Raw genomic sequence first — 72,089 nt, forward strand, 5'->3', positions numbered from 1 at the left:
GAGGCATGCCCGGTGAAGTCAGTGTGACTTAGGCAAGCTGCTTGCCTGTGTCTAACCTGGGAAAAAGATAATTGGCTGGGTGGGGGTGAGGGGCGCCACTGCAAGCCCACAAAATCCTGAGGGTTAATTGGTTAATGCCCCAGTTATAATCCCCAGATAAAGAATGCTCTCGCTCTCGTTCTCTTACTTCGCTCCTGCTCCCTTGAACTTTCTTGCTCTGTGACCCGCACTCGCCCTGCACTTGCCTGACATGTGGCCTGAAGCAGCCACATGGCCCATGGCCAGGCAGGCCTTACATGCATCGGGCTGCAGCTGGGAACACAAGCTAAGCCAGCCAGGTGCGGGACTGGACTGTGCTTTGATATGGAGCGAAAACTCTAGGCGGTGGCCTTAATTCTTGCTCTGCTGAAGACAAGATTGGACTTTTTCCATGGTGGGATGGAGGGAAATGGGACCTTGGAAACCCAGGGGTTTAATTCCACAGAAATAAATACCACTCATCCTCCCGTGCAGGTCTCAGGGAATTCCTTTTCTTTCCTTGCGATATCGCAAGAATTCCACTTCCACCAGCAACAGGTGGGGACACAGAAGGTACCTCACCAATAACAGTTTACTTAGAAATGTCTGCAATTCTAAGAATAATATAACTCTAACTCTCTGGTACATTTTATTGTCATGTAATCTTTGTGTGTGTGTGTGTGTGTGTGTGTGTGTGTGTATGTGTGTGTGTGTGTGATGAGTTGATCCGAAATGATAACCTTTTTTGTTAACTGATTGCAGATGGAAACCAGTGACTAGTCAGTCACTGCACTAATTGGTGCAGGCACACCTCCTTACTGGGTGGGGTGCTGGTTTAAGGCAATGGGCCATGCAGGCTTACCTCGGGACAAGTGAATCTACATGGGATGGCAGGTGGGAGAAAGGCCTGGGCACCTGAACTATTTATTTATTTACTATTTAAACATTTTTATTCAATTTATTTAAACTAAAAAAACCACAAAGTTTTATCTATTAAGCCCACCTCCTACCCCTAACTCCGGTAACCACAAATCTGTTCTCTAGAACTATTAATTTGGGGGGAGGTGTTGTTTGTTTGTTTTTCATATTCCACATATAAGTGAGATCATATTTGTCTTTCTCTGATTTATTTCACTTAATATAAAGCCTTGAGGTCCATCATGTCATAAATGGCATGTTTTCATTCTTTTTTTTTTTTATTACACACACACACACACACACACACACACACATTTATCCACCAATGGACACTTAGGTTGTTTCCAAATCTTGGCTTTTGTAAATAATGCTGCAGTGAGCTTGGAGGTGCATATATCCTTTCAAATCAATGCTTTGGATTTCTTCAGATAAATACGCAGCAGTGGGATTGCCGGGTCATATGGGAGTTCTGGTTTTTATTTTCTGAGGAACCTTCATTCTGATTTCAACAGCGGCTGCTCCAGTGTGCATTCCCGCCAACAGTGCATGAAGGTTCCCTTTTCTCCACACCCCTGTCAACACTTGTCATTTCTTACTTTTTGGTGATAGCTATTCTGACAGGTGTGAGGTGATATCTCACTGTGGTTTTCACTTACATTTCCCTGATTAATAATGTTGAGCATCTTTTCATATAGCTGGTGGCCATCTTTATGTCTTCTTTGGAAACATGTCTATTCAGATCTTCTGCCCATTTTTTAATCATATTGTTTGTAGGGTTTTGGGGGGGAGATTGTTTGTATTTTTTGCTCTTCAGCTGTATGAGTTTCTTTATATATAGTGAATATTAGCATCTTATCAGATACATGACTTCCAATTATTTTCTCTCAGCTCCTTGTCCGTTCACTTTGTTGGTAGCTTCCTTTACTATGCAGGTCATATATATATGTATATGTATATTCCTGCTTGCTTATTTCTGCTTTTGCTGTTTTTGCTTTTGGTGTCAGATCCACAAAAGTCTTCACCAAGACCTATGTGCAGTAGCTGACTGCCTGTGTTTCCTTCTAGGAGTTTTATGCTTTCAGGTACTACGTTCAAGTCTTTAATCCATTTTTACTTAATTTTTGGCATGACATAAGATAGTGGTCTACTTTTATTCTTTTGCATGTGACTATCTAGTTTTCCTAACACCATTTATTGAAGAGACTATTGAAGAGGCCTGGCTTCTGTACTTGAAAAAAAAAAAAAAAGATTTTATAAAGAGAGGAAGATTGAGGAGAGGAGAGAGAGAGAGAGACATCAATGTGAGAGAGAAACATGGATCAGTTGCCTCCTGCATGTGCCCGGACCAGGGATCAAATCCACAACCTGAGTATGTGCCCTGACCGGGAATCAAACCAGCGACCTTTTGGTGTAAGGGACAATGCTCCAACCAACTGAGCCACACCAGCCAGGGCGCATCTGTACTTTTTAAATGTTCTCCTGGTGATTTTGATATTTATCACATAATTAGACCTTAAATTTTTCAAGTTAAAAATCTTCAAATGGTACTGCAAAAATAAATAATTTTACTTAAAAGAATGCTGTTTAAAGATTCTTAAGGTTTGAGGGTGTCCTTTCCTTCCAGCTCTTAGACATATGTATCCAAGTGTGATAGGTTGATGAGTTGACATTAAAATAGAACAAACTTCACCCTAGCTGGTTAGGCTCAGCGGTTAGAGTGTCCACCCATGGACTGAAGGGTTTGATTCTGACCAAGAGCATGTACCTTGGTTGCAGGCTCGGTCCCCAGCCCTGGTCAGGGTGCATGCAGGAGGCAACCAATCAATGTGTCCCTCTCCCATCAGTGTTTCTCTCTCTCTCCCACTCACTCTGAAAAGCAAAGGAAAAAAATATCCTTGGGTGAGGAATGGATGGATAAATAAAAAAATAAATAAATAAATAATAAAATAGAACAAACTTCAGTTTTAGATTCCCAGAAATAATAAGACCCTATTGGCAGAAATGATTTTAATCTTATAAGAGCTGATATCTAAGAGAATGATGCCTGTTTCCCGCATCCTGATGTGTGTATGTCTCTTCAGCACAGCTGGATTACCTTATAGGCAGGCTAAGCATGTGTTCAGGTCAGGCACCAAAATATTTGTTTGGAGAAAATTTTATGCTTGATATTTCAAAAGTAGTATTGAAGGAGTCATTGTGGCAAACAATAAAAACAAAAATGAGAATTGTATTGCGGCCCTTACATGTGTCCTGTCTATGGGAGGTGCAGAAGTGCTCCCAGACTGGTTGGGTGTAACCACTGCTTCCTCCCCTCCTTCCTCCCACCCCTGTCCCCAGCCTGGTGTCAACACCAGTCAATTAGAAAGTCAAAGTACCCCAGGAGGGAGCTTGTGCCTGGCTTAGAGGGTTCAACACTGTGAACTAGATTGAGAACAATGTGCTAATTGTTCTTTGTTTGCTGAGCAGGGTCCAGCGCCCACACGGAGCTGGCTCTGAGAATCCTCCAGAGCCTGGGAGCAGGTCTTGGGATCCAGCACTGGCTGCCCGGCTGCCTGCCAGGGAGGTGGCGGTGGTGGGCACACAGCAGGCGCGTAACGGATGGATTAGAAACTTTGCTGAATTTACAGGTTCAGAGTTTCTCTAATTAGAGCAAGGGAAAGAAAATGGAGCAAGAGTCAGGCCAGTGACAATCAAATCAAAACACTAAAGTCCAGGAAGGTGACAGAGTTCATCCCACTGAATTCTAAATATGCAGACATTCCCCAGAGAAGGAGAAGGGGTCCTGCCCGAATGTCAGAACTTTTCTGGACCTGTGGGATGTTTGACGTGCTCCTAGGGTGGGGAGGGGGACAGGAAAATGAAGAAAGGGAGTATGCTTTCTACTGCAGGGCAGCCCTCAGGCTGTGACTGAGAGAGCCCAGGGAAGCCGCCTCCCTCCACAGCAGGGCTTTCTGTTAGGAGAGCACAGGGGTTTTCTCTCTATCACTATACATTGAAAGGCTGGAAACTAGAGAGCTATGATTTCACTACTGGTCTTTCTGATGCATCAATACAGGAAAAACTGAAATATAGGCAAAAGAAAACATACATCTCAAAAATACACACAACACACAATTGCCATGAGCAGTTACTTCTGGGCGGTAAGATCTTTACTCTCTTTCCCACACTTCCAGACTGCTTTACTTATTTTAGTATGTACACGTGTGTGTATTTATATGTATGTCTAAAGCTCAGGAACACTGTGAAGCTAGTTCCACAGTAAGATTAGAAACTGCAGGTGTGTGCCGTTGTGCACGTGTTGAGTTATGGACAGATGTGTGGCTACATGGGCCTCTGCGCTGGTGTTCTCTGTGCCCTGTCGCCAGGGAGGGAAGGGAACTTTTTTTCAATGCACATTTTTCTCATTAACATGACTGAAAGAATAGCGATCATTTGGATGGTATTTTGTCCATGGAGCCTTCTAAAAGGATAGGGGGAGAGACCGGCACCTCAAGGAAAGTCTCCAGTGCTTTCCTTTGGTTCGTAAAAATTCATAAGGCCACCAAAAGCAGGGCTGAGACCTCTCTTCCGCCACTCTGACCAGCTGCCGCTAGTTCTCTTTTCTTGGAAACGGTAATATTTAGGTCCTGTTTTTGGCTCTCCGGAGATACCGGGTGGAAGGAGGTCATCATAACTGTATCAGTTCGTGAACTCGTTCCAATGTGGCTCCGGTCACTTTGTCTGCCTTTGACCCTTCACCTTGTTTCCATCTCCAGTCACTAGGTTACAGCTACAATGGGTGGAAATATCAAGTAGCCAGGGAAAAGCAAAACCAAAGGAAACTAAACCAAAACAGAACCTCAACCCTGTGAGCTGGCTGGGACTGATATTATTGCACCTACTCTCATGTGAAAGAGGAGAAAACTGAGATGTAGGAAGGTTGTGGGATTTGCCCTGAGTTAGCTCCTAACTTGGCTCTAGTGCCACCTGCACTGGCACAGGTGGCAGGAGCTGCTCTGCCCAGCGACAGACTCACAGCCACCCTCCCCTCAGCCCCGCTCCCCCTCCGTCTTCTAGCTCCGCACCACTAAGAACACAGCGGGGGTGATGTATGGGAGCCCAAGCTGACTCAACTCCATTTTATTCTAATTTTGGAAAATCATTGTATATACTTTTTATTTTAAATTATATAAGAGATACATGGAGGCAGATGCAATATAAGAAATTTAAACTATATAAAAATATAAAATAAAAGTGAAAATTCTTCTTAACCACCTCCCGGAGCTCATCTACCTCCTGCCTCAAGACATACGCTTCCCTATCCTGAGATAAACCTTACCACCAAGATCATTGGTACATATTATCTGCCAAACAATTGAAATGGTTGCTATAGGCCTGTGATTGCTATATGTCTCCTGTTCTAGCTATTTTCAGTTTAATGTTCTATAAATATAAGGGCCTAGGCTAGGAAAGCTCATAAGGGTGACAATTCAAGGCAGGGGATAGCAACGTGGGTTTGACCAAGAGCTAAGGCCATGGAAATAGCCCTGAGGGCACAGGAATGAATAGACCTTACTCAAGCACAGAATGCCTATGACCACATCGTGGCCTGCCTGGTCTTCCGCTGCTCATCCCTCCTTTCACCGTAGATGGGCCCTTGAGCACATCCCTTGTCATTCGCTAGAACCAAAGCTGGACTTAAGAAGGGGGCACTTAATAAGCTCTTTCCCAGCACCCTAGGACTCAGCGTCAAGCCCGCCTTGTTTCTGGTCTTGGTCTGACCTTGTTGCCGGTTTTTACAGTATGTCTCCAATCCTGACTTTATACCCTAGATCTGATCAGCAGGTTCATCATAGGTCACTTTCTTGGGAACGTCCCACAACATCAGATCCTCTTAATTTGGTGGGCTGACCCTCTGCCCTTTAATCTCAGCCCAAGAGCAAAGCCTCATAGTCTATGGTGGATCTCCCCAATACAGGGCTCTATGTGCCAGAACGAACTTCCTCCTGGCATCCACACCTCGGTTCATCTCTTTAGCAACGCCCTCCCCATTGTGAGTGGGTCCAATTAACTAGTTATGCCCTGAGATATAGCAGGTCACACAAGCAGGAGAGAAATAGAAGGCAAAGAAATAAGCTGTCAGGTTGCTGGGCCACACTGATTGGCATCAGGGGCAGGAGTGCAGGGAAGCATGGTTCAGAGCACCTGAGAGCTGGGGGAGGAGCTTGGGTCACTGGTAACCTCTCTATCTCTGTGCACATGCTCTACAGCCCTGGGGCACCAGCCACAGAAGTGGTGCCAGCTGGCCAGCAATGTTGCTGGTGGTGTTTTTCTTCTCCATCCACCTGGGTCCCGCGGTCCACTGCAGGACAGTGGCCATGCTATGCTGGGACCACTGTGAGGTATCAGCTGGGGAGCCGCTTCAGAGTGTGTCCATCCTGAACTTTGCCTTAAGATGAAGAATACATCCTGATAGTGAAGGAAACAAGGAAACCTGCCTTTCACTCTCCTGGGTGCCTGAACATTGCTGAGAATTCTCCAAATGTCTGCTCTCTGGGCCATTCGATTTAATTGTCTCAGAGCACTGAGCTATTGCTTAAAGACAAAAGTAGTTATGAGGACGTGAAGAGAGGAGGAAAGAGCTCAGGACTTGCAATGGTGGAGGTTCCAGGTCTGACGGTAAGGAGCTGTAACCTTGAGCTTGGCCGTCTCCAGGCTTCAGCCCCCTTACCTGGCCAGCAAATGGGCTCACATACCTTCCAAGGTACTTTCCAGCTTTCACATTTGATGAGTCTATGTTTTCCTCCCTTGCTGAAACAAGAGAAACACTAAGTTTCATTCTTACCCAAGCCAGTCCAGGATGTTATTAAGGCTAGGCAGTGGCTGATTTATAAATTTAATCAAGATGATGCGTCTGACCACCACCCCCAGGCATTTGCTTGGATAGTCTACTTGTTGGGTTGACAGATAACTAGATTGCAAGGTCTTTGCAGAAGCAAACTCTTGACTATGCTTCTTCCCTGGGTTAGCACAGAGTCGGACACACAGTAAACCCTGCTAATGTATCTAATGAAAAGATTTTGACTGAGACATCCTACCTTTCCCGCCTAATCCACCAAAGGAAGCTTTGGGGGTGTGAAATGCATCTTGTAGAAGAGAAAGTCTCTGTGCTCACTGATTGTCCCAGGGTCGGCATGCACCAGTGCCAACCTGCAAAGTGACTAGCTCCACAAAATCTGCTCAGGTGGAAGGAACTTGAGTTACAAGATTGCTCCTCTGCTTAGACAGTTTCTAAATTACCCAAGAAGCTTATACAAGCTCGCCTCAGAAAGCCAGACAAAGGAGGGCACTATAATCTGACGGCTTTAGAATGTCCTCAGGAAAGGAGTGCTGTTTCAAGTTTGCTATTTAGAATTAAGTAGGCAATTAAAGCCTTCTCCATGTAAAAGGCAGGGTTGAGTTCAATTAAAGAGGATCTTTTTGCCTCTTACTTTCTTTAGTCATTCATAAAGTTAAATAGCCTTAGAAATAACCATTTCATACATTATATACCATTTTTAGGGAAGAAATATTTTTAGGTTCCTTCCAGGCGCATTCTAGATATATTGAGAAATCAAAAAAACAAGTGTGTTGGGGGGAGAGGGTTGACAGGTGAGTTAATAGAAGGAAAAACTCACATCCTAGGTTATTTTAATGTTTTCTGCTTCCTTATTTGCAAAATGACTTCAGCCATTTTCAAATTATGGGTTGAAAAGAAAGGTCTAATAAAATACACATCACAGAGCTCAAAGTGTAGTTGAAGTTTTTTTAATTTCTTTTTTTAATTGACTATAGAGAGAGAGAAACATCGATTTGTGGTTCCATTTATTTTTATATTCATTGGTTGATTCTTTGCCCCGACTGGGGATGGAACCCACAAACTTGGCATATCAGGATGACGCTCTAACCAACTGAGCTACTCAGCCAGGGCTTGAATTTTTAAATTAATTTTTAAGGCATGATTCAAATGTACAAAGGGTAAGTGCTGGTTTTAAAAAATCTTTTCTTTCTTTTAAAATTTTTATTTATTGATTTTTGAGGGGGGGGGGGGACAAGAGACATGGATTTGCTATTCTACTTATTTATACATTGGTTGATTCTTGTAAATGCCCTGACCTGCAACCTTGGTGTATCAGGATGATGCCTTACCCAAATAAACTACCTGGCCACCGCTCAAGGGCTGTTTGAAAATGTATTTATATGTAACTTCACCTTATTCCAGAAGCAACAGGAGAGCCTAGGCTGGGCTGCTTTGGTTCTTTAAAAATGCTATAGAAAGAAATGAGCCAAGGTGGGGCTGCTTTAGCTCATTGGGAAGTCAGAAAAAAGGGGGCCTTAGAGACAGTTTCAGGGGGTTAGACTAGGACGAGTTGCTGCTGCCCATTGCTCCCTTGGTTGCAAATCTCTTGGGGACCCTTAGAGTTTAGGAGATGCATGCCTGTTGGGGATGCAGAGGGGAAAGGGCAAGGTGTGGGTGTGCTCCCAGGAGGAAGCCAGTGAGCTGGGTCCTTTGTCTTGAGGGTTTCATCTCTCTCTTGCAGATGGGACTATTAGGGGAGGTTTCAGGGAAGGATGTCAGCAAAACACTCATTAGTTTTCCAGGTCTGCCCTTGCAGGGTCGTGGTCTTCACTGATTGCCCAGTGCCAGGGTCATTAGTCCTTGCAGCTGGTCTTGGTGTCGCCCACCTGGCTTTGTTCCTTTTTTGGGTCTGGAGCTGAAATACTACTGAGGCCTAGATGTTCTCCATGGGGAGGTAACCTTCTGCATCTGGCTCTAAATTGCACGACCAGTTTGTTTAGCTATCTGTCTTAGTTTCTTCATTCTATTTGCCAAGGAATTTTCATAGCTTCTTACTATCCTGCCTCATCAGCACTAACAGTGTCCCAGGAAACATCTCAGTTTAGGGCAAACCAGGATAGGTGGTCACCTAGGCATCGGTGCTGGAGCCGAGGGGAGTTGTGGCCGGCCCCGTATGACTCCCATGACCAAGAGAGAAATGGAATATTTTCCTAAGGGACCATCAGAAGACCAGCAAGTGAATTCTGGGCAGGCACAAGCCTCTCCGTTTGGCTGTCTAGATTAGAGGCACCTGGAGGGCAGGACTGAATCTTATTTATTTTTGTACCTTTTGATAAATTGAGCACATTGCCTTCCAGACAGGAAAGCCTCAAAAGAATTTATACTGTTTCTTGCACAACTTTATTAAATACTTGAAAAAATTTCTTAAGAGTGCAGAATGGATGTTATACAATCACTTTTAATAGGAGCCTTTAAAAATAGCTTACAGTCGGACTCTGTTATTTAAATGTAATCTTGCTGAAAATGTAGTGGGTGAAGAGTTTTAGTTAAATAAACTTTCAAAATCTCTGATATGATTCCTGAGATCCTCTCCCACTTATATTTAAGATAAAACCTGTATTATGTTTTTTACATTAACATCTAATACATATTAAAAGTGAAACTTAAAATATATATTGAAAGTTAAAATTGATTTGACTTTTAATTTACCAGTTTCGGTTTTGTTGTTTAATGAGAGCCGAGCAGTGGACAGGAATTGTTTTCCTGAGAGGTGGACAGGAATCAGGCAGGGCGTGGCTCTTGCTCTGAAACTTTGCCCTGTAAATTCTAACTTCTGACCCACTCCTGTCAGTATAATTGGGAGTTTAAAAGAGAAAGAATTTCATAAAGAGCTGTCTTTGATTTTGAAAACAGGATACAAAATTTTAAAAGAGTTTATGCTAATAACGAAATGCTAAATCTTGAGTCTAGGAGTGGGGGAGTAGAGGGGTGGGGCGAGGGTGGCCCTGCCTCTAAGTGCTGCTTCCAAACCTGACATTGGCCGTGGAGGCAAAGGCTCTAGTTGTACTTTGTTTTTGTAAATTTAACCAAGTCAGTTAGCTCTGGGAAATAACATTCATTCATAAATCATGGGTTTAGGCTTTTGCTCCCAGTTCATTTCAATCTCTAACACAAAGGAACCAGAAGCCAACTCTGTTAACAGCTGAGTGGAGGGTTAGAACCCAGTACTTGGTGGTGCCATTGTTGAGTTGCTAATCTAAGGAGTTCTGAAGCCTGCCCTACCTCTGTACATCTTGTTTAACAAGATTCTAAATCTCCTTATTGTTCAAGCCCATCTGAAACAGGTTTCGTTCGTGGCTGAAATAGTAACTATTTGGAGGATAACAGAAGCTCAGAGCCTAGAGAGCCTTAGGAATCATTGTGCCCCTCTGTCCCCAGCCACAGTATCTGTAAGAAGGAGACCAGGCTGCAGAGGACTCCCTGACCTAACCCAGTCACTTGGGCAGTGGCTAAAGGGAGCCTTGTTCTCCTGAAGCGCGTCCAGCTGCTATCTCCGCTACGCACCTGATCTACATGGCAGTCAATTTTGTCTTCTGAAACCATCACGCACCTAGTGAAAGAGAATATGCACAATCACATGCCCCAAATGCCCGATTTTTTTTTTCTTTCACTAAACTGGACATTATAGAAATTCCCCAGAACTCAGCCTGTTACATGGACAAGGTTCCTGTGCAGGCCTAGCTCAAGAAGATAAGAAAACTAATTTCAAATACATCTTATTATGAGAGCTCAAAATTCAGTCTTATATATCAAGAGAAGGAAGGATGGGTGAGGTGAAGAGGTGGGTGGGGACTGTAAACAGTCACCAAAAAGGGGTCAAAGCGCAAAATTTCTAAAACCCTTTGCTCCTGGTTCCCACTCCCCCTGACTTGAGTCTCATTCTGGAGTTATTACTTTGTGCGTATCAATCCCCCCTCCTTCCTTTGCTGACAAAGGGGCTGCTCAAGCCTCAAGCAGAATTCCTCTAGTTAACTGGCATATCTATCGCAGGAGCTATTATCCTGAAGGCCATCAGAGAGAGGAAGCATCTCATTGTTCAGGTTGGGGGACATTTCATAGTGATAATCACTAATACTTACCATGGCAGACACTGTAATGAGTACTTGCTTCATCACTTACTGTACTTGACAATAACCCTAAGAGGTCAGTATTGTAAGAGGGTCCATTTCTCAAATGAGAAATGGAGACTCAAGTAGGTTAAGACACTGACCCAAGATTGCTCAGCTACTGAGTGGCTGAGTGAGTATTCAGACTCAGGTCTGGAAGGGGCTAGGGACTGAACCACGTGGCCTCTGCCAGGCTTTCCAGCTCTGACAGCCTGGGAATCCAAGGTGCCCCAAATCAGGAATGCACAGGCCAGCCTTGTAGTTTGACACTGGGGTTAACTCGCAAAGGTACAAACTTATAATCAGTAGAATATATCTAGCCACAAATCATCTCTGCAGCTGCCTCTGGACTCCAGGGTCTTGGTGATGGCATTACTCTAAAGACCCATTGGGCCAACCTCAGAACCTGAAGGATCTTCTGGTTGGTCTAATAATCAAATATCATGAAATAAATTAGCAAGAGAAAATAACCAAAAAATGTAATATATACTTATGTATGGGAACTCCGCATACATCATTGGTTCAGAGACCCCCACATGCACTAGAGGTTCAGAGACAGAAAGGGGGAACTGAGGTATATAACATATTCTGAACTAGGGATGTCATGAATCTTGGGGGTTCCAAAGGGTCACTGTAGGATGATAAGAAGAGCAGATTTTTAATAAATCAAAGTTTGCCCTGCTATAAAGGTGGGTCAAAAGGTTATTGCTGATAATCTCTTATGGGCAAGGTCTCTAATTCAGTCTTTAGGCAGTTAAGGGGGATGGGGCAGAAGTATCTCCTGAGTTGGTGGCTAAAGTTGCCTTCAGCTAAAAACAATCTGAATACCACAGAGGCACACTAGGGGTGACTTTTCTGGACCTCCACAATTTCTAAGGTCCACTATTGCAGGTTAATAATCCAGGTGCGGCAGACAATTAGACAGACATAAGCAGAGCAAGGATAATGGGCCAGGTACAGAAGGTCACCAGGGCAGAAAGTCTTGGAAAACGTGGGAAAACAAGGATCTTGCCCCCAGGGGACCTTTCTTCCTCCAGCATATCATATCAATGGTCATACGGTTTGGGCCCCTGGACCTTTCCTCCCTAAAGATAACATCTAGGACTCAGTTGTATTTCAGCTCAGGCACAGAAAAGCAGCAAAACCAGACAAGTGATGCCATAGCTATTTCAGGATAAGCTGCATTGACTAGTGACCTCCTGGCCTGTACTGACCAATCAGTGGAGACCAGGACCCTGAAAGAGCACACCTGAAAAAGTGATGAATATTCTGCTGAAACCCTCCCCAGAGACCTCCCCTAAGATTCCTGCCCTTAAGAGAGATGAAAAACTCTCAAAGCAAAGGACCCAGCGCAAGCTTTCCCTCTGGGGAGCAAGCCCTTGCCTTCCCCTTTTCCTCTTCCCCCCCATGCATCTCCTCAGCTCTAAGGGACCCCAGGAGACTTGCAACCAGGGGAGCAATGGGCAGCAGCAGCCCACCCCAGGGTAACTCCCTGAACCTGTCTCCAAAGTCTCCTTTTCTCTGACTTCCCAGTGAGCTAAAGCCGCCCAGCCTAGGCTTTCCCACTGCTGCTTCTTTGCTAAGCCCTTCCTTATTTCACTGTCACCGGCTTTAATAAACCTGCCCTCATAGTCACCTGGACTCGTGTTGTGAAGTATGCTCTTCCCGAAGCCAAGAACCCACACACTGCCAGCTGGCCCTAGGCAGACCCCCTCAGGGCCAGGGCTCCTGTCAGGGAACAGAATCACACAGGATAAACTATTTTCAATACTAGAATACTGAGCACCTTAAACGGTACCATGAAATTCAATAGTTATTTAGTAAGTAGTTTTCCACACCAGGTTCTGTGTCTGGCAACGCAGCTACAAAGAGAAAAAAGATTCTACCTGCTCTTTGCCAAGTGTACCTGGGTAATCCAAGTGTTAACAAATAAATCTACTTCGGGTTGGTAATTTCTGTTTCTACTAGGAAGCTTAACGTTACATTGACTAAGCCTCCAGTGAAAGGGATGAGCACAACCCCCCAGGAGTCTGTTAAAAGAAGTGCCCATTTCTTTGCTGGTGCCCATTACTAATTCCCTCCTGCAAGGACTATGTTTCCGTGCTTCTTGTAACTTGGCTTGTGAGCTGCCTACTCCTCAGCTTCACGCGCGAAGTGCTCAGTGAGGCTGCGGCAGAGCTACATCGTATTTCCCCAGCTCGCTGGGACGAGGCTGCAGCTGCTCAAGACTTGTCCTAGGCCCTGGGGCAGCCAAAGTCGTTTTTGCTGGGGACACCTAAGCCGCAGGGTGTACATTAACTAGGAGCAAAGTGGCAGCGGCAATAGGCGTGGACTTGGCACTAGCCTGGGCCTTTCCCGGACTCACTCGGGCTCAGGTCCCCTGAAGGACACTCGGCCCTAGGGCCACATAAGGGGGGCACGTGGGGCGAGAGGAAGGAACCTCTCCTCCAAGGCCGGGTCCACTCCACCGAAGCCCCGCCGCCAGGCTGTTCCCGAGCCTAACCAATGGGAAAGGGAGTTACATTTACGGCGGCCCCGGCATCCAATCAGAGGACAGGTCTCAGGTTCCGCCGCCCGGCGCGCCGCAGGCGGGCGGCCGGTTCCGCAGCCGCGCGCCCGAGCGGCCGGCGCCGCAGCGCCCCCAGCAGCGCGCGGTCGGGGAGAGCGGAGCCGCTCCCCGCGGAGGGGCGCCCGCTACTGCGCAGGCGCCTCGGGCCCGCTGAGCCGCGCCCCTGTCCCGCCAGGTCTCCCACGGCCCCGGGACCCACGAGCGCCGGTGCCGCGCGCTGGGGAGAAGCGGCGGCGGCGGCGGGTGAGTGCGAGGCTCGCGCGCACGGTTCCGGAGGGCGATGCCGCCCCTGTCCGGCCTCGGGGGGCTTTGACGGCAGAGGCGTGGGAAACACCCCCTTCTCCTCGGTCCCCCGGTTCCCAGCACTTCTCGGGACTCCGGCGGGGACGCGGCGGGGGGCGGGGTGGGAGGCGGAAGGACGGTTTAGCAGGTGGGGTTGGGGTTGGGGTTGAGGTGGGGAGGATGGGGGGTGAGGGGTGAAGAGAGGGGCGTTGGCCCAAGGCCGGCGGAGGGGCGAAGGTGAAAGCGCGGGGCGGGGCGGGCTTTCGCTTGTAAAGAAACGCCGCCGTCGGAACGTTAGGTTCGAGTTCATACTAATTATATAATCCCATTTAGCAACGAATTTCCCACAAAACCAGACGATTTAGATAAACGACTGAGTGCTTTTTGTAGCCGGGCCACTGCCCCCGGGCACACGGGCCCCCGGACGGCGGCGGGGCTTCCCGGGGGGCGGCGCCGAGCGCCCCGCGTCCGACGGCGGTGACCCGCGCGGACTCCGGGAGGGTTTTGCTGAACCGCCGGGCGCACCGGAGCCTGCAGACTTGCCAGGTGCTATAGGAAGTCACCTGCTCTTTTTCATGTTATGATTTTCTTCCTCTTCCCAGACGTTGTCCCAGGCAATGTAAGGAAATTTAATATAAATAAACCGTCTCCTCCTTTTAAATTAGCCGCAAAATATTTGGGAGAAATTTTGATCAAAACACGAGGAGCACCTGGAGGGTGTGTTTTATTCTGTAGAAAGTAACGTAACTGTAGCTGCTTCGAAGAAACTCGCTGGACAGTTTCGTGTGCTCTGGACGACTGGAGAGGGATTTAGAATCCTAAAAAAGACTGAGTCTTTTAGAGAGTCGTTATGTTTTTTCCTTAGAGTCGTAAGATAATAACCAATAATCATCTAAAGGAAACCACCTAAGATTTCTGTGTGCATAGACAATACTGTTTTAAAGCTGTGTAAGAGTTTCATTGCAAGTAATATTTGGGAAGTGCTTAGAATAAAGCAGATGGCATGCTAATGGTGACAAGTATCTTTCACCACATGCTGTAACTGTTGTAGTCTCCCAACTTCATACGGGCTAAGAATGCCAGTGAGGATTGCCTGACCTATCTCCCATCCAGGTAAGAAAGTTATCCTTGGTGAGGGGGAGCATTTTGTCCCCTCAATTGAAGAAGACTACCTACTACTTCTGGTTGCTGTTGGGGATATTTGGAAGTAGTCTAGATGAGTCTGCTTTCTTTTCCCTTCATTATTATTATTATTATTTTGCTTTGAAAAATTACAGAATGTCTCCCAATGTTTTCTAATATAACAATTAGTGATTTTCATCCATTGAAAACTACTTGAGAACTCACTGGTGTTTTAGTTATATTTTAGGTTAGTATATTTTAACACTCCCCGTTAGAAAGGCGTAGATACAGGCACTGCTAATGAAAGATGTTCTGGCACGAAACGTTCTGTTAATAGTTTGAAGATTATTACTAGACTTGTTAACTTGCTGTTACTAGACTCATAAACCTGTTGAGGACATGAAATTTATAATAGCATAGTAAAGCTACTAATTGCTTTCTGAGCCTGGGCAACCACTGACATTCAGCTTCATCATATTTCAAAAGAAGGGATTAGACTAAGTTATTTCTAGTTATTTTATAGTTTCACAATAATACCATCTGCTGTCCTAGTACAGACTTTTTTGTAATATAACAGCTTTGTAACTAGAATGGATAAAAGGAAACTAAATTTGAGGGTCTGTTCTGTAACACTTCATGCATCCCCATTTTCCACACAAGGAAACTGAAGCCAGAAGTTAGATCTGCCTAAGAGTGCCCATCTGCTAAGCATGAGCTCAGTTGGGATCCTCGTGGTTTCCACATTGTCTGTGCTTCTAATCCTGGAGACAAGGACTGGGGCACTTGGATCCCAGCAGTGTATTAAGGGCTTACTGACCTCAGGATAGATAGCCCATGCATCTTGAGCATCCCTTTCACTCAATATTTGGGGAAGAAAGATTTTGATTCATATGTGTTTTGTGTGAGAGAGGGGTGGACACTTGTTTTTGGTTGGTTGGTTGGTGAGGTTTTTTTGCATATGGGAAGCAGTATAAAATATTTTCACATTAAAACACTCAAGTCTGTATTATGACATATAAATTTCACATAATTTTTGAGGTAAAATGAGACTTCAGAAATGTTTCCTGTTTTGAGGCAGGGCATTTTCAGTTGCTTTTAAGATTATAATTTTATTTTCCTCTACTCTTTTTATATATATATATATATATATATATATATATATATATATATATATATATAATTGTTTTATTGAGATACAATTCACATACTATCCAGTTCACTCATTTAAAGTGTAAAATATTACAGAGTTGTGTGATATCACCACAATCAAATTGAGAACATTTTTATCACCCCCCAAAGAAACCTTATACCCATTGGCATTTATTCCTCATTTCTCCCAACCCTTTGCTCAAGGCAACTACTAATGTACTTTCCATTTATATAATTTTGCCTGGCCTAGGCATGTTATCTAAATGGAATTATATAATAAGTGATCTTTTGTGACTGCTTCTTTCACTTAGCATAATGTTTCAAGGTTTATCCAAGTTGTAGCATATATTAGTACTTCATTCTTTTCTATTGCCAAGTAATATTCCATTGTGTGATGTACCACATTTTATTTATCCATTTATCACTTGATGGTCATTTGAATTGTTTCTACCTCTTGGCTCTTAGTAATAATGCTGCAGTGAGTATTTGTGTACAAGTTTTACTCACAGTAATATTTTCATTTCTCTTGGCCATATGCCTAGTAGTAGAATTACTGGATCATGTGGTAATTTTATTTTGAAGAACTGCCAAAATGTAAAATGTTTCCTAAGTGGTGGTAGTACCATTTTACATTCTTACTAGCAGTGTATAAAAGTTCCAGTTTCTCTGTATTCTTGCCAACACTTGTTATTATCTATCTTTTTTATTGCTGTAGTCATCATAGTGGGTGTGAAGTGGTATCTCATTGTGGTGGGGTTTCTTTGTTTTTGTTTTTGAATCCTTTCCTGAAGATATTTTTCCCATTACTTTTCAGAGAGAGTAGAAGAGAGAGAGAGGGAGAGAAACATCAGTGTGAGAGAGACACACCAAATGGTTGCCTCCCACACGCTCCCCAACCAGGGTGGGGGATTGAGCCTACAACCAAGGTACGTGTCCTTGACTGGAATTAAACATGGGACCCTCCAGTCCGCAGGCTGCCACTCTAACCACTGAGCCAAACTGGCTAGGGCAATGTTGAACATCTTTTCATGTGCTTGTTTGCCATCTGTGTATCTTCGGAGAGTGTTTTTTAGTATTCTTTCCTCATTTTTAATTAGATTATTTGACTTTTTATTACTGAGTTGTTATAGTTTTTTAGCATATCCTGGATACAAATTCTTTATCAGATATATGATTTGAAAATATTTTCTCCCATTCTGTGGATTGTCTTTTTACTTCATGGTATCCTCTGAAACGCAGAAGTATCTAATTTCAACGAAGTCAAATTTATTCTGTTTTTGTAACTCGTGCTTTTGGTGCTATATCTAAGAAGACTTTGCCTAACCCAAGGTCATAAATATTTACTCCTGTGTTTTCTTCTAAGAGGTTTTTTAAAATATCCATATATAGTTTTAGCTCTTAATTTTGGTTGTTGCCTAAGCATACATGAGTTAGGAGGCTTTGGCTAGAAAAAAATGATTAAGATTTATTCATAGTATTATACAACTAGATAAATACCCAGAGTGTTCTGAAAAAAGGAAGAGAAGCTGAGTGTTTGTATAGTAAAAAGTACCTTCTTGAGAAGAATCAGCCCTGCATTCTGAATCTCTGGGCAAGGGATTGAGCCTGCAACTGAGGTATGTGCCCTTGGCTGGAATCGAACCCAGGACCCTTCAGTCTGTGGGCTGACAGTCTAACCATGGAGCCAGACCAGCTAGGGCTGAACATTTTTTTAAAATTAGGCAATCATCGTGAACAGGGCTCTGCCCAGAAAAAAATAAGTTGGGAGCAGGTGTTAGGTAAGAAAGGGGAGGGTGATTGATGTAAGAAGGTCAGTTAAAAGATAGAGTGTTCTGGTCCAGAAATATTGAGGACTTTAAGAAGTAGGGCAGCAGTGGAGATGGAAAAGAATGGATAGCTGTTAATAATGCAGGTTCCTGACCTCTATTCTAGACCGACTGAATTAGAATTTCCTAGGTGTGGAGACAGGACAGCTGAACTTTTTTTTTTTAAATCCTCACCCAAGGATATGTTTTTATTGATTTTAGAGAGAGAGGAAGGGAGAGAGAGAGAGAGAGAGAGAGAGACATTGATGTGGTGGCCTCCCCTGTGTGTCCCAACCAGGAATTAAACCCACAACCCGGGCATGTGCCCTGACCTGGGAATGCAACCCGCAACCCTTCAGTGCACGGGACGACACTCCAACCAACTGAGCCACACAGACCAGGGCTGGACAGCTGAACTTTTAGCAAGGTCCACTCAGTGGTTCATATGTCTACTATACTGTAGTATAGCGATTTTCAACCCTGTGCCACAAGAATTTTTAAAACATGCAATGCCCGACTATTTAGTCAGGGGCACTGACGTCTTTTCCCTTAGACTGTCAAACTAAAAAACGACAACAGCCAACACAATGATAGCTGTCTGGTGTGAATGAATCAAAATTATATCTATTTTTTGTCAGATTGGCCAAAAATATATTTTTTGATGTGCCACAGAATTTTAGTAATTAGTTTAAGTGTGCCATGAGATGGAAAAGGTTGAAAATTGCTGCTGTAATAGATGATATGAACATAGAGTTGACTAGTCTGGCAACTGATGGTGTGCTCAGGAGCATCTCTGTGACTGAGGGAATGGTGTTAGGGAACGTAGGAAAGTGAGAAGGTTTGTTGGTGCAGAGAATGTATTCAGTTTTACATACTGTATCAGATCTGACTTGACAGCAGAATAGTTTGTGCAGTGGGATTGATTGGGAAATGAGAATAGTTACTCAGGGCAAGAGCCAGACTAGTAAATAAAGAACTTTCAAAAAAATAGATTTATGAGTATCTCTAAGATACTGTGCCACTTATTTGCTGTTTTAGTCTACTGTTAATAGAAACAGATATGTTAGTATGGGGAAGTAGCTATATTCAGAGAGAAACGAGGGAATCTGCTTTCTCCAAGCTTTCATGGAGTCCCGTGTGCCCTCCACACAAGTTCCCCGATCACTGGGACTTAGGGCAGGAGCATGATATTGCTGTCTGAACCCAGTTGTGACTCTGAGGGAAGAGATGAGTTGTGCATAAACACTAGGCCGGGGGGCACCAAATACTGAATAAAAAGAGAAGTACTGCTATCTAGATTCTTTTTTTAAAAATTTATCTTTATTGAAAGTATTACAGATTCTTGACAGCTGAAACTGCTGCGGTGTGACTAGAGCTCTGTCTGTGCAATGTCCCTTGTACTTAGAATTGTCACTTGTTTCTTTGGAGAGGTGGTTTTTGTTATTGTTTACTGGTTTTGGTTTCCTGGATGGGCCAGCAGCAGAGGGTCCATGCAGCACACTCAGGAGGCAGCTCATCTCAGGTTAAAATGCTGGAGATTTTCCAGACCCAGAGATCCTCACAAACAAGATTCTGTGCCTTTGATCTTCAAACTTTTAAGTCCCTGTTTGTTTTTGAGTGACTACATACACAGATCATCTAGGTAGTATGTTTGAAAGAAAAAAAGTCTCTGCCTTCAAGTAATTGCAGTCTAGTTGGGAGAAAGAACAACACATAATAAATGACTTGTGAAATTAATCATCATGTTAGTTAACTTGCTCCTGTTTTTGCCTGGAACCTCTAGATGCATATCCCCATGGCCATATTTCCAGTCTTCTTACTCTGACAGGATGAATTCATTCACCTCACTCTAACCACAATCCCACATCCTTCAATTCTCACCAAAAGTTACTTTCAAAACACCAGTTCTTTGACTTCATCTGAACCTCTAGTCTAAAAGCCCCTCTGCTTGCATCTATGTTAGTTTCAGTTTAAATTCTGCAGCTCAAATGTCAGCCATTCTTTAGAATTAGATAATATCAACTTCAGCTTCCTTCATCAGACTTCAGTTTCAAGCCCAGGTACGTTCAGCTGCCTGTTTTGTTCATTCTTGAGCCAGGGAATTGCTAGAGAAAATCGATCAACAGAGTCACTAAAAATTCATGGCACCTGCTGTCGACATTGACCACAAAGCCTACTGTTTCCTTGTACTCTCTCCCATTCTCCACACTGGCCATTTCTCTGTGTTCCTCAAACCTCCGACCCTTTACCACCCTTCTCCTTTTCAATATATGACCCTACCTCTTGTAACTTGGAGAATGCAGCTCCGTTTACCTCCAGCCCTCCAGCCTGCCAGCTCATTCCTGTGCTGCACTCTCGTGAGGATGGAGGGGTATCCTGCTGGTCTTGCTGTGAAGCACTCTACCTAAGTCACATATCCTTTTCTTCTAGGGCCCAAAGAAGAGAGAGTCTGAAGGCAGGGAGATTGATTAGGAGAAAGCTCTTTTTGTAATTCGTGGATTATTAAAAAAAGAATGAAAAATCCGGGAGAGCGCTGAGCCTGCTGTATTAGGTAGAATACTTATGTCTTTGACAGCGAGAGGGAAGTCTGAGGGATGTGGTGATGAAATTTATTTCAACAGCTGTTGAATTTCTTCAGAAGTTACTGTGGCCTCCCAAGTCCCTGTAGGCATTGCCTGACTGTCAGCCTCATGTCCCTTTGGATAGGTACAGATGGAGGTGGGTCCGTTCTCTCAAATCATATTTATTTCTTATTCTTCTATTGTATGCCAGTATTTTTCAACAAGAACTGGTGGTGAGCCAATACAGTAGAATTTCTACCACCTATGTCTGAGGTACTAGCCATTAAATGAGAAAAATAATCTTCCTCTCTGGAGCCTCTGAAAGCTCGGCATTATTTCTATTTTGTGAAAAAGGATAATTTATGTTTCTTCATCTGTTCTTATTACACTTTTAGAATAACTTCTAAATTTCTAATTGCAGACAAGCAAGTTGGCAAACACAAGTATTATATGGAGTATAAGAATGGCCCACTTCCCCTTCAGGGATAGGACATATATAAGTAGGAAACTGGACAAGTAACAGCAGTTTTTAGTTTTTCCAATTTTAGCTTTATTCAGTTACCATTCAGTAAATGACATTATTTAATTTTTAAGTTGATAGAGGTCAAGCTGGTATATAAAAAGTTTATAAATGTTGGTTCTCTTCTAATGGTTAAACTTTTGAAACCTAATTCAAATCAAGTAGCATTACTGCTTATGCATTGTGTTTTTGTATTTTAGGAACCCTGATTGCTCTCCTTCAACACATTCACTATGAAGTTACTAACAATACTTTTATTTTCTGGACTTATAACGGCTTGTAGAGGTAATTCTTCCTATAGTTTGCCGCCGAAGTTACTGCTGGTGTCCTTTGATGGCTTCAGAGCTGACTATCTCCAGAACTATGAATTTCCTCATCTCCAGAATTTTATCAAAGAAGGCGTTTTAGTAGACCATGTTAAAAATGTTTTCATCACAAAAACATTTCCAAACCACTACAGTATTGTGACAGGCTTGTATGAAGAAAGCCATGGCATTGTTGCTAATTCCATGTATGATGTAATCACCAAGAAACATTTTTCTGACTTTAATGACAGGGATCCTTTCTGGTGGAATGAGGCAGTACCTATTTGGGTGACCAACGAGCTTCAGGAAAACAGATCAAGTGCTGCTGCTATGTGGCCCGGTACCGATGTACCCATTCACAATACCACACCTTCCTATTTTATGAATTATAGCTCCACAGTGTCTTTTGAGGAGAGACTAAATAATATTACCACGTGGCTGAGCAGTTCGAACCCACCGGTTACTTTTGCAGCACTCTATTGGGAAGAACCAGATGCAAGTGGACATAAATATGGACCCGAAGATAAAGAAGACATGCGCAGAGTGTTGAAAGAAATAGATGACCTTATTGGTGACTTAGTCCACAAACTCAAGATGTTAGGATTGTGGGAAAATCTTAATGTGATCATTACAAGTGATCACGGGATGGCCCAGTGTTCTAAGGACAGACTGATAAACTTGGATCTCTGCCTCGATCATTCAGACTACACTCTCATAGATCTGACCCCAGTTGCTGCGATACTTCCCAAAATAAGTAAGTGAACTTTGGCCAAGGGGTGTTTGAATGGGGCCATGGATTCAGGAAGGCCGGCTTTGTGAAAGAATGAGGCTCTGGCTTTTACAGGTCAGGGTCATATGTTCTTACACTTACTCAGAGTGGGATTATGTGTTTTCCTCCTACTTTACAAGTTTTAAAACAATTACCTTAAGATTTAGGTTCATAATGATTATTTCTTTGTTTTTTGGATATATTTCGTAATTATCCACACAAATGGAAAAAGGTAATTTTTACCCTTAAAAACATCTTGAATTTTTGTGTGATATACCTTACCTTTTGCTTACTGATCTTAGAATTAGTGTTGTAATATGTAACTAGTTAATTACACAGATGTGAAAATTGTCCCCTTTGTATAAAAAGTCTACCAGGAATAATAACAACAAAATGAAAAAAGAGCCCTGTGAATGCTTTGAAAAAGTGTGCGCGCGCGCGCATGTGCGTGCTCTACACTGTCACATGATTATTCTCTTTTGAGAATTAAAGGTGATTCAATAGATGGTATTGTTCAGGATTTTTTTTCCAGTTATTTAGTTAGAGGTATGTTTTCCTTATCAATCAACAATTACTTTTTTCCTTTACTGTTTCCTTTTTCTTCAGATACAACAGAGGTTTATAACAAACTAAAAAACTGTAGCTCTCACATGAATGTTTATCTCAAAGAAGACATACCTGCCAGGTTTCATTACCAACATAATGATCGAATTCAGCCTGTTATTTTGGTTGCTGATGAAGGCTGGACAATTGTGCTAAGTAATTCATCACTAAAATGTAAGTATTAACTTAGGGTATTTCTCTTGTGTCCTAGGGATAAATCATATATTGACATTGTCCTGTTAACAGGGTACTTTTATTTAGAGATGTTGACACAGTACAGTTAGTTCAGTTTTCAACTATATAATTGTGAGGTCTTCATTCAATTCTCAGGTTTTTATTTGATAGCAATTCACAGTAACCACAATTTCACCCTTACGTTACAAGGTTGGGTCACCTTAAGGGTGAAGGTGTAGTTTTACTTTCTTACCAAAATTGCAGTTAATCTCAGTAACTTTGAAGATGGGTTCTCATTTGTAGAAAATGAAAGAGAAGGAAACAAAGAAATAAAAGTAAAGAAACAAAGTAAATGGGAAGAGATTAGCTAGTTCAAATTTCTTTTTATTTTCATGTTTAAAAAAATTTGTCCAGGTAACCCTAAGTCTTTCCCCAATGATGAAATAATTTACCTGAATGCTACAGCTGTTTAGAACATTGGGCAAGAACCAGAAAGTAAACAAACAAAAATGTACTGAGTAAACAAAATAGATTTATCAAAATCCCTCCTAAAACTGAGATACTATATAGGGGAGAATTACAGGTCTTCCCTGAAACAAGGTCATTTATCCATATGTTACATTTAATTTGAATACTTTTAAAAAAAATCTGATTTTGTAATTGATAGCAGGGGTCAGAAAACTTTCTGTAAATGGCCAGATAGTAAATACACATTTTAGGTTTTGTGGGCCAGCTGGTCTCCCTTTGAATGTATAGATAAACTGACATGGGGTATTGCACTGAAATTTTGCTTACAAAAGCAAGTGGAGGGCTGAATTTGGTGGTGGGGGGCTATTGTCTGCAGATCTTTGATCTATAGCTACTCAGAAGCATCAGGCAAAAATAAAACCAGGGTTAATGGAATTACATATTATTTATATTTATGTCATATACCCATTGTTGAAAACTTAGAAAATACAGAAAAGTTTAGAAAAGAGAACAAAGAGGTACAGACAAATGTTAATTGTGGGAGTTTTTTACCCTTCTAATCTTGTTTTCTATTACTTGCATATTTGTACACTATTGAAATCATAATATCTATATTTGTATAGTGTTATATTCTGCTTTTTATTATATTGGTCATATGTGTTTTTATTTTGAAATATTTTAAACATACAGAGAATAATAAACCAGACACTGGTATAGTCATCACTCAATCCTGCACTTCATATGAAAGTGGGAACTTATTGAATGCAAGTGGTGTACATTAGGTGGCCGTATTTGTTAAAATAAAGCTAAACTTCAGCATCTGGTATTGGAGTCTGTTAGGGACCATTGCACCTTTCCTTGAGTTAGACTTTTACTGCCATTACAAGTTGGAGTCATCTGGGTAGACTTCACGTTCAGTACAAGAATCCTGCTGTCCATTTGCAATTACCTGGCCCTCAGGTTGAGGTGTTCATCGCATAACTGTCAGTGAACCAGAAGTATAGTATATAACCCCGTTTCGTATCACATGAGCAGTTGACATAGATTAAGTCTGCAGGTTCACCTCCTCCCATTCACTGGTTTTAACTCGCTCTCGCTCTCCCCAGTTATTCAGGACTTTCAGCCCAACCACTCTATCACTGGTGCAGTTTGCTGTGGGCTTTTGCAAACAGTGCTGGAGAGTAACAGGTGAAATAGGTGGGGCTGGGACTGAAAGATAAGTACAGAAGACTGAGAAATAGTTTTCAAGCCTGATTCCATGACCAGTTGGAAGCAGGGTGTGTGTATGAAAAAGGGAACATGGCTGAGTTGAAGAAAATAGAAAATTTTACTTCTGGCCCGCCTGGTCCAACTGACCAGAATTCTAACGGATAGGAATCACACTGGCAAGAAAGACTCCAGTGTCTTTACACATAAAGCAAGTTATTTTGTAATAGAAAGATGGGACTTATTTACTAACATCATTTTGTTCTTTCTCAGTAGGTGACCATGGCTATGATAATTCTTTGCCTAGTATGCATCCATTTCTGGCTGCCCACGGTCCTGCATTTCACAGAGGCTACAAATACAGCACAATTGACAGTGTGGATATTTATCCAATGATGTGCCACATCCTGGGATTGCAACCACATCCCAATAATGGAAGCTTCGGCCACATTCAGTGTTTGTTAGTTGACCAGTGGTGTGTGAAACTCCCTGAAGCCATTGGGATTGTTATTGGTGCACTCTTGGCCTTAACCACCCTAACGTTCCTCTTCATTGTCATGCAGAATAGACTGTCCGGCCGGCGGCAGCCGTTTTCCCGACTTCAGCTACAAGATGATGACGACCCTTTAATTGAGTAACATGCGCTGGGGTTTATTCGAGGTGTTTTTGCTTAGTCACAAAATCAAGGATACACCCAAGGTGTTATAACTTTGGAAAAGTATATTCTGAAAGACAAAGCATTTACACCAAGCACGCTAAAATTATTTTGTTTTTCTTTGTGTTTTCTTTTGGTTCATAGCTATACAAAAACAAACAAAAAATCCTGACCATAGTAAAAATCGCTAGTAAATCATTAGTTAACACTATTTATCTAACTAGAAACATTTTTTAAAAAACATACTGCCTCTGCCTTTTTCTTTTTGCAATGAAAATTTGATACATCTTTAGATGAAAATAGAACAAAATTAAGTAGGTATGCTTTTCTAATAAATTTTTATATTTGTAAATTAAACAATGGAATCTTTATGTAATTAGTAGAATTTGTGTATCAGGGAGGAAAAGTTTCCTATATTTTTATATTTACCTTTAGTTGAGTTTGTATCCCAAGTAAACCCTTGGGTTAGGAAATTCTCTCTGATGGTTAATAAAAACAGTTAACCAGGCAGAAAAGATCAAGCACATGAAGATATTATTTTACGAAAAGTTATTATTAAAAACTATCAGTGTACTACAAAGCCTGTCTTCACCATTGTGTCTTTGTTAAGACCCTTAAGTTGTTGAACTGTTTTCTTTTGAAGATTATTGCTAATAAGAAATTTAATAGGGAAAAGTGCATTTCTGTTTGTGCTTAATGCCTTTGTGTAAGCTATTTGTGTGCGTGCACAAGTGTGTTAGCATGTATGGGCGTGCACTTCATGTGACTTATGGAAGATCAAAGATAGACTTGACCAGAGGTAGGCTTCCACATTCCCCTAGAACACAGCCCTACGGAAGGGTTATATTTCCAGTTCATACTTGTTTACCTTCTAACTCAAAAGTTAAACTAGTAATTTTAAAAGTTCATTAATTTTTGTTACCATTTTTAACTTGCTCATATTATTATAATTAGAAGTATCCAAGAGCTACAGAAAAATTTATGACCTGATTACAAATCTGGTTTTGATGGGTCAGAATGAGAAAAACGATTTTTATGTTAACCTTTGGGACTTTTATGCCTTATTCTTTAGACAATATAGTAGTTATATTTAAAATGGAATTTAGTCTCTTTTGCTTCTTTACATTAGTCTTATGTTAAGTAGCAGAATAAACTTTCAGCATCGCCTAACATTTCCTAGCTTGAGTGCTAGGTGATACCTTCTAATAATCAAAATTAATATGAAGAAACTGAATTGTGGCAGATGAGATTATATCTATTAGAGAACTTGGATTCAAGAACCATTCATTGGGACTTGAGGCAAGCAATTGATATTAATGGTGTGATCTCCAAAGTTTTGACAGTATAAACTAGGCAACCGGTTTGCAGATACAAAAATAACCTTCAGTAAATATGCAGCCCTGATAAATGTTGATTATCTGTGATGGTTAAGAACAACGGTGCTAATCAGCAAGTATATAATTCACCTTGTTTGGCCACTGCTGGTTTCATGTCCCTGGTATTTTGTGCCTATCATATCTGGGCTTCTGGAGAAGCATTTCCACATCCTGCATAAATAGTTCATGCTGTTATTGGTCCAAAGTTGACTAAGAACAGCATAATAAATAAATGAAGTAGAGCAAATAGGAATAATTTTTTTTTTGGACATATTAAGTTTTTCCTCATAAAAGTTTTCCTACAGGTTAATAGTTGATTTGAATGAAATAGAAAATTTTCTTTTCTACTTCATTTGCCATTAAATAACAATGAAGACTAGGACAGTCACATTTAAAGCCGTGGGTATTTTACAATAGTAGCAGGATATTTTATACTATTTGAGTAGAGTTTGGTCCTTGGAATGGTGTGAGTTTTAGTGACCACAGTAGCCTGATTGGTGGATACGAGTTTCAGCAAACTATACGTGGCATCCAGCCGGCGAGTAGATTTTATATAGGATGGAATAGAAAGGGATGCCCTGTGTCTTAACTGTTGAACAAAAGACAATTTACCTATTTGTCTTGTCTTTCATTCTCAAAATATTAATTTTAATTAAAATCGTAAATTTATATATCTATGTTCATGGGATAAGAACATAATTTAATCAAAGAGATGTTTATATATTATGTTGAAATTTGTGTTAATCCATTTGTATCTATAAAACGTTATCACTGTTAAAGCCAATGATCCTCTAATACAGAGAAAATCTTTTAGGAAAGCTAGCCTTTTACATTAAAGTTTTGGTATGTTTTGCTAAATAATTCACAAATATGCTGCTATGTTTTTTGGGTGGTAGAAAGAATTTGGCCGTTTATGACAACAATACTCAAAGGTAATAGGAAAACTTTTTATTAAGCATTTTTTATTAACTCAGTGAATTCAGAGTAAGTATATTTACTTATAACAGGGACAGCTCTGCTGCTGTCATTAGTGTGCAGGTTCTCTGGCCAATGCTCTGTACTATAGGCTTCCTGTTACTGTTCCTTGGAGCTTGGTCTAAGACGTTAAAGATACATTTTTGGAACACAAGGATTAAAAATGCCTTTGCATTGTTCTTGGGTTTCTCTCTCGTAGCTCATATATGGTGAATTTTAAGGGTGAATGCATCTTTTATTTTATTAATGTCTTTTGGAGGGTTTTACTTCACTGTGAATACATAAAGCTACAAATGAAGGACGAAGATGAGAGAAAAGTGTCTATTATCAATTCTTAAAATAGTGTGTAAATAAAATGACATGAGTCTGCTTTAAAAAATTTGTATGTAGTGCCTTAAGTTAAAGTAAAATATTTTGATTATAGTTTGAATTCATAATTACTTTATGATTTAAAATTTTATTTGAATAAAATCTACCAAAACATTTTTACTGTATTACTAAATATAGAGTCAACATCATAATTTTTTAAATTTGTCATTATGCACAATATACACACTGTGACAGATTTTGACTTAGCAATGCTGAAAAAATCCACAGAAGCATTCCTTTACAGATTTTTAAAAACCAGAATTAAGTGTACAAAAGTTAAAACAATGTATAAGTATACAATCCAGCATAAGGACATTATTGGAAAGAAAGCCAATATAAATTTCACAGAGCTTTCGGACTATAATTCATTGGATTACAGTAGAAAGAAGTTTGAAAAAGCTGATTAGAAAACACTAGGGATAAGGGAGGATTATAGTATTTAAACTTTGTTTTGCACATAGCCATAAATATTTAATGTCTAAGTAAGTGTAGATTCAACAAAGTTTCCTCCAGTAGAATAGCGATTAATTCATTTCCTACTTGTACATTCTGTAAACACTGCCAGGAACTGTGGGAAAGAGAATAAAAGGCACTTCCTTTACTCTGGAAGAGTTCAGTAGCATTTCAAAAGTGGAACAGCTAACAAATCACTTGGGTCTACTCATGGTTTCACTCTTGCTGCAGAGTCCTTGGATCCAGAACCATTTTCTAGGCCCTGTACTTCCTGAAGTTTGGATGCCAGATTCACTTCTTTGCCCCATCCCCAGCCTTCCTGGTGCCTGTCCATAGGTATCATCATAGTCCTACACACACAAACTGCTTCAGAGACTATGTGAGAATCCAGGTGAGCCTGTTGGGTCCTGGAGTCCTGTCACACACACAAACACACTGATCATAACGTGTGTGTGTAAGTAGTGGTTAGTGTTGAAATTGCTATGTCCTGAGACTCATGTCTGTCTCATGGCCAAAACTACCCAGTCTTTGGGCACAGTCTTGCCCAAAGAAGAAACCTCCTAACTTTTCACATACCTTATACCTCCTTCACCTCTGAAATCTGATTTCAACCATCAATAAGCTGAATCTAGTGGTTCATCCACTGACAGATCTATAATGATGGTTTATAGCTATATGTCTGTAGTTCAGACCTCCCTCCTGTGTTAAAGATCTGAACTGCCATTGACCCAATCAGCATTCTTTTCATATCTACCATGCTAACTTCACCTTTATAGACAGAGGTGGTGGAAAGGATCAATAGAAATTAACGCAAAAATAATTCTAGACAACTCCACGACACAAATACACATTTTTATAAAAGGGTTCCTATAGGTCAGACCCAGACCCAGTAGTATTGATTTATACATACTTGAATTTTCTAATGAGGAGCATGAAATTTTTTTACACAAAATTTCAGTGAAGGTTTTTATTTAAAAAAAAAAACGCAGTTCTGTTTCCAGTAAAATGGTCAAATATGTAATTCAAACTTACCTTCTTGCAGAGGACTAGAAATCTGGGCAAAATATAAAAGGTCTGTGCTATGGCAGTGAGGAATTACCAAGAAAGTGAGAGTCAAAAGGCCAAGATTTAGAAGAAGGAAGAAATCTGTGAAAGTGAGCTCCTAATGGAATCAGTTCTGGAAGAGGCAGCTGAGGGGCTGAAAAGCTAGTCAAAAAGGGGGTTTGTAGGGAGTAGGAAAGAAAACAATTTTTTAAAAAACCAAACAAAACACAAATTATAAGAGCCTACTATATACGATTTGGCACAAATAACTTGAAAATGCAGATGAAATGGATAATTTTCTAGGAAAAATATTTAACAAAACTGATTCCAGTAGAGAAAGAAAACTAAAACCAATTTCTGTTTTAAACATTGAGGAAATTATAAACTATTGTACAAAAAAGTATCAGGCCTAAAAGATAATAATCATCTTTTTAGTGCCTCTTTAGCAGATATGCTTGTTATATAGTTGCCTAATAAAACTGTTCTTTTAGAAAAAGAAATATGTAAGTTTTTGAGTTGAATATAACATTGATATCAAACCTGGTAAAAATAGCACCAAAGAAAGAAAACAGACCAATCTCAAATGAGGGGTAAAAAGCAAATTGGAAAATCAAATCCAACTACATCAATAGCTAAATGTAAATAGACTGAGCATTCCAAGTAAATGGCAGAGACTTTGATGGGATAAAAAAGTAAGATCCAGTTATATGCAGTCTACAACAGATACACGTTAAGTACAAAACTGCAAATTGAAAGCAAAAGGATAGTTATATACCATGCAAAGTGTCAGAAAGCTGGAATACCTATATTAATATCAGATAAAGTACTCTTCAAGACCGGAATTTCCAGAGATAGGGACACTTCACAATGATGAAAGGACTAATATATTAGGAAGACACCAATTATAAATGTTCACACTTAAAAGAACTTACAAATTCATGAATCAAAAAGTGATGGAACTAAAGAAAGACAATCCATAAACATGACTGAAGAATTTAGCACTTCTCTCACAACTGATATAACAACCAGACCAAGAAAAAACAAATGAGCAACGATATAGAAGACCTGAGTGATCGTATCAACCACATTGACTTAAATGACATTTAGAGAAGACTACAGCCACAAAGTACAGACAACCTATTCAAATGCACATGGAATTATCACCAAGATAGATTATATGCAAGACCATAACGCAAGTTTCAGTAAGTAATCTCAAAAACTTGCAATCTTACAAAGTATGTTTTCAGACCACAATGGAATTAAATTAGATTCTATAAGATTAAGGAAATCCTTAAATATTTGAAAGTTAAGCAATACATTTCTAAATAGAAATCATAGTACAAATGAGAGAATATATTCAACTGAATGAAAATGATTTATAGCATACCAAATTCTGTAGTGTGCAGCTAAAGCAGTATTTAGAGGGAAATGTATAACCTCGTATGCCTGTTTTTGAGAGGAAGAAAGGTTCAAAATCAATGACTTAAGCTTCTTTAGGAAGCTAGTAGAACGATGGAGAAAATCCAAAATGAGTGAAAGAAAAAAATGATAAAATTAGAATCAATGAAATAGGAAAGCGTAATAAAGAAAATGTAGCCAAAATTTGTTTTTTAAAATATAAGGTGTGTCAAAAATGTATACACACATTTCGAATAATTACAAAGGCAGTGTTTATTAAAATACATTTCATTTTCAAACTTGAACTACCAACTGTTAAATTGTGTATATATTTTTGGGGGGACACCCTGTATTAATAAAATTGATAAGCCCCTAACAAAACTAAGAAAAAAAAGGAGCTAGCACATATTAGCAACATTATGCCAATAAATTTGACAATTTGGATAAAACGGCAAATTCCTTGAAAAATACAACTTACCAAAATTGATACAAAACCAAATGGATAATTTTAGTAGTCATACTTATCACAAAAATTAATCTGTTATCATAAACATCCCCACGAAGGAAACTCCAAGTCCAGATGGTTTTACTGATTAATTCTATCACGCATTTAAGGAAGAAATGATTTTCACAAACTTTTACAGGAAATAGAGGGAAAAGAAACACATCCTAATTGGTTTTTTGAGGCCAGTATAACACTGCTACCAGAATCTGATGAAGATATTAAAAGAAAATCATAGGCCAACCCCTATGAACAAAAATTCCTTAACAAAATATTATCTAATTGAATTCAGCAGTATTTCAAAAGGATAATACTCATGAACAAATAGAATTTATCCCTGGAGTGCAACATTAGTTTGATATTTGAAAGTCACTCAATGTTATCCATATTAATAGGGAAAAGAAAAACATGGTTATGTTAATAAATGTGGGAAAACAATTTGGCAAATTTACCACCTGTGTATTATTTGAAACTAGACAACTCACCAAATTTGGAATAGAAGGGAACTTAAAGCTGACAATGAACATACATATACACATAAAATACGTATCTTTTGCCACAAATCTACAGCAGTATCATACTGAATTATAATATTTAAATATTATAAACCTATCTTTAGCTAATGGACTGAATGGTGAAATACTAAATGTTTTTTCTCCTAAAATCAGGAACAAATCAAGGATGTCCCCACTCCAATCACTTCTATTTAACATTGCATTGGAGGTCCTAGCAAGTGCAATAAGGCAAGAAAAATAATATAAGAAATGAAAAATAAAACTTGTCGTATCTACAGATCACATGATTGCATTTATAGGAAGTCTGAAGCAATCAGATAAACTAGAAGTGAGTTTAGCAAAATTGCTGGAAATAAGGTCAAGTAATGTGTAAAAATCAAGTGTATTTCTATATATCAGCAGAAAACAGAAAATGAAAATTTAAAACTGGCATGATTTACATTGGTATCAACAAGCATGAAATCTCTAGGAAGAAGTCTAACAAAACACATGCAGAATTTTTGCACAGAAAATTAAGACAATGAGAAGAATTGAGAAAGACCAAAATAAGAGAAAGCTATACCATGTTTTTAGGTTGGAAGATTCAATCTTGTAAAGATGGCAATTCTCAGATTTATCATTGCATCTAAGCAATTCCAGCAGGGTTTCTTTATGGAATTGCATAAGCTGACTCAAAATTTTATAGGAACATAAAGGGTCAAGTCAATCTTGAGTAAAAGTAAAATGATAGGACTTACTCTATCCAATGTCAAGAATTATCATAAACTTATAGTAATTAAAACAGTATGGTGTTGACACAAGAATAGAAAAATAGATGAACAGAACTAATGACCTTTGTTAAAATGAAGAATCCATACATACGTGGGTGTATTAGACATCTCTTGTACACCACCCCAAATCCACTCAACCCACCCTTTACTCCAGTTTCATCCTGGCTTAGACCAGCTTCCCACAGACACAACCTAACAATGCTTAGTATTTCTTCCTAGCCCAGACACTATGGCACTGGGTGCCTATGAGATCACATTTGGCACTTGTGTGTGAACTACCCAGAAGTACTTGTAGTTAATACCCATGTGCCACTCAACCAGTGGGGTTGGAGGCTGATGGGTAAATGCTTTGCTTTCCTCTCCAACTCCTCAGGCACGCAGTTCCGAGATACATTTGATAAGGTTCATCTGAAGGTCCTGAGGGATTGGGCACTCAGAACAGTGGTCAATTCTCTAACTTACGCTTGTAGAGGCTCTCTCTACATCTCTCCTTCACTCCCTGTCCCTCACTCTTGTTTCTTGGGAACACTTCACAAATAAATTGCCTGCATAACAAGCCTTTGTCTCAGACTCTGCTTTTGGAAAAGAACAGGTTAAATTGTGGATTCATATAATACATCCAACAAAATATGTATACATAGATTCACCAAAAAACACATTAAAAATGCTCATAGCAGCATTACTCATAGTGACATCAAACCGGAAATGATCCAAATATCCAAAAACAATACATAAATTGTGGTACATTCATGTAATTTCATGAAACAATGAAAATAAACCACTAATACACACAGAACATGGATCTTACCCTAATCTTGAGTGAAAAAAGCCAAACATTAATGAATATATTGTATGATTCCATTTAGATAAAGTTTAAAATAGAGGAAAGTATTTTGTTCCTAGTCAGGATAGAGATTGTGTCTTAAGGGGGGTCTTTCTGGAGTGCTGATAATTTTACATCTTTTATTCCTTTTCTAAAGCGAAGTTAAATGAATTTGTTCATTTATTGGTAATTGACAACATGTAGTATTTATATACTTTTTGAGTATGTTTTACTTCAATAAAAGATGTTAAATAGCAATATGTATGTCAAAGAAACAGAACAAGAACTTTAGACAAATAAGAACTTGCAATGTGTAAAAAAATAAAAGGACTAAGGCTTGGAAGACGAACTCTCTCAAATGGTGTAACAGAAAGTAAAAAGAAGAGCTGGAAGATAAGAGATAATCAACCAGTTCAGAAGTTCCAACATCCAACTAATATGAGTGCCAAAAAGGGTAAAAGGAAAATGAATTAAAGGAAAGTATAAACTAACATAAACAATGAGAATTTGCTAGAATAACAAAGAACTATAAACCTTTAAAAATGAAAGTGACCCGAGTGGCAAGTGGAGTGTCCTTAGGTAATAAGTGTAAAATTTCAGGGAACCGAAGATTTAAAAACAAATGTTATGAAAGGGAGGAGGGAGGAGGGAGAGGGAGGGGGAGGGGGAGGGGGAGGGGGGAGAGAGGGGAGAGGGGAGAGAGGAAGAGAGGGGAGAGGGGAGAGGGGAGAGAGGAAGAGAGAGGGAAAGAGAAACAAATTGGCATAAGATTTCTCAATAGCAACCCTGACCACCTTTGTAGAAGACAAAGAATTATCAAGTTAGAGGTATCAATACATTTTCTTGAACAGCTTCTCATTTTTCCAAGAGCTTTTATTGTTTTTGTTTTACATTTCTTGCCTCTTATGGACTGAACTGTGCCCCATCGAAGTTCATTGTGTTGAGGTCCTAAACCCCAAACTGGATCAGGATACCTGGGTCCTGCTTTCAAGTTGTACTAATATGTCACACAAGCCACTTCATAGCTTTGGTTAAATCAGGGGGTCAAATGGTCCCTTAGGTCCCTCCTGATGCTACTATGCTTCTTGAGTATGTCACCCTTAATGAAGAGCTGAAAATATGAGAACTAGGAGAGCTGGGATCTTCATCAGATTTTCTAGAAACGATAAAGATTTTATAAGAAACTGAAGCTGATAATAAAGATCCTAGTTTTACCTTAAGAGGTCAGAAAGCACTTTGAAAAGCAATTTTACATTTAAAGACATTTTAAATTAAAATGACAAGTGGCAAAGGGATTGAAATAGCAAAGCATATACTGAGTAAGAAAAATCTTATCAAATGAGTAATTGTACAAAATAGCTGATGGAGGATGTTGAACAAAAATGGTGGGGTGGGGGAACTTCATTCCTCTGACCTTCTAAAAAGTCTGATTTATAATTAGATTAGCTTGTCTAAATTTCATTTCTAGGTGCTAATTTTTGTTAACTGCATACAAAGAATGGCCATGAAGACGTGGGTAAAACTGAAACAAAAGAAGCTATCAAAGAATGATGAGTGACTAGATTTTTCACAGCAACCTAAACTTTTATTTTCCTTCAGGTAAACTCTCCTGCTGATATCTTACAGGAAAATAAGTATCTGTAAATAAAAGGAACATGTCAATAATCAAGTCTTCATATCAGAATTTAAATGATTTCATCAGTTACAGAATTTACCTTCTCCTTACTACTAAGGTAATAGCACCTTCTAAAATGAATTTAATGAAACAGATTCAATGTACAGATAGCACTTGAGTAGTACATATGTTTTAAACAGACCAGTTTCCTTTCAGTCCTTATACTGGCATCTCAATAATGCAGGTTAAGTTGATGGCTACAAACAAGCCAACGTGACTGGTTGCATTTCTAGGATCTCTAACGCTGAGTTCAGACTTCTTGAGTTTGCTACCTACTATCTAACTTGTTAGCTTTTTAATCCATAGTACATTTCCAGTGATTCTGCTCTATCCTATTAAGAGGTTATATAATGAAATGAGAATTAGGTGCTAACATTTTTTGTTGGAATCATTTTACAGATAATTCACCCACCTCATTTTAGGGAGCACTTAAACTCAACTGTATTTTTATCCATGCCACCTTTGTTCTCTACATCTAATGTATCCTTTCTTTCGGAAATACATTTCCCATTGTTCCCTTTAGCCAGCTGGTGCATATTTATACAGGAAATCCCAACATTTTCTGTGGGCCATGTGTTTCTACTGGTTTCTACTTTCTTCGAGGAAAGCTGTTTTTTGTGGGCTTCCTCTTTCCTCCAAGAAACCATAGGTAGTGCCTCCCCTTCTCCAATCTGCCAACTACTTAGTAGATCCAAAGCACAGCTCCAGGTGGTTAGAATGAGAGGAGCTGAGATGACCAGGCTGGTCAAAACCTACCCAGGAGGTGAAGTCTATTTGTGAACTTGGATTCATCTTTGATTCCACTCAACACTTGACGGGCAGGTAGTCAAATATTTCATGAAACAAGGCTATACTCTAGGCGCCTCTTGTTTCAACACCTGTTACTTCTAAGAGTTATTCTGGCCATCAGGGGCCCTTCAGCACTGCTCTGGGTAGACTGTGAACAATGGTCCTGCCTAATTCTTTCCCCCAAGCTCCATACAGCTCTTTTCAAGGACTAAGTGGCCTACATTTTACCTAATAGCGTGTAGGCTAATTCTGCATCTTCAAATACTCGCATCTAAAAGATGCTTGTGCTCTGTTACTATGTTGTTACCAGAAATAAACAAACATTGTTTTATCTACTTTGATTTTTAATGTAATTAATGATTTAGTTTTCAAAACAGCAAGTAATTATAGAACAAGAGAAAACATTGCTGAGATGATGCCTGATCTCTAACATTCAGGCCAGTGCTGGACCACAGAGGGAAGAAATGTATATTCATGGTGTTATAACAAAATCAGAGTAAAACGACCATTCAGGAAATAGCAATAATGAATTTTATAACAGAAACAATATGTTTAGAATGAGTCTGCCAGTAATTGAATCTTTTTTTGGGGTGGGGGTGTAAAATGACAACCTAAGTCCTTTAGAAAGACATAGGACAAGGGATGCCCAGATACATCCTGCTGTTAGGAGTGCATCCCTTCAAAATTCAGTGCACAAAGGTTGTCCCATTTAATTTTCAACAGTTTTCACTTTCTTCTTGCTCTCCCAATTTAAGTAAATTTCTACATTACTCAGAAATTATCAGAAACTCATTCAGTTTGAACGACAAGTATTCTGTGACATGGGGTAAAAAGTTGTCTTTTTCAACCAAGTTATAAGACATAATTGTCAATAAAGTGCATTTCACATAAGAGTACCCATTAGGAGAGTAATTTAAAGTGCAATATATAAGGTATGTTAACTAGTGCAGAGTTGCTACATATATACATTATATGTGCCAAGTCCAAATAAAGCAGGATCTTTTCTCTCCCTAAGCCAGACAGAACAATGGAAACACACTTCCACATTTTTAATCCTTTGGAGGTATGTGTATTTTGGTCCATCTATGTGTGTGCATGTGTGTGAGAAAGAGGCTGTGCCTCAATATGTATAAAACTGCTTAATGGTCTGTGCAAACATTTAAGTAGTTTCCTAGAATCTGAAACCTTTAAACACTGACATAATTACACAATCGCCACTTCTAAGTAGCATTAGGCTTGTAATAATGGTTGAGCTATTTCAGCCTGCATATCTGGTAAGGCAGGTATGTGACTGTGAGTTAAATGTTTAAGGAAAATTATAAAAAATACAACAACTAGAATGCTACCAAGGGAGACCCCTATGAAATAAGCGTATGCCTCCCCTCGCGTGTACTCTCCCGGTCTGACACTACCATGGAGGAGTGGAGCACTCTGCGTGGGAGGACTCGCTTTGGAAGCTGTTGAACTGAGCAGGTCCTGGACACTCCTGAGTGATCCGTTGTGCGGCATGACAGGGATATCGAGGAGGTGGCAGAGCAGTGGGTACAGATCCGTGGAGTTCATAGCTTCTTTTGTGAAATTCTTTCTGAAGGCAGGCCCGTGGGCTAAAAATATTGGATGCATTTCTGCTAATGCATTATCGTAACCGTGGTTGCCTACTGTAAAGATAAAATGCATGAAAACGTTACCCAACCTGCAGGCATTAAAATGGAAATAACTGTTGTACTGTCAAAGTCTGAACAAGTAAATGCAAACTTTATCCAATCTTTTAAAATAGTCTTTCACAAACAACCTTTGCTGTTGCCAACATCATAATTCACTTCAGGAACTGAAAAGGCAAATGGTCACAAATCTTTCTCAGGCCAACGTGACCTTACGCAGCACAGGAGGAAGGGTAAGGGGCAAAGCTGGGCCAAGTCAAGGGAAAATGGAATGGATTTTTTTTTTTTAAATATATCTTTATTGATTTCAGAGAGAGGAAAGGAGAGGGGGAGAGAGAGACTGAAACATCAATGATGAGAGAGTCACTGATTGAGCCCACAACCCGGGCATGTGCCCTGACCGGGAATCGAACCCTGATCGCCTGGATCCCTGGTCGACGTTCAACCGCTGAGCCACACCCGGCCAGGCTGGAATGGATTTTTTTTTTTTGGTGGCAGGTAAACTACTTGTTAGGTACCTTTTATGTTCTAATGATTGTTCTAAAGATAATGAACAATCTAATGACTGCTCTAAAGATAAAAGATAAAGGTGCTCTTAACCAATAAATCCATGATTACTAACAAAAGGGGAAAAAATAAAGAAAAACAAAAACACCCCCCACAAAAATCAAACCTCTAGTTACAGTTACAATCCACAACTGAAAAAAAATAAAGGTCAAGACTCGAGGGTAAAATCTTGATTTTCAAGATTCAGATCAGGATCTTAGCACTGGTGCCTTAGTGTGGATACAAGTAAAGTAAAAACTTGAGGAGTCTTCTGACTTGCCAAGTGATACAAAATTGAAAGGTGAAAGCCCGGCCGGCTGTGGCTCAGCGGTTGAGCATCCACCTAGGATCCAGGCAATTGGGGTTCGATTCCCGGTCAGGGCACATGCCCGGGCTGTGGGCTAGGCAGCCGATCAATGACTCTCTCAACATTGATGTTTCTATCTCTCTCCCTCTCCTTTCTCTCTCTGAAATCAATAAAGATATATTTTAAAAAAAATTGAAAGGTGAAAACTCATTCATAATAAAAGCTGCACTTTACTTTTTATTTTTGTGAATGGCACTGCAATTTTTTATTTTCTTTTTCGATTACAGTTTGTGTTCAACACCTTTTCTGTATTAGTTTCAGGTGTGCAGCACAGTGGCTAGCCATTCATATAGGTTACAAAGTGCTCCCTCTGATAATTCAAGTGCCTACCTGGCACCATAGATAGTTATTATTAATATTGTTGACTATAGTCCCTATAATAAAAGCTGCATTTTAAAGGCATGTGTGCTTAGCATGGTATCAGGGTGCAAAGTTGAAGGAACTACTGCTGATAAGATGGCAACCTAAGAAAACTGACTGGCTTTATTTTAAAGTTGGTGAGGACAATGACTAGCAAATCAGCCTCTGGTACCTACACAGCTACAGGGAGATACCCAAAGGGAGAGTACAACATTTTAAAAAAAAAATCTCAAATCATTTTCTCTGAAAGTCATGAACTGACCCCTAGTCATCTCCTCAAAGCAATTCCAAATCTGCCTGGCCAAATCTACCAAAAGTCTTTCTAAAGGCCATGATTCTTTTGCATTTATTCAAGTAAAAATAACCTGGATTTAAGAAATCATCTGTAATTATTTGACAGGGTACTATGCCAGTCTATTGATAACATCGACATTGGGAAATATGCCATTATAGAGTTTGCAATTGACTGGATGATTGTTCTGTTCATTTCTATAAGAAGTTGGGATCTAGACTCTCAGTCATGAAGACAAAGGTGATTCTCTCATATCCCACTTTTTATTAGAAAATCAGATTTGTAATGAAATCATTATGACTTATAAAACCTTTTCCATGAATAGGGACTTTGTTTTATAGTGGTAGCCCCTACCATAAGGGCTTGATCCAGTAGATAACATTTAATAATGGATGCCTAAGGGCAGTGGTTCTCCAACTTCAGTGTATCTGAGACTCCTGGGGGGACATGTAAAAACAGATTGCTAGACTCTACCCTCACAGCTTCTAATTCAGTTGGTCTGGGTTGAGTCCAAGAATTTGCATTTCTAACAAGTTCCCAGGTAATATGGATGCTGCTGGTCCAGGAAACACACTTTGAGAACCTCTGCTTTTGAACATCAGGGCTTAATCTCTTGTGGAACTCAGGCTGAGAAGAACTGCAGTGGTCAATATTTATTTTGTTGAATAAGTGAACACGATATAATATAAATAGAAGCATTATTAAGGTTTTCTGTCAAAAGTAGGTATGACCGATCTATTGTGTAACTGTAGTTCACCAAACCAAATTTCAAGAAAGCACCTTAAATTCATGTTAGCTGAAAAATTTTGAGCAACACTTCTAACATAAGAGCTAACTGCACGATACACGAAAATCTGAACACAGAAAGGTGGCAACTGTTTTCATGGCCAAAGAAATTATTTTTAAAGGCCTTCTTAAAATGGGTACCTTGTGCGGTTAAATACTGGTTTACAGATCATTATCTATATGTAAAACCAGTTTTAAGGACCAGAAACTACATACATGTATGAATTACATTATGGAATATAATCTGTCACTATGAATTATGTATACATTACAAGAGCCACTGGCAGGCAACTCCTTTTCATTTTCTCAATACATATGATAGAAACCTAATTCTACCTAAAGGGACATTTTTGTACATCTCATATATATCAAGGACCAATACCCTAAAAAGCATCTCTAAATAGTTTGACACAATGTGGTTCCTTCAACATTCAATTAACAGAGTAGAAACAAATCCCAGTGAACTGACAACTGATCAGCAGTGCGTGTTAATATCTAAATCAACCAGGAAGCCCATGCCAGGGGGTCCAATAGAGGGGGTTTAATGTGGAGACTAGTTACAAAAGTGCCAAAGAGCTGAGAAGCAAACATGGGATGAGAAGCTTATCCAGTGATTGCGAACAGAGGGAACCTCCTAGAAGCCCGGGGCTGGAGGGACACAGGAAGAGGTGACTGGTTTTACCAGAGCCCAAAAGCCAGGGCTACTTAGTAACAGCTGAAGCCATAGAGACAGTTGTCCAGAGGGAGCTGGGATCACAGAGGAAATGGAAATGAAACCATTGTTAGGGACACAGCCTGAGGCAGGGAGAAGGGTACAGATACCCCGGCTTCTCCCTTCCTCCTGGCTTCCAAACTCCTGTCAGGGTGTTCTAATGGCCAACCCTAACCAGAAACCAGTTCACAAAGGAGCCTGGGGAATTCAGTCTGTAATGGTCAATCACTGGTGATATGAAGCAGAGAGTTTGAGAGCAAATATGCAGATGACGGACACAATGAAGACTAGTAAAGCCCTGTGGATGACTGCTCCATTTGGCTTGCTTGTTAAAAACAGTACGAGAAGAGAAAATCACACACTAAGGATGAAAGAAAGTACCTTATTTTGCACGTCTGAATTTTAAATGGAAGTTCCATTATATTCTAAATTTATTCACTGGCAATATCTCCAAAATTACATCGCTAGGTATTAGAACACATCTTGATATATTATTTTCCATGACACATTTCCTTCGTTTTAGAAATGTTCCCAAGGTGTAAAGCAAAGCTGGCCTACATTTGGTAGAGCCACAAGAGGGCAAAACAAAAAATTGAAAGCTGATAACTGCAAATAAAAAATAGAGTTTCAATTCCAATGAAATCAGGCCCTGGACGGGTGGCTCAGTTGGTTGGAGCATCACCCCAATATGCCAAGGATGTGTGTTTGATGCCTGGTCAGAGCACATTCAAGAACCAACCAATGAATGAATGAATAAGTGGAACAACAAATCTCTGTCTCTCTCTAAAATCAATTAAAAATTCTAATGAAATCAGAATATAAAACAGATACAGAAAATAATTCAATTTATAAATTTCAGTTATGTTTTTCGCAGGACCATAATGGTTATAATTAGTGGGACAGGTCACTGTGCACAGTTTTGGTTTGGCTTCAAGAGAAGTAAATATGTCATTTTTAGGAGGTGACCCCTTTTTAAAGCCCCAAGGATCTTTATTTTGCTATTAATGTATGACACTAGCTAGTTATTCAATCAGTAAATAAACTGCTGTATTATCCATCGAGTCCACTTTAGCACATACAGATGCTGAATGGGAAGAAACAACTGTAACATACTCACACATAAAGCCATCTGACTTATTCTGTAAAATATACCACCCCTCGTCAGCCACTGCTATAATTGGTTGAATTCGGTTGTTGTATTTGTAATGCCATCTTTCTGGAATCTCTTCTTTTTTGTAAACAGTCAGGTTAGGATGAGCATGAGCTAGTGCCTCATAGACTTCATCAAATTTGCCTGTAAGAGAAGGGAGGAGAGGCGCTCAGAACAAAACCCTCACTGCTACAATCAAACAATCATGGCAACGGAGGTCAATCAATGCAGACACCCCACCAAGGTCACAAGCCAGCAAGCTGCACATAATGAAATCTAGCCAGACACTTTAGAATTCCCATCCCCTCTGAGAAATCTTGAGGGGGAAAACTGAGAAATAATGAATCTTCTAAGTAAATTCACCTTATACAATAGATCATTTTATACAACCTGAAATCTCTAATTTGAGATTTCTTAATAACTTACACACACAAACGCAGGTAATACTGCAACACCCAAACTCAAACAAAGGGTTACGTTCTGGTAGTTACTGAGTGCAGAGGTAGAGAATCTCTAGATAAAATACGGTGAGAAGAGGGTGAGGGTTGGGAAAGGACAGGCTGGAGATGGAAAGCAGATTGTAAAGTGGAAAAGTTCTTTAAAACCCTGGAGGTCTTGCCAAAGCACTCCCTATACCTTCATATGCAGTAAACCCTGGCACTGTCTTCACTCCTTTCCTTGCTTTTCAAATCCATTGGTAGGGGTTCCTCCCTGCCTCCCACACCCGACAAGGCGACACCAAACCAATCTTATAAAGAAAACTGACGCGTTAATGGGATTTTCTGAAACAACAAACAACTTGCTATTTTATACTGACTTTGTTGAAGTTTGTGTACAGGCATGTATGCATATTTTAACATTCACTGTTTCCTATGATCCTCTTAACTCCCCTGTGAGGGGTAGAACTCTCATTTGTGAGGTACTCAGCTTTTCCAAATCTTTTCTCTCATTTGATACCTAGACTAGCCCCAGGAGCTGATAAAAAAGAAGTGGGACCAGTTAGTCTGAGTCTGGCTCTGAACTTACACTGTGATCTGGGGATGCAATACTAGATGACAGGGCTGATATGAGGCTTCAAGGGGAGATTTAGAAAAATTTAAGGTCTTGTTATTACTTCCCCTACTTATAGTTAAGAAAATGAAATTTCAGGTTGACCAAGGCTTTCTCCTCCCTACACTCCACTGCTTCCCTATTAAGCGGGTCCTAAGGATCTACCAAAGGCTTTTAGGGCTTCTAAGAAATCATTCATTTTCTATCTTCCCATCTCATTGTTTCTGAGGAGGCTGCAACTTTCATTATAGTCAATGATTCCAAATGGTTAAATCCACCTGCCAAAAATATACAGACAGTACTGACAGTGCAATATTCTAGGAAAAAGTGAAAAATTAGACTCCAAGTGATACCATCAGGTTGGTATGAGGAAATAAAATATCCTGTTACCTACTGCCAGCTGTCGGAGGGGAGGGGGTTAGGGGCTGGGTGAGAGGGGTGAAGGGATTAAGCAAAGAAAAAAAACACACAACTCAGACACAGACGACAGTACAGTGATTCCCAGAGGGAAAGGGGAGTGGGGGCGGGTAGAAGACAGTAAAGGGGGGATAAGTGGTGCTAGAAGGAGACTTGACTTGGTGTGATGAACACAATATACAGATGGTGTATTACAGAACTGTACACCTGAAATGTATGCAAATTTATTAATCTATGTCACCCCAATAAATTCAATAAAGAAATTCTGTTAGCATATTTTCCAGGAAGCAGCTAGCCTCCAGGTAAGCAGTTGCAGACAACACTGAAGGCAAAAAAGAACCAGCTGAAACAGGTTAAGCATCTATTTCCCACACAAGGCAACCAAGAACTCATTATAATATTAAAGTCCCCAATTCTGAGGCCCTGGATGCCATTTTCTGAACATGGGCTGCAAGAAGAGGCAGGACCTGCTACTGCGCCCCCACCTACCCTACACCACCCTTACATACTAGGACAAACATTTCTATCATGAATATTCATTGATTTGACAGGATAAAATCACAGAGGCTCCCCACGTTGGGCTTTGGAAATTATTCACCATGGGCTCCTTATTTAGCAGCAAATAAATTGCACTTTGTGTGGAAACCACTCTTGGTGTAATGTCTGGGATCTTGCTCACCAAGAAGTGAATGCAAGTTTGGTTCAGTAACAAAAAACAGAGATTTTGTTTTTTCAGAGTCTAAGAATTAAGTTCCAGAATGTTACCACGACACAGGCAAGCATACTTTAAAGGCACAGAAACAAAAATTCCCCACTCGACTGCTCTGAGCACATGCAGACCTGTTCTCAGACCAACACTCAGACAGACTCACCTTTTTTGGGCAAGATAGCTGCTACTGGAGATTGGTCAATCAGGATGTAATGGTCTTTATCCAGGTACTGGTCAAGTTCTATTACCCTCTCCTCAGAACACTGGGTCATTCCGTGATCACTTGTGATAATTAGGTTCAGAGTGTCCCACAAGTTTGCCTTTTTCAGCATTTGTATAAGATATCCTAACTTGTTGTCAATATCTGAAATGACAGGCCCCATGAGTGGACTGTCAGGTCCCAACTGGTGGCCCATGTCGTCAGGCTCTTCCCAATAGAGAAGACCAAGGTTGATGGATTCTTTTGATGTAAACCACTCAATAATCTTGGCAACTCTATCTTCAAATGAAACAGACTCATTGTAAAGCATGTAGTGAGTGGGAAAGCTCTCATGTATTTTGACATCCGACCCGGGCCACATGGCTGCACCACTGGCATGTCCGGCCCTCTGGTTTGTGATCCATATTGGCGTTGCTCCTTCCCAAAACTCAGAGTCATAAATATTCATGTTATCCAAGGAGAAAGACTTGTTCAGAATAGGATCAAACATGTCATTTGCAACAATCCCATGATTCTCAGCAAAGAGGCCAGTTACCAAAGTATAATGATTAGGGTAGGTCTTTGTAATAAAGATATTAGTCACTTGTTTCACACGAACCCCGGATTTCATAACATAATGAAAATGGGGTGTTGGAACTCTATATAAGTAATCCCAACGGAATCCATCAAATGAAACTAGCAGAACCTTTTGCTGGTCCGGTTGGAGAGAAAATGTAACTGAAAGTGTTAACGCAGCAAGTATGAAGGCTGCCCGGAGGCGTTTTGAGGTCATTTTCAAAGTACCTGATCAGTTCAGCATAAGATGATCTGCATAAAAAAATAGAGAAGTTACTAGCATATAGTAGATCATTTTGTTTTGTATACTTTACTCAAAACTGAGAGTAATGGTTCTTAGTAATCCCAGTTATACCATAAATCGCAGCGTGGAAGAATTATGTGGCAGAACTCCACCTTAAACAAGAGACCTCGGGGCTACCTATATAATAAAGCTAAGAAGTTTGGGTGCATTAGAAGCTGTTTTACTTTCCAAGAATTTATCAAAAATCAAACCATTCCCAAGGAGTTACTCAAATAAGTTCCAAAACATCATTTTAAAATATGGTATAATTTACATACAACTTTTCAGAAACATTGTCAGGTTTACCAGACATCTGACAGTCAAACACCTGTGAACATATTTATCACTGTTAGACCTACTATAGGAACTTAGCAACAAGAGAGTATCATCAGCAAATCCAATAATGCTTTTAAAAATATATACACACACCTCTATTTTTCAAAGCCAAAGCCTGCCCTGGCCAGGTAGCTCAGCTGGTTAAAGCATCATCTCAATATGCCAAGGTTGCAAGTTTGATTCCTGGTCAGGGCACATACAAGCAGCAGCCAATGAATGCATAAATAAGTGGAACAGTAAATCAATGTTTCTCTCTGTCTCTTTCTCTCCTTTCCCCGTTCTCTCTAAAACCAATAAGTAAATAAAAAAAATTTAGGAAGCCAAAGCCTATGTTTGGTTCATCATGGTTAGAGATGTTACTAGAGAGAAGTAAAAATACATGAACTTGGTTTCTTGAAGAGACATAAATTTGTGACATTCAAATACATTTGTGAAATATAATATGCATTCATTTATTAATAATCAAATCATAGCCTTCTTTAAACTAAACCAATTAGATTCTAAGTATAAACAGAAACATATTTTTAGTAGATATTTCCATATTTGTTTAATATTTATTTTAGTAGATATTTCCATATTTGTTTTATTTTCTCTTTATTTTTTCCCCATCATTTATCCTATACCCTCTTCCACTCCACCTACCCCCTCTACCCTGCAACAATCATCACACTGTTGTCCAAAGTCATGAATTCTCTTTTTTTTGCTCAATCCCCTCAACCCCCCCCCCCCCCGCTGTGTGTCTGCTCTCTATCTATGAGTCTGTCTCTATTTTGTTTGTTAGTCCAGTTTGTTCATTAAATTCCACATATGAGTGAAATCACATGGTACTTGTCTTTCTCTGCCTGGCTTATTTCACTTAGCATAATGCTCTCCAGGTCCATCCATGCTGTCGCAAAAGGTAAAATCTTCTTCCTTTTTACGGAAGAGTGGTGTTCCACTGTGAAAATGTAGCACAGCTTTTTTATCCACTCATCTACTGGTGGACACCTGGGCTGCTTCCAAATCTTGGCTCTTGTAAATAATGCTGCAATGAACACAGGAGTGCATATATTCTTTCGAATTAGTGTTTCAGGTTTCTTCAGATAAATTCCCAGAAGTGGAATAGCTGGGTCTTAAGGCAGTTGCATTTTAATTTTTTGAGGTAACTCACGCTATTTTCCACAGTGGCTGCACATGTGCATTCCCACTAGCAGTGCACGAGGGTGCCCTTTTCTCCACACCCTCGCCAGCACCTGCTGCTTATTTATGGATGGCAGCCATTCTGGCAGGTGTAAGGTTTTAATTTGCATCTCTCTGATGATTAGTGATGTTGAGCATCTTTTCATATGCCTATTAGCCATCTGTATGTCCTCTTTGGAGAGGTGTCTATTCAGATGTTGACCTTCCTAATGTCAAACTTCCTTAACAGTTAATCGTATCAGTGTAGAAAAGGCACTTCCAGATTAAATTATCTTTCTAGACCAAGGCTGTTGGTCTGCTGTTGTTTTATCAATCTGCATATATTTCTAAAAATATTTTATTCTATTCAAGAAAGCTAATAAGAGGCAATATGCATAAATGCATATGTAAATTTTGTCAGTCCTCATTGGGCTTGCAATCAAGCAAGGATCTTTGGCTGTCTACTTTTCCTGTCCATTCTTGCATTTAGGTATTTATAAGCTCCAAAAACTGGCTCTAACAACAGTTTGTGCCAAGAAATCTCCTGAATTCAGCTTTGACATTTTCCTAATTTGAATACACTACAGACATTTCTAAACCTCAAAAACAAACCCTGTCTTGCCTTGCTATATTATAGCTATAGGTAAATAAAAACTGCTTGGCATGTTTGCTTTGCTTTTAGATGCAATAATTCTATTTTGTTTGTTTTTAAATCATGATTTCACCACGCACAGAACTAAATTAGTTAAACTGAAATTGTCTTAAGTATTGGTCTCAAGACGATTACAAATTAAATTACAAAACTATTTCTCAAATGGCAATAGTGTTTCCCATTCTGGACAGGACGTTAAAAATCAGTTCCAGTAAGGAACTGAAAATATATTTGCCCACGTATATGGATGAGGACGGTGGTTCCTTCCTCTCTCTCCCTTTTCCATCACCTTCCTAACACAAGGAAGGCTAATGTGAACCAAATATAAGCTTAAAAAAAGAATCAACTACACAAAACACCTGATTTTCCTCTAAGTAAATTCATTCAGCAACTGGGGTAGGCAGGAAAGAAACGCTTCCCGGGGACAAAGGAAAACAAAAGGTACGTGCTGTGTAAAGCTTCGGAATGGCTGGAAGCAGAACCAGCACAGAGCAATCAGCAGGGGGGTGGGGGTGGGACGAAGGGAACCTGCCCGCTTTCTTTTCCATGCACAAAACGCTGACAGGCGGCGGAATCCCTAGCGCTGGGTCCAGACTTCACCGGCCTGCTTTCCCGGTCCTCTCCGCCTCCAACCCTGCGCCACCCACCGCACCCCACCCGACAGCCTGGGAAACCCGGCGGCCAGAGGCGCCGGGAAGCGCGAGGAGGGGGAACGTGGAGGATGCGCAGGTGTGTGCAGGGCGAGTCCACGGCGACGAGAGGGAGATGCATCGCCCCCCGTGCCCCCCAGGCATGCCCTCCTGGCCGCTCCGGAGGGTCCCGGCCTAGGGAACGCCCACCGAGGCGGGCAGGTGCCCGCACCCGGGCTGTGCGTGGACTCCGGGTTTGTTTGGGGGCCCACCGTGAGCCCACGGGAGGCGCGTGGGTGCCCGGGAGGCAGGCTGGCCCCTTCTTACCTTCGCGGCGACCCGACCCGTCCGCATCGGCTTGGGGCAGTGGGAGGCAGGACCTGGAGGGGCCTCCCTTCCGCAGGCCCGGCGCAGTGGCGGGGAGCAGGCGGGAGCCGGCGGGACCCCCAAAACCTGCAGTCGCTCTCCCGCACGCAACCTCCGCGCAGAGCACCTGACCCGCACAGCGTCCCGCCGCGGGCCCCGCCCCTTGGCTTTCATTGGCTCCGGTGGAGACTCGTACAGGCAGAGGACTCCTGGGAGTCGCTGAAGCGCCCGTCAATCAGCGGAGTGGGCGGTGCTGCCTTGCGTTTGGAGGGCGGAGGGGCGGGAGCCAGCAGGAGCAAAAGGCCCGAGCGGACCCCGCGGGGAGGCCCGCCGGGGGCGGGGCGGGGCGGGGCGGGGGGGGGGGGAGGGAGGGCGGACCCCCTGCTGTGCCTGGCGTCCTACCCCACCCCCAAGTGTGCCTTTTCTAGATGGGCGCTGGTGCTGTGGTCAGTGATGCAGAGAGATCATAATGCGCTACCCCAGTGGTTTGTGGGCTCTAACACACTGTTTTTGTTAAAAGCAACTTTTATTCTCTTATCTGTTCTGTTAAGATTTTTGTGTTTTTTTTCCTTTTTTTTTTTTTTAAATATATCTTTATTGATTTCAGAGAGAGGAAGGGAGAGGGGGGGAGAGAGAGAGAGAGAGAAACATCAATGATGAGAGATTCGTCATTGATCAGCTGAAATTTTCTTTATTTTCCTTAGTTGGTGTTGGTACCTGCTTTACCTCACAGAAATTTTCTTTGAAAGGATTTCATTTAGTCAGCTCTCCAGCCCCGATGTTTGTTGTCCAGGTTTCTGCAATATGAGGTCTCAGGGATCTGCCATAGGGAGGCACCTGAGAATGAACCAACTGAACCAGGCCAGCGTCAGATTAGGTTAATTTGCACAAACAGAGGGGGGAACAGCTACGCTGATAGTTGCAGCTGGGCTTCCGGCTCTGTTTCTAGCTTTGTTTCCAAATAAGCCGTAAAGCTATGAACTTCAGGTCCTATTTCGCTTTCAGGAAGTCTTTGGCCCTGTTTCTTCTGTTACCTTACTGTAGTGAGTTAATTTTTCAAGTTTTTTGATAATTGATGGTATTTTTTGGCCAGTGGGAGTGTGGTGGGCAGTGTGCACAGTTTGTCAATTTGATGCCAACTCTATTTGATGCCGCTGCTATTACCATCAATTATAGCAGTGACTTTGAGCTCCCCTGAAAGGATGCGTTCATCTACCCAATTCCCAGGCCTAATTCTGACCACCCTGCCATGGACAATATCTGCTTGGTTGTCACAAGTTAAGTTTCGACATCTAATTAACCCATAAAACAGAAAGCAAAACCAGTGACTTTGGCTCCTCCATTTGGCGTTCCTGTCTCCTGTCTGGTATACTGGAGCTGTAAAATGCATAACATTCCTGTTGATATTTAGTTAAATGAGACAAACATTTTGGTCATAGTTTTTTCTCTTTCTTTCTACTTCTTATAGAGGGGAGAGTTCCCTACCCCATTGGCTCCCTTCTGATTATGTCACACCCTCCCACAGGGCATTGGGGTAATCTGCTGGGGCCTTTTATTTGTAGCAACTTGAGTTTATGATTTTCACACATGTAATGGCAATTAAAAGGGAGGCTGGTTTCTGTGTTTAGCTGGACACAGTGACAATGAAGTTGTACAGGTTGTTCCAAATCTCCAAAGCCCTGTCCTTTGAAATTGCCCAAACTTGGAACGGGTGGTCCAATATTATCAGTGCTTCACCCCCTAAAATAGGCCAACCCTGTGTTCTCCCCAAACACTCAAAGAACAGCTTATGCTGATTCGAGAACAGAGGTAGGGAAAAACAGGCCTTTTGTATGGGTCGCTGAACATTGTTGGCTTCTGTTCAGATGACACTCCGACTTGCTCTGCAAACTTTTTATGGAGGCACGATTGTGTTCTCCAGCTACCCCTATGAAATAGGATGGTACAGCTGTTAACCACTGTCCACAACTCAGAAAATGACTCCTGAGGGGCTCAGTGAGTGCCAGGCACACTTTCCAGATATCAGTATAATGACACTTAGTGTTCAACTGGTAGGCTTGTTATACAAATTACGTCCCTGATGGGGAAAAATAATCTGGCTTAAATAGTACAGAAAGAGGAACGGCTGTATGAACATGGACTTCTGCTTACTCTTTACCAGCCCTCCTGCTGGGCCTGTTGCCTCATTTCCTGTCCAATTGCAGAAACTACTCAGCAAATCATGGTAGCATAAGCCACAATCTGATATTGACTGTAGCTCTTCCTTTATTTTATATTATGGAATTAATATAATCGTCACTGAACTGGTGATATTTTTCTGAATAATGCAATGACAGAAGAATCAACTTCTTTCATGGATTTTGGGGTGGGGATGGGGGTCCCTCCACCTGCCTAAGGCACTCTAATAGGGGAAGGCTGGGTTCTTCTCTTCCTCAGGAGCTGGAGGAAGTTTGTGCTAAAACTGAAATACGATCTGTTCTTTATGAAATAGCCAAGACTGGCTCTGCTACAGAAGTTTTATTTTCAAAACTGGTCTATACAGGGAAAATGAACAAATGATTTTATAATTTTAAAAATTTGTAAGGTCGCAAGACATTATACAACAAACAACTAAACTAAAAGAAAGCCTCTCTCTTAATCCTTTATAGAACATTCTGCCAAATGTGGATCTCACATATTCAACAGCCATAGGTTAGGGACCACTGGGACTCGAGCTCTGAACTGACATTGGTTTTTGATAAGCAGTAGGACTTTGCTAATTTGGACTCATCAGGAGAAGTTCAGTAAAAAGATAAGTTATAGATTAGTCAAAGCCTTAGTCCAAGTATTTTATGTCTATTAGTAATTTTGGCTGCTAATGATATATATATACTAATTAGAACTATATTTTTACATAAATAATTATAATGCTTTTATCCTCTGAAAGCTTTATGTAAGTCAAAGATAACCCGATAAACTTGTTTGTATTATTGTATTTTGTAAATTGTACCATAGTGTGTTATTTTTCTAGGACTACAGTAACTACCGCGAACTGGGTGGCTTACAACAAATGTATTCTCTCACAGTTTTGGAGGCTAGGAGTCTGAGATCAAGACGTCAGCAGGGCCGCATTCCCTCCAGAGGCTCTAAGGAAGACTCCTCCTATCCCTCCTAGCTTCTGGTGTTTCTGGTGTCCTTGGCTTGCTGCCGCATAGCTCTGATAGATACCTCCATCCTCACAGGAGGCTCTCCTCTCTGTCTCCATCTTTGCATAGCTTCCACCAGTCATTGGAATGAAGACCCGCTTTAATCCAGCAAGACCTCATCTACACTAAACTAACTATATCTGCAGAGATCCTATTTCCAAATAAGGTCACATTCTGAGGTTCCAGGTGAATGTGAACTTTATTGGGACACTGTTCAACCCAGTACACGTTAGCTAACAGAATGTTTAATCTTATAGCTCAGTCTAGATCAAAAGTTCACAAATTTTTATTAAAATGACTCAAATCAAGGAAACTGACAACACCTAGTGCTGACGGGAATGTGCAAATGCTACTATCATACATTGCTGGTGGGAATGAAATAGCCACTTTGGAAAACAGTCTGGAAGTTTCTCATAAAGTTAAATATGCACTTATCATACAACCCAGGAATTCCACCCCTAGGTATTTAGCCAAGAGAAATGAAGAAGATATCCTCTCAAAAACTTATAAGCAAATTTTAATAGCAGCTTTATTCATAATCATTAAAAGCTAGAAACACCCTAATGTCCTGCAGCTGTGAACAGATAAACAAATTGTGCTATATCCATAAATGGACTAAGAAGGAATGAAAAACATAGACAAGTCTCAAAAGCACTTCACTAAGTGAAAGAAGCCAGATAAAAAAAAAATGGCTAGATGCTGTAGGATTCCATTTATATGACATTCTAAAAAGGCAAAATTGTGGGAGAGAAAGCATACTGATGCTTTCCAGGGATTAGGGATGAAGGGAGGAGATTAGCTCCAAAGGGGCACATGGGAACTTTCTGATGTGAGGGAGTTTTGATTGTGGTGGTGGTGGTTACAGGACTATCTAAATTTGTCAAAATTCAGAGAACTATACATCTGAAAATATTAAAATTTCTCAACAACAGCAACAAAAAATACTCCCTACTCTGTGATCATCCCCCCAAAAGGACGTGATTAGGCCTAGTGGCCTTTGCCTTTTCCTGGTCATTTTCTCTGTGTAGCAGAGCATGTTAGTTCAGGACATAAGACTTGCAAATGCAGGAACTTCTTGGGGGCCCCTGCTCTGCTGATTTTCACGTTCTTTCGCCTAATGAAGCTAAGACTGGAAACTACACAGCAAAGAAACAATTACTTCCTAGGTTAGAACTGAATGTCATTTGTCGAATAATGAATTCAGCCTAGAATGTGTTGTTGCAGGAAGAAGGGACAGTTGTCTTTTGGTATCTGGTTTCAGGCCTGTTTTGAAAGACATTCTCAGAAGAAGACAAGTACACATTGTACATGCATTTGTAGTGTGTGAGGTAAAAACATTAGGCCATAACCACATTTTCAGTTCTTTGTAAAGAACACATCCCTTTGAAGCCGTAAAGTACTTGGTTTAACCTCACCATTAATCCTAAAAAGTATTGGCTTATCATGGGTATTGTAATTCTGCAAATTTTCTATGACTGTGGGAGGACCTAAAAAACAATACTGTCCTACCCCCAGATCAAAAGCATATTTTTTCCACTCTAGATTCTTACATTTAAAATGTAAATGTAAACATTCTGTGCTTGAGGGTTCTTTGGTAAGTGTTATATACTTCATGAATATGCAAAGCAGGTAGCAATAGCTCTCTGCCCTTATCTCTTTCTTGGCAGAGGCTGGGGAAATCATGGGAGGGCATTCCCTGCCTCATTTCTGGATGGCTGCATTTTCATAATTGGAAATTCATCTCTCTGCCCTAAGGCTTTTCTCCCAGGAGTGATGCAAGATCCATCTCAATTAGCCTTTTACTCGTGTGTGTGACTAAGTCTGTCTTGTTCACTCAGAGCTTGCTGGGGAGAAGGGCCCTGAGAGGAATGGCTCAGCCGGCTGAGCATTTTCTCTTGAGGGCGACTAGGTAGCCTGGGAACCCTAGAGGAACATGAAAACCAGAAAAGAAAGTAAAGGGAGCACACCCAAAGCGGGCATCTCGTAATTCGCTTAAACTTAGCTCTGCTCTTTTTCAGCCATTAAGCTGCAGTTCACCTAAGGGAGCTATAAAGTCACAGGTGACAAAGAGGACACTTGGCAGATAGAAGCACTGCAAGTTTTCCTTCTTTTTTTTTTCTCTGAGTAGCCTTTGGTCTAAAAAATCCACATGCGATGTTGACATTCATCAGAAAATTCAACGTCTTATGAATTTGCTGATATTAAATCCTTGAGAGCCTTGCGAATCTTGAAGACACTTTCACCTATACTCACCCACACCTGTTGTCACCTGCTGCCTGATTTCCCAAAGGACTCTGCCCCCCACACCTTGCTGTGAACCATCTGCAGGTCAAGTCTCTGCTTACTAAGGGAGACCCTGTTTCATAGGAGAATCTATCTCATGGGAATGGAGTTTTGCTGATTTACTCGCCTGTTCTTGCTTAGAACCCAAGTTGGATGCATGGCTGGGCTCACTGGCCAGAGTTAGCTGTGCTTTTCACAGTGGTGGGCCAGCGTAAACCGACTCACCCGTCAGTTACGGAGGCTTAACCTGTTATTTTCTAAATAAGAGTTTTATTGAGATATAATTCCCATAGCATAACATTCACTCATTTAAAGTATACAATACGAACCTGACATTCAAGGCCCCATTGCCCTGCTTTAACCACGTGATGTAATGGAGGATGACCATCCTGTGGAATCAACCAAATCTACATTCACAGAGTAAAGTAGAGTGATGAAACAATTTTACATTTGTGTAGTGCTTAACAGTTGTTGAGTTACATTTTGAAGACCTTCACCAACATTACTGAGTTTCTCATGGCCACTCACTGTATTCAGTGAGAATGGGTGACTTAACCGAAGCTAAATATCTAAGCATTTAAATTCGGGGCAAAATGTAGTAATTTGTTCATGAGAAGAACAAACAGAGGCGGTGCAGACATACAAGGGACTGAGAAATTAGCTCTGACTGAAGAAGACACTGGGATTTCATGGCAGTAGTAGGCATGAGAGTGGATCATGAAGAGGCTGGCATTCCAGCAAGATCTTGAGAGATGGGTGGAATTTCAACAGAGTGGATGGAAATGATGGAGAAGACTAAGCAAAATCATGGGGTGAGAAAATCCAAGGTATATTTAGGAATAGTGAATAGAGACCTCGTCCTGAAGGGCTTTGAAAACTTTTATGGAGGTGACCTCATTGTCATATGCTGGGAATTTGGAGTCATCCAGTGGGCAGTAGGGAGCAGCTGAAGGTCTTTGAGAAAGGGTGCACTGTGACTAGAGCAGCAGGGATCATTTCAAATCAGCAGCGATGCCAGGTGCCACGTGGTCCAGCACGTTGACATTTAATTTATGTCAATGTTTAACTGACTTTAAAATGAGCATTACTTTTTTAACTAACTCATTTGGCAGGAATTGCCAGTTCTCATGCCATTGCCAAGGCTCAGCCATTCCTTTGACTAATTTATATATTGAAAAGTATAAATTACTTTTGCTTTTTGATTAGTGCACATTGAGAAATGGTATGCTTTTCTTTCCTTGTTTTCTTGGCAACGTCTATTGGCCTATTCTCAGCGCATTGTGTGGCACGTATTGTCATGGAGGGTGTTTTCAGTGCCACCCAGTTTTGGAATACGAACCAGTCATCAAACCACTGCCTGTGACTCAAAAGAAATAGGCATGTCAGTATGAATGCATGTGTGCTTTCCTGTCTTTTTTGGAGGTGACCTCATTGTCATATGCCGCAAGTGTGCTTGCACATTTTTATTAATCACAAAGCCAATGGAAAAGGGGGTGGGGTGCAAGGGAACAGGAAAAGTAGGAGGGGCGTTTTAAAACTTTCCAGAATGGGTACTAAAGCCTCATTGAAAAAGTAACAAGCTCCACTAGGTAGCTGCATGAAGGAATAGGAGGAGCACAGGTGAGGTGGGTACAAAGGACACCTGCTTGGGCATGAAATAGAGTAAATACCACGATTACTAGGATTATAATAATGCTTATTATTTAAATGCAAGCAGATATCAGGCAAGGTTCCAAGCAGCCTTACAGCCTGGTGAAATCCAAATGGGTCTTTCCCTGTGCCCACTCAGGGAAGGGGATCTCAGGGAGATTAACTCATTTAAGATCACACAACTACTAAGTGGCAGAACCAGGCTGTTAATTCAACTCAGAAAGACCCCAAATGGTGGATATGAGAGATATATTCTAGTACTAGTGCAATAGGCCCATGAGCAGTCACTGTGGCAAGGATGGAGGCATGCAGGCACCTGATTGAATGGGATGCAGCTCACCGAGGCCTATCTAGTTACTGCTGAATGTCAGCATCAGAGACGAGTGCTAAGCTTCGCTTGAGCAAAACAGCAACAATTTGTCCATACTGAGGTTTACACCTATGTCAGTAATATCTCCATCAAAAGACATCAGAACGCCTCATATCAACGTGGTGTCCTACAACATTTCTTCAGACAAGGGATTAATTTTCTTGCAAGTGGTGTAGCAATGAGCCCACTGGTACAGATGCAGCTGGCATAGTTGAATGACGCAGTGGCCTCTCAGAGAACACACCCTGAGGGTTAGAGTGTCGTCTTCCATTTTGGAGTTTATGCACTAAAACAAGGGCATTATATGGTGCTATATCCCCAGGAGTTAGAATGCACATATCTGGGAACCAAGGTGTAGAAGTAGGAGTGGTCCCCACACCATTGCTCCCAGTGACCCACGTGCAGAATTTGTTCTTTCTATCCCCATAACTTCAGGCTCTGTTAGGTTAGAGGCCCTAGTTCCCAGAAAGGGATATGTCTACACCAGTGACAAAGTAAGAACTCCACTGACTTGAAGCTGAATCTACCACCTGGCTGCTTTGGGCTTCTCATGCCAGTGGATCAGAAGGGAGTCACAGTAATGGTGGGATAACTGACCTTAATTCTCTTGACGAGAGAGGGTGGACACTATATAATAGGGTCAGGGAGGAGTATGCTTAGCTTCTCTATGTTCTATCTCTATCCTTCTGAGGGCTGAGAGATTTCCTTCACGTCTGATTTTCCAATTGACTAATTTCATTTTTTATCTGTTTCTGCCCTGTTCTTCATTCCATCTTTTGTGTAATTTTCCAGCTATTATGCTTTACATATTTCCAATTTAATGATTTCTTATTCTTTATAGTGTTAATATCTTGAATTATCTCTTTAAGAATATTTATATTTATATAAAAATTCTTGATTCACCTCAATACTTTTATTTTAGAATTTTGTTCTCTTTTGAGTGTGAGGTTATTGTACTCCTTAGATTCATGGTAATTTTGGACTTTGAACTTATGTTTCTCTGTAAATATGTTGATAAGGTGTGGGAAACGACTGAAGGCCAGGCCATAGTCTAGACTAAGTTAATCCTGATACATTTAAGGATAGGACATGATCTGAGCCTGCGGGCAGATGCTTTCTCTTATCAACTTTGCTTCAAGATTCTCAAATAGTTATTCAGAGATCTTTCTACCATGTATAGAGTTGTATTGTGTATGGTATGAAATAGAGATCCAAGGTGTTTTTGTTTTGTTTTGTTTTGTTTTGTTTTGCTTTGTTTTCATGTGGATAACCAGTTATTCCAGCAACAATTGTTGAAAGGTATTTCTTTGCCTTTGAATTTCTTTGGTTCCTTTGTCAAAACAATACTTCTTATAAGTGTGGGTCTATTTCTGGACTCTCTATTTTGGTCCATTGATCTGTCTGTCTATCCTTATGTCAATACTACACCAACTTTATTACCAAAATTTATAGTAAATCTTGAGGCTAGGTACTGTGAGTCCTCCAACACTGTTCTTCTTTTTCAAGATTGCATTAGCTGGTCTATATCCTTCACCTTTTCATATACATTTTACGATCAGCTGGTCCATTTCTATAAAAACACTGTCCTGATTGTAATGGGGATTACATTTAATCTGTAGATCAGTTTAAGGAAAGCATTCAACTTAACAATAGTAAGTATTCCAATCCATGAACATGGTGAACACCCCCAATTTTCAAGTGAGCAAACTGAGGTTTAGAGGGCCTAAGGGACTTGCCCGAGTTATAGACCTAAAGCAGCAGAAACTTTGTTAATCTATTTATACTTAACCAACTCACCAGGATGGCCTATGCTCTTTCTCCCCTCTGCAAATCATATAGTCTGCTACTCCACAGCGCTGTAAGCTTTGCTGGCTACTCTCTGTTTCCATCTAATATTTATGCTTCTGCCAAGTGAATTGTAGGCTTAACAAGAGTTACTTGTGTGTGTGTGTGTGTGTGTGTGTGTGTGTTTTCAGTATCGATTTTTGCCAATAATGCTTGTTGTCATAATTAAAGAACTTAAGAAAGGAATATAGGGTCTGACCTAGTAATTTTATTTTTTAAAGAATTTATTCTTTCAGAGATGGAGACAAAGATCCTGGTATAACAATATTCACCAAAGTCTTATTACTAATGCTCCCCAGTGAGAAACAACCTAAGTCTCTCATAAAAAGAAATGATTGAGAACACTTTAACATTACTTATGATGGCTACTATTCAGTTGTTGAAAAGAACATTTTCTTCTATTTTTTAACCTTTATTGTTGAAAGTATTACAGATGTCCCCTTTCTTCTCCATTGAAAATGGACATTTTCAAAGACTATTTAATACTACAGGGAAATTCTTATAACAAAATGTTCAAAGAGAAAAGTGGGATATACACTCTGTATGGAAGGATATTGATATTTATAGGATTTATATTCCTGGTCTTCCAACTAGCCCTTGTCTAACTTTTTGTGGTATTTCCTGTTAGACTGGAGGGGGCATATTCCCATAATCACCCCAGTTCTTTGTGTAAGGCACACAAATGGCAAAGTTGGCACCCCAACACTGGCTTTGCACTCTCCCACCCTAGTGGCCTTATGACCAGGCAACTCCATTTCACCACCACTCTCCCCACCTTGCGCCCTGTGGACACAGCTCTTTGTGCTCTGCACCACCTACAGTGGTGTTCAAAATTATGAGCTCTGGGAGGCAGGTGAAGAAAAACAAGGCAAACTGCCAAAAAATGAAGCAAAGAATATCCTTTTAAGAATTGCTTGATTTGGATATGTAACACCCTTTCTTGTAGAGAAACAGACAAAATAAAATTCCATCTCCCTCTCCCTCTCCCTTCCTACCCCCTTTAAGAACAGCTTAGTACCGGAGACTCAAGTCACCTCTAAAAATCTGACCAGAGCTCTGACCCCATACTATACCTTTTCTGTGCTCTTCTTTCTCCCTAATGTGATGCTTTACGATGCTAGGTTCCCTGTGAAGCACAACTTTGACCACTTCCATGATTAAGGGCATTTCATGACAACTAATTTCCTCTGTGGGATCTCAGCATTATCAGGTAGAACATCCAGTGATGTGTTTTATAACCCAGAGCTGGCCAGAGAAATTTCTCGTTTTTATAAATGCGGGTAGATGAATCTTCTCACATTCTAGATAATGGCTGTGTGCCTGTCAGGAGCACTGTTTATACACTCAAATGATGAATCACCTTCCTCTATAAAAATGAGCAGAAAAACAAAATAAGCAGGACCAAACTTATCTCAGGACTTTAATATCTTCTGTTTATTTGCTCACAATTTTCCTGAGAAATTCAGAGGTCCTGTGCATTAGATTCACTGTCTAATGTTCATCACATCACGGTTAGTAAGGGAAGGGATCTGTGCCTGGAGGAAGGTAGGAATGGAATCAGGAGGTAAGTAATACTCACACATAACAAAAGGTGACTTACCCAGCGCAGTCACTGGCTCAATAAAATGCAGAAAAGCCTGCGGGTATTAACTGACAAGAAGTAATAAAGAGACTGTCTAAGATGATTGTATTGTGGATATTTGAATTGAATGAGATGTGTAGAAAAGTGGATTGCTACTATAGTATACTATATATATACTATATAAATATATAACATATATTATATATATATATTATACTTTCCCTACTGCTTTAGCTCTCGGACAGGGGGTGAATATGCCTGTTCTAAAGAAAAGTCCAAGTGTAACATAAACTCACCGCGGGGCCATGGGCAGTTCCCAGAGTGACGGGACGTGACCCACTGACCAAATTCCATGTCTACTCTCCACACTGAGAGTGCTCGAGGATCTGGAAAATATTACTTGCTATGGCACTTGACAAAATGCTGCTGGAGGAAGCTAGTCGTTGATTTAATAATGATAAAGAGTCTGTATCAAACACATTCAATTTCCTCCTATTAATTTTTAGTTCTCACAGTAGCCCAGTGAAGTGGGTGCTATTACCCGCCATGTTATATATATGAAGAAACTGACCCAGAGATATTAAACAGCTTGGCTAGGTCAGACAGCTAGGATTGGTCAGAGCTGGGATTTGAACCTAGGGAGTTTGGCTCTAAAGTACACACTTTTAAGGGTATCTTATCTCTAATATATCCTCTGATGCTTATTAGATTACTGATGCTCAAAGATAATTTTTTTTAAATATTTTTTTATTGATTTCAGAGAGAGGAAGGGAGAGGGGGAGAAAGATAGAAACATCAATGATGAGTCATTGATCAGCTGCCTCCTGCAGGGGATCAAGCCTGCAACCTGGGCATGTGCCCTGACCAGGAATCGAACTGCGATCTCCTGGATCATAGGCTGATGCTCAACTGATGAGCCACGCAGACTGGGCCAAAGATAATTTTTAAAGCAGTTCATTAGCTGTCGCTTTCAGGCCTCCACTTTGGCATTTCCTTTAAGTCTATTTCCTGTTGAATTTTCTCTTTCTTTCTTGGAACGATTAGTTCTCAATTTAGCAATACTGTGGAGATGAATTTAGAAATCCATCATCCTACTTGTATGAGTGTAATTTGGACTTACCACTTATGGCAAAAGACTATTATGTAGAAGAGCAAGATACATTTTCTGCTATCAAGCCATTCAATCTAGTGAAAAGGAAATCAGAGAAAAAATATCCCATCCCCTCAATAACATTTCCCTCAATTCTGGGCAAGCACGACACTTCCAGAAAGCAGTAATATTCACAGCTACAGATAAAATAGCTGAGGGGAGAAATCTAACCTGGACACCTCTCTGTCTACTATTTGCCTGGATACCTCCTTCATATTTTTAAAGGCCAAACCCAGGAGTAATCTTGAGAAAGCCTCCCCTGCCTCAGCCCTGCCTGGGTCTATGCCCCCCTCCCTGCTCCCAGAATGCCCTGCAGACCTCAGGGCTGACAACTGTTGGTTCATGCGCCAGGTGGCCGAGGCTGGGCCTGGAGAATCGTGTGCCCCAAGAGCTGCCCCATGAAAGTTTACTGAATGAATGGACGAGCCGACGAGTGCGTGAGGGGGAGGAGAAAAGTCTTGAGAGGTGCCGAGCTAAGTCACCTTGTTGGGCTCTAAACTTCGGTGTCTTTTGAGAACAAGGACTCTGCTTCATTCAGAGCACCAGGCCTGACGCATTCGTCTTGTTCAGTGTTCTGCATGCACTGTTCTTTAATATTTGAGGGTGAAACTGTTCATCAAGTTAAACGAGGCTTATCTACGAATGCTCTGCCGCATCTGGCAGCTGCACATTCACAATGGCTTTTCTTCCATCTCATCCCATTTTTAGTGGGCGTATCTGGAGTGTTTCCAGGATGAGAGATCGGCGTGTTCCATGGAATAAATACAGCGAGGAACAAGCCTTTGTTGGATGATAATAAACAGCCCAACTGATCCTCTACAGAGTCCATGTGGGGGCGTAGTGGGAGGGGAGATTAAGAAGACAATTACGGACTATATTATTGACTAGAGCAAAAAATATTATAATAATTACCTATGTTGTCAGATGGGTATTAGACTTATCAGGGTGACTACTTCATAAGTTACGTAAATGTCTAATCACTATGCTGTACACCTGAAGTTTATATAACATTGTATACCAACTGCAATTGAAAATTTTTTAAAAATTAAAAATATATATAATATAAAGGAGCTAAAAAAAAAGACAGTTGTGGAAAGCTCTAATAGCCACCCAGGATCAGCTGCTTACACTCTGGCCTATAGGGAAATGGAAACCATAGTAGGTTTTTGAGTTATAAAGTAACAAGTATACATATTTACTATAAGATAAATTTTTTAAAAGCAGCTTAAATGAGTCTATTATCTGTTTGAAATGTACCTTTAAGCCACTGGATTTGGGGCTTTATTTAACCACAGTTCAGTTTGCCCTAAGTAATATCTGAGAGCCTGGCATGTTGTAGGAGCTCAATAAAATGAATGAATGAATGAGTGACATCAGTATGTTAGTCACTGCAAAAAGTAAATCCAAGCCCTGGCTGTGTGACTTAATTGGTTGGAGTGTTGTCCTGTACCCCAAAAGGTTGTGGGTTTGATTCTGGGTCAGGGCACGTACCTAGGTTGCCGGTTCAATCTAGGTCTTGGGGTCAGGCCTGTCGCCCAGAGCTTTGTCACACATGACACCTCATTGCTCCTCTCCAAGAGCCTATCTGCCCCTTCTTCACCTGACAAGCCCAAGGAAAGAACTTGAACCTTGGACTTATAACTGGCTTGAGTCTTGGCTCTGCCACTTACCAGATGAGTAGTATTAGCAAATCTCCACTTCTCTGGGTTGGTTTATTACAATGAGAAAGTATTCATGATTTTTTCTTGCTTTTCCCCTAGTGCTGTTATGAAGTTAAATAATCAAGGAATACATTAGTTATGTGGGGTTTTTTTAAATTCATTTCAGAGAGAAGAAGGGAGAGAGAGATAGAAACATCAGTGAAAATCATTGATTGGCTGCCTCCTGCATGCCCCCTACTGGGGATCGAACCTGAAACCCTGGCATGTGCCCTGGCTGGGAATCAAATCTCGATCTCCTGGTTCAAGGGTCCACGCTCAACCACTGAGACACTCTGGCCCAGCTAGTTACATTTTTTAAAAAATTATTTCCCCTAATTTAGCAGAATGTTTAACTCTGGGCGACAGGCCTGACCTCAAGGCCTATGTTGAACCCCCAACCTAGGTATGTTGGGGGTGCTAGAAGGGGCTCCTGCATAAAGTGTTTTCCAGGCAGCTATGTGAGGGCCACTGGGTAGCTCTATGTTTCTTTTCAGGCAGTTCTATTTTTGTGTTCGTCACTCACTCCCACTCCCAGACACTATCAGCATTGCTGAGGAAGGCACAGAAGCCCTCTTGGGGGCATTAATCCAGGGAAAGTTACACTGTGTTCTTTTGTGTCCCCAGCACCCACCAACTGTCAGGCTAAGGAAATGTAGCTGATGGCCTTGGTGGAGTAAAAGAATCAGGCATCAGGTCACCTGAGGGGTTTGGGGGAAGCAGGGAGGGGCAGCCCCATGAGACTTGTTGTGAGGGTTGGGACCACGTGGTGGTTTCTGAGCCGGTTGTATACACATGTGCCTTCAGCTGTTTTTAGCTCCTGCTCTCCGGGTAACTTCTTTCTCCACCATTAACTTGATTCTAGCGTCAAATGCTCCTGTATGGGCAAGGTCGGTTTTGCCATACATAGGAACAGTTACACATACTGTATTTCTCTTATCCAGTTCCTATTTAGTAGCTTTCAGCATGAACTAAGACTCTATTAGATTTTTTAAAACTGAGATTCTACAGCTTCTGATAATGTCCAACTCTAAATGTGACCTTCTGTTTGAGTGGGAGGAGTTAGAGCTGTTAGGAACTGGGTCACTAGAGTCTTTGTTTCTGAAGACAGAAAAAGAGCTCTGTGTGCAGCTGGAAATACGAAAACTATTTTCCTGATTTTACATACAGTGCTATTTTTATTAAAAGAGGTTAGAGGATGCACTTAGAAAATCTCTCCATGTTCATAATTAGGACTTTTAAAATCTTTGTAAAAATGGTCTACATTGTGGTTTTTCAGGAAGGATGGAGAAAGGGCTTCCTTGTCTGGAAGGCAGGGGTAAAGCGTTTGCACTCGCACTCGCCGCATTCCCAGGCAGTGTCCCCGCAGCGTCCAGCCGGCCGAGGAAGGCCTCGCTCCTCTTCAAGCAAAGCGCCTTTCTTCCCAGTAGGATATTTATTTATTGTTACTATCCTCCGCTGGGAATCGGGAGGGCCATTTCTTCTTCAGTCACCAGACTTTGAACATATTTTCTTTTTATTTGAACATCCTGGATTTCAGAATCGCCACCCATGGGAGAAAGGAAAGAAAGGACGTTGTGAAAAACCGTGTCCCAAGGAGTCACTGGCTCTGCCAAGGACGGTTTGCCAGTCCTTGTTTCTCCCAACGCTGTCTGAGAATTGGCAAGCCAGACAAAGTCTAGGAATGAACCTGGATTTTCTTATTGGTTTTTGTTCTTTGGGTCACGACCTAGTAGCAAGGCCTGAAATCAATTCAGCCTGACACTTGGCTCACCCTCTCCCCCGTCACCCGCTGAGATTCCGAAGTCAAAGCTCAGATTTGGAACACGCGGCTCCGACTAAGATGCTGCTGCTGCTCTGCCAGGTGCCCCAGTTTCTACAGGTATATCCCAGTTTGTGGTTCATCTGTTGTAAAATTCGTTTAGTGGCTGGTGACTACATTTTGAAAATAACGACAAAGAATACAATGAATCAGAGCAGAAAATATCAGTGTCCCACATGTAACAAAGATAGGTATTGTTTCCTGAAACCTTTCTTTCAGTTTATACACACACATACATACAAGCACACATATATGTATTTTTGCACTGGGTCTCAACGTAAAATGTGTTTTCAATTATGGTTCGGTTCCAGTATAAACAGATTTTAAAAAACATGATGGAACAGCGAAGAAAATGCAATAGCCGTCCTTACTAGGCTGGCAACCCTCTACCCAGCCCGCTTTCAAATAGACAGTCGTGCTTCCCTTAATGACGAGGATATGATCTGAGAAATGCACCGTTAGGGGAGGTCACGAGAGGTTATCTGTAGGATTTTGTTGTTAGGGGTCAAAGGGGTTAAGGCGGGTCTTTTAAAAAATTTATGGGGGTGCCATGGGTTTGTAAAACCACATAGATTTTCAAGTGTACAACTCAATCAGACATCATCTGCACACGGCATTGTGCACCCATCCCCCCAAGCGAGTCTTTCTGTTCCTATTTCCCCCCACTTTGCCCACCTCCGCCTACCCCCCACCTCCCTTTGCCTCTGACTATCACCACACTGTTGTCAGTGTCTGTATGTTGTATATGTATGTTTTGGCTAATCCTTTCACCTTCTTTCATCCAGTCCCCCCACACCCCTCTCCTCTGACAGCTGTCAGCCTGTTCCACGTATCCATGCCGCGTTTCTATTTTGTTCATCAGTTTATTTTGTTCATTAGATTCCACATGTAAGTGAGATCATATGGTATTTGTCTTTTTCTGACTGGTTTATTTCACTTAGCATAATAATCTTCAGGTTCATCCATGCTGTCAAAAAAGGTAAGATTTCATTCTTTTTTTACGGCAGTGTAGTACTCCATGGTGTAAATGTCCCACAGCTTTTTTATCCACTCATCTTCTAATGGACACTTGGGCTGTTTCTTAGCTATTGTAAATAATGCTGCTATGAACATAGGGGTGCATATATTCTTTCTGATTGGTGTTTCAGGATTCTTAGGGTATATTCCCAGAAGTGGGACTGCCAGGAATATGGAGTTTTCAGGAAACTCTATACTGTTTTCCACATTGGCTGCACCTATCTGCATCCCCACCAACAGGGCACAGATTTGCTTTTCTCCACATCCTTGTAAGGCGAGTCTTTCAAGGCAGAGAACTGATTCAGAGCTGGACAAAGTTCATGGCATCATATATTTTGGATGGGTAGATACAACAAGCATGAATCTTAAAGTGGGTCTAGGTAAGTAAACTGCTATTTGGTCAATGGGCGGTTTGCCCAGGTGAGCACTCTATTGTCTTAATAGAACTGCTTCTCCACTTCTTTGTATGGACAACCGTGTTTGCAGGAATTTCTTGACACAGCAATCAAGTTATTTATTGGCTATCTCATTTTTTCTGGGTAAAAAATTTTGGAATAAATGGTTAAGTCATGTTAACTCATGAACAAAAGGGTTTACTCACCTTGGTCATTGAGAAGTTGCTGAAACAGGATCTCTAGACATAAAGAATTTATAATTTTTTACAGTTAATTTTTATCCTGTCTAGTATTTGTAGAAAGAGTTAGAGTCATTAATAATATGCTATCAGATACTACCACTGAGTTTAAAAACTGGATGGGGAAAAATTAAAGAAAAAAATGCTTGGGATTAGGATATTGAATTTTATTGTAAGTTTTGAAAATTTCCAATATAGAATAAGGAAAGTTAAGATGGAAATCTTCTAGAGTTTTCTTTCTCTGTATTATATATATATATAATGTATAAGAATATTGAGTTTTCTTTCTATATGTAATATATAGAGTTTTAAAAATGTAAATGGTATTTATATTGTATGTATGATTCTGCAGATTGTTTTTGACCAGCTAATAAGTCTTGGGAGATATACAAACATATACACATAATTATAAATAATTACATATAACATACATAAATATAAAACTACATCTAAGGTGGGGCAAAAGTAGATTCACAGTTGTGAGTACACAAAACACAGACTTTATTCTTGTATTATTAATTATTGTATTATTTTCCATATGAACAACTGTCAACCTACTTTTGCCCTACCCTATACATCTATGCAATATATGTGTTTTGAACAGGCAGGATTTAGAATAAAATCAATATACAGCTTTACCCTTGTGTTCTGCCATCCCTTTAAGCTCTACCATCGGGACAATTTTCCCCTACGCTGGATGAGACCTGTGACTGTTCCACTTGCTCTTAGGCACTTGACCTTTCTATGGTGATTTTAAAAAGCAAACACGGCGTTAGTTCTGACATGCTGGTAGTAGAGGGGTGCTCAGTTACAAATAAGTGCCTATTGATGGTTTCTGCTAAAGAGGGTGGCCATAGGTTGGGTGAGCGTCATCATAAAGGATGCAGGTCTCCAAAGAGCCTGAGGCCGTCTCCCTGTTTCTTTTCCTGCCTCTGATTTCCCCTGTTCTTCCCACAGTGTCTTCCCCTCCTTTCTTCTTACCTAGATTTTAAGTGAGGGGTAAGGCAACCAAACCAACTGGTATTTCATTTGCTGCTTGCTAACTCCATCTCCCCCCACATCTTTCTGAAATAAATCTTGGATCGCCTTATAGAAGTGGGAGGCGGCACGTGTAAGTTAGCGCAGAGAATTTGAAACCAGATGGATAGTGACAGGAATCTAAGACCTGGTTCTTACTCTCTTACTAACTTTGTGATTCTGGGTAAATTATTTAGCCAATATGTTCTCTTAGGTTCCTATTTGTAAGCTGGAGATAATATTTTAGATGACTATCGTGAGAATTAAATAAAAAATGAATGTGTGTGTGAGAGACACATGCAGAGAGAAACACACACACACAGACAGAGAGAGACAGAGACAGAGAGAGAGAGAGAGAGAGAGAGAGAGAGAGGGGGAGGGAGGGAGAGAGAGAATCAGGAACATTATTTGCCTGGCATAGTACTTAGAATAGCATACACTCAAGAAAATAATGGTAACTCTTTTCTTATAGGAAACTATATTATTTGCATTGGAAATCCACAGGTAATTCAAATGTAATCAATTTTGATGAAGGATTTTAATACTCAAATTGATTGAGTAGTTGAATTTGGTGAGGGTTTCCCTTCTGCCCCAGCAGTGTGCCACAGGTAAGAGCAATCTGATTTAGCATCCCTGTTCTCATCAAGCTCTCTGTTTTGTTAAGGTAATAATACATATGCAGGAAAATAATTCAATTATAGACATTACAAAAAGGAATATAATCAAATGGCAAATTATGTGAATCAGAAAATGTTTTACAGAATAATGCCAGAAATAACTCATTTACGTTTAACTTGTCATCTTTATTATTATCAACTATCTTCTCCGTTTAAAAAAATATTCAGTAGTTGTATCCATTAAGAACTACTAAGCTGCAAGTAACACTACAGTGTTGAGTATAGCAATGGGATTTGTTATCCCACTTAAAGCAAGCCCAGGGTAGAGGATTCCGGCTTTGGTTATGAAAGAACCCAGCTGCAGTCCTCCTTTCTGCTCTGGCATTTTTGGGCTGGTACCTCCAGACATCTCAGCCTTCCTCCACTTCCACAGGGAGTACAGTAGACTCAATAGCCTTCCAAAAGATATCCACATCCTAACCCCTGGAACCTGTGAGTTCTATTTTATATGGCAAAAAAGACTTTGAGATGTGATTAAGGATCATGAGAAGGAGAGATTATCCTAAATTATCCAAGTGGACCCTAAATGCATCACAAGTGTCTTTATAAGAGGGAGACAAAGGAAGATTTGACACACACAGAAGGGAAGGCAATGTGACCACAGAAGCAGAAGTTGGATTGATGTGGCCACAGGCTAAGGAATGCCAACAGCCACCGGAAGCTGAAAGAGGCCGAAACAGATGCTCCCCTAGAGTCCCCAGAGGGCGCGTGGCTGTGCCAACACCTTGTTTTTGACCCAGTGATACTGATTTTGTATCTGTCCTCTCCAGAACAGTGAGAGAATAAATTTCTGTTGTTTTAAGCTACCAACTTTGTGATAATTTATTATAACAGCCATTGGAAATTAATATAGGGAAGGAAAGGGGGGCATTTTTGATATACGTTTCATTTTACAGGGAGAAAAACCTGTCCCAGACTTCCTCTCAGGTCCTGTGAGCTAAATTCTAGCTTTAAGGATGCTGGAATAAAGCATCTGGTACTTTTAGCCTCTATCAACCTCTGCCAGCAAGGGGAAAAAGTGCTGTAATAGTTTGGGAAAAAGCAATTAATGGCATTTGTTGTAGCAGTAAAGTGACCACTTCATGGGTAGTAAAAGGGAGATGGAATGTAACACAGTGTACTGGCCAAGTCCCAGAGTCAAGCATTGGTACCTGAAGAATCCAGGACTGATGCCCTCTTCAAGTCAACAGTTTCACCAGCATCAGGATATCACACTGAGTTTCTTACCCAGCGAGTCAATGGAGTCTCACGTTCTTCTGTGAGGAAATGACAGACACTGCCAAGGAAACTGGCCACTTTCCCCAGGGGTAGTTCTCACGCAGCCATGGCTTGGCTGGCCTTCTGAGCAGCACGTACAGCAAGGGCATTCTTCTTGAAGTAGGTGAGTTTCCATAACAACATTCCCCCACAGCATTCTGTCCACGGGCAAGGGAAGTATACTCTTAGCTTTATAGTCTTTTATAGATGGCTTCCCTACAATTCCAGATTTCTCATTCACACACAATAGTCATCTGTGTGACCTTCCTGGTGGCTGTTCACCAGCTGATTTTTAAAAAAGTATTTTTATTGATTTTAGAGAGGGAGAAAGGGAGAGAGGGAGAGAGAAAGAGAAAGAGAGAGAGAGAAACATTGATGTGAGAGAGAAACATCGTTCATTAGAGCTAGCAAACTTTGGTGCACAGATGGGGCTCAACCAACTGAGCTACACCCGCCAGGGCCCACCAGCTGAATTTGACTGGAGTGGGGAGGAATCTTTCTCTTGTATTCAGGGTTTAGTGCCCACCTTTTATACTAACTGAACTGGCTGATGACCTGAAGGCTCTGGAATAGCTCAGCTTCTACTATAAAGACAGGAAGAAGCCCTTGCCAGAAGACCCCTATACTGAGGGCATTTGTTGGAGTTAAACATCCTTGAAATCTGACTGGTAGCTCCACCCCCCAAAAAATGCATTTTCTTTTTGCTTTATTAATTTTAACAATGCAGAAGGTTTTGGGTTTGGCTTATAGAATATTATAAAACACAGTCTTGTCACCCGGAAAATGCTGTTTTTGGATACCCTCAAATAGGACTAAATTTAAAAGGAGCCCATGCATAGACCACCAGGTAATGGAGTGGCTCTTTGCCCAAAAGACATTTGGAGGCAAATGTTTCTGCTGACCCACAACGGGGGCCTAGTGGGGTTTTAAATTTATTACTTATGGGATTGTAACTCTCCTATGGGGCCATTAATCTGGTTGTGTATTAAAGTCCTGCTGACTTGTTCATTTAGTGGGTTTCTCCAGCACGGCCAATGCTCTTCAGAGAGAAAGTGCTATAGGACTTGCAGCTCTTAATGGAAACTGACAATATATCACAGGGGCTGGAGGCCTTGAAGGCTTTAAGCAGAAGACGGATGAAATTTTCTGCTTGCAGCTCATTTCAAGAATAGTTCAGCACTTCTGTGTCTGAGTCAACTGCCTAGGTCTCTGCTGTATAGAAACATTTGTCACTTTTGTTCCATTTGCTCACCACGCAACTAGAATTCCATAGCAGTAACTCCAGGGCATGAAAATTTTTCATCACACCTGGAATCATGCAAAGAACTGAAAGAAGAGCCAAGTAAAATAGCTCATGGAGACCAACAGTCCCTGAGAAGGTGACTGAGGTGGACAAATAGTACAGGAAGCAGAGCACAACCCAACAAGGTGGCTGGGAGGGCCCCAAGTGGGATGGTACCATAACCTGAACATGGTACCATAACACTTCTTTATGGAGTTTCCCTTTTCCTTGACATGAAACTAATTGAGCATGTTCTCCACTGGTCAGAATCACACCAATTTCTGCTTAGCCCTCTCCTTTTCAACCTTCCTGTCTTCCATATGGAGATGTCCACATCCCGTGGTTAACCTGAAGCTCAATTCTTTCTCTCTGGTCAATGAAATTGGGCCTCTGTGCTCATGAGTGCCATCATGGTCTAGAGCAGTATTCTTAATAAAAATATAGTAGGAGCCACACGTATAATTCAAAAATTTCTAGTGACCCTATTAAGATAGATTTTAAATAATAGGTAGAATTAATTTTAGAAATATATTTTATTTGAGCCAACATATGAAAAATATTTTCTTTTCAAAATATGTCACCGGCCACATTTCAAGTGCTCCATAGTCAGCTAGTGGCCATTGCAGTTCTAGAGTCAGTCCTTTTGCTGTATCATCTGTACTTGGTAATTTTCAAGACAGTATATTCAGCCAGGCATTGGCATTTCCAGGCAGGACTGTAGTCCAGGTATTTTGTAGCAGGTAAGTCCTTACTAGGCCATTAACTTACATTGGTTAGGCACACGTCTACTTTGCATATTGCCCATATGATGTTTATGCATGTCTCTTATGATCCTAAAATATCACTCTTAGGGAATTTTGAAAGAGAAACAGAATGAGAGGAAAAGTCTCATAGTATATTTATTTCTGTCGGCAAAGTCTAAGGTCAATACTGTAAAAGCTTTGGATATTAAGGGCTGATGTTGTATATGGTCATATCAATGTGCTTTTCTCCTACCTTTTTTTGTTTTCTCTTTTAGAGGTTCTGCCTTTTTTCTGCTCATACTTTTCTGCTTTTTGCTGCTTCTTTGACATAATATTAGAGACTTGGATTTATAGAGTTCTTTTCACTGTCAGGAGTATAATTTTTAAGTGAATATAATAAATTAATAATGATAAGAAGAACAAATAGAGCATATTATAAAGTCCACACAATTTCTCTCCATTTACACCATCTATAAGAACTTACCCAATGTGGGAAAAGACCAAATTTTAAATCTTGGATTAATAGAGGTTGTGACTTTGGCCAAAATTTATGGCCCCAAATTTCAGATATTTCTATTAAAACATGTATCTGTTAGGCATGCTTTCAACTGCAAATAATTCTTTTCCAAAGTAATTGTACCATTTTACAACTTGCTTGACAACAGCCAGCAAGGCACCAAGGCCCTCAATCCAGCAGACCTTGAAGAATAGAATTCTGCCAATAATCCAAGTGAGCTTGAGAGTGGATCTGCCCCCAGTCAGGCTTTCAGATGAGATCACAGCCCTGTCAATGACTTGATGCAGCCTTGAAGTAGATGAGTCATTGAACTTGAGCTTGATGAGACCCTGAAGTAGAAGACCCAGCTAAGCTGGATTCCTGACCCACAGAAATGAAGAGAATAAATGTGGTAATTACTAACTTTGTGGTAATTTACTAAATGACAACAGGTAACAAATACAAACATTGCAAGTTTAGTTGTGGGAGCAGGGACCAGGCCCATGTAGCAGTTAGCTGGGGTATATATATGCTCATCTAATTCCAAGAGCCAAGGGAGAGCAGACTGTCTTGGTGTTTCAGAGATTGCTTATTTATGGAAATAAATTAATTGGTTGGCCAATTAAAACCAGAATGAGAATCAAAGCACTTGGTTCACAGGAGAAATGAGAAAACCCCGAGAGGGATACATCTATATTTAGGCCAGACGCTGAGCAGCAGCATCTGGCATATGAATGAGGCTGAGACCTGCTGTGGAAGTAGACTATGAGCCTCAGGAGACAGATAAACATTAAACATAACCAGACAACGAAAGGTTTCGACAGGGTTGAGAAAGCCAAGTAGTCCTCAAGGGGAGTATCAAGGGAAGTTGTAGATTCTCCTTTATTGGGATCCATAAAAAATGGGTGTGATTGTAGCTTGTTTAACAAATGACAAGAATCCTAACTGATAATCAAAATCATTCTGTATTCTTATTCTGTGAGCGGTTCTCTTTCTTTCTTTCTTTCTTCTCACCTCTCTTCTTACAGTAACCACTGATGTATTAATCTTCTCAGGCTGTCAGAACAAAATACCACAGATTGTGTGGCTTAAGCAACATGCCTTTATTTCGTCATTGTTATGAAAAGGGGAAATCCAAGATCAAGGTGCCATCGGGGTTGAATTCTGGTGAGAGCCCTCTTTCTGGCTTTTAAATGACCACCTTCTCTCTGTGCCCTCACATGACCTTTCCTCTGTGGAAGAGACAGAGATTTCTGGTGTCTTTCCTTCTTCTTGTAAGGACACAAATCCTATCATATTAGGGCTCAGCTCCTCTGACCTCATTTATTATTAATTA

General features: G+C 40.7%; 2 protein-coding genes across 4 annotated transcripts; one reads left to right on the forward strand and one right to left on the reverse strand.

Annotated features, from left to right (window-relative positions):
* The first annotated feature begins 13,546 nt into the window (after positions 1 to 13,546).
* ENPP4 (ectonucleotide pyrophosphatase/phosphodiesterase 4) lies at positions 13,547 to 27,958 on the forward strand. Of its 2 annotated transcripts, XM_081140265.1 has the most exons (5): positions 13,617 to 13,732; positions 21,129 to 21,987; positions 22,609 to 22,779; positions 24,727 to 24,928; positions 25,017 to 27,831. In XM_081140265.1, coding segments are annotated over exons 2-5 (1,200 nt in total). In that variant the 5' UTR covers positions 13,617 to 13,732; positions 21,129 to 21,161; the 3' UTR covers positions 25,018 to 27,831. The 2 variants fall into 2 exon arrangements, with proteins under 2 accessions (XP_080996390.1, XP_080996391.1); XM_081140264.1 differs by having other exon boundaries at positions 13,547 to 13,732; positions 24,727 to 27,958.
* Positions 27,959 to 30,985: 3,027 nt separating this feature from the next.
* Positions 30,986 to 48,204, reverse strand: ENPP5 (ectonucleotide pyrophosphatase/phosphodiesterase family member 5). 2 transcript variants are annotated; one of them, XM_081140263.1, is made up of 5 exons: positions 48,008 to 48,204; positions 44,011 to 44,874; positions 41,639 to 41,815; positions 37,210 to 37,455; positions 30,986 to 34,489 (listed from the first exon to the last, which is right to left on the reverse strand). In XM_081140263.1, exons 2-5 carry the CDS (start codon positions 44,837 to 44,839, stop codon positions 34,434 to 34,436), a joined length of 1,308 nt encoding a protein of 435 aa, XP_080996389.1. In that variant the 5' UTR covers positions 44,840 to 44,874; positions 48,008 to 48,204; the 3' UTR covers positions 30,986 to 34,433. The 2 variants fall into 2 exon arrangements, with proteins under 2 accessions (XP_080996389.1, XP_080996388.1); XM_081140262.1 differs by lacking the exon at positions 30,986 to 34,489 and having other exon boundaries at positions 34,902 to 37,455.
* Between the last annotated feature and the right edge of the window lie 23,885 nt (positions 48,205 to 72,089).

The sequence above is a fragment of the Miniopterus schreibersii genome (assembly GCF_964146895.1).
Source record: "Miniopterus schreibersii genome assembly, chromosome: 6".
Lineage (NCBI taxonomy): Eukaryota > Metazoa > Chordata > Mammalia > Chiroptera > Miniopteridae > Miniopterus > Miniopterus schreibersii.

Bases quoted from the DNA above. Each gene is read 5' to 3' on its own strand.
- ENPP5 (XM_081140262.1), bottom strand. From the start codon at position 44,839: ATGACCTCAAAACGCCTCCGGGCAGCCTTCATACTTGCTGCGTTAACA. The intron at 41,816-44,010 runs GTGAGTCTGTCT...CTTCTCTTACAG, and splicing joins AGCTATCTTGCCCAAAAAAG to GCAAATTTGATGAAGTCTAT. The intron at 37,456-41,638 runs GTGAGTATGTTA...TTATCTTTACAG, and splicing joins TAAGTCAGATGGCTTTATGT to TAGGCAACCACGGTTACGAT.
- ENPP4 (XM_081140264.1), top strand. From the start codon at position 21,162: ATGAAGTTACTAACAATACTTTTATTTTCTGGACTTATAACGGCTTGT. The intron at 21,988-22,608 runs GTAAGTGAACTT...CTTTTTCTTCAG, and splicing joins TGCGATACTTCCCAAAATAA to ATACAACAGAGGTTTATAAC. The intron at 22,780-24,726 runs GTAAGTATTAAC...GTTCTTTCTCAG, and splicing joins AAGTAATTCATCACTAAAAT to TAGGTGACCATGGCTATGAT.